The following is a 72,089-nucleotide window of genomic DNA, read 5'->3' as shown; positions in this document are numbered from 1 at the left end:
ATCATCATGACACTTTTTCAATTACAGGCCACATGTCCTGAGGATACACATTATGTGTCTTTAATGCAGTGGTTTCCATTCTCTTCTGAATCATCATGCCCTTGATCATTTCTGATTCTTCCGCCTTTAGGAGCAGTTTCCCAACCCAAGGACAAGAGAGTGCCCTAAACCTCTGTCCTCTCCTCCGTGCTCTTTGGCAAGACCATTGGCAGAATGAGGGTGACTTCTTATCACGAAGTCTCCTTCCACCATTGCTGATTTTATTCACGATTTAAACGATGGCGTGGTGCGAACCCGGGACACATGACGTTTTGATTACTAATCAAAGATACTATTCTCAGCCCGCGGTTTCGACAGTTACACTTAACCTTTTATGAATACCTTTTGTACGCTAACACTATATACCCAAATATATATTATGGTTGTGGTCTTCAGTCCGAAGACTGCTTCAGTCCACTTCTCCACCCTAATGTACTAAGCGCTAATCATTGCCACCTACATCCACTTGAACCTGATCACTGTGGTCGAGCCTTGCTGTCCTAGACGCTTTACACTCCATACATCGCTTCTTAACGAACTCGATTATTCCCTTGTCAGGAAACATTCTACACTCCTGGAAATGGAAAAAAGAACACATTGACACCGGTGTGTCAGACCCACCATACTTGCTCCGGACACTGCGAGAGGTCTGTACAAGCAATGACCACACGCACGGCACAGCGGACACACCAGGAACCGCGGTGTTGGCCGTCGAATGGCGCTAGCTGCGCAGCATTTGTGCACCGCCGCCGTCAGTGTCAGCCAGTTTACCGTGGCATACGGAGCTCCATCGCAGTCTTTAACACTGGTAGCATGCCGCGACAGCGTGGACGTGAACCGTATGTGCAGCTGACGGACTTTGAACGAGGGCGTATAGTGGGCATGCGGGAGGCCGGGTGGACGTACCGCCGAATTGCTCAACACGTGGGGCGTGAGGTCTCCACAGTACATCGATGTTGTCGCCAGTGGTCGGCGGAAGGTGCACGTGCCCGTCGACCTGGGACCGGACCGCAGCGACGCACGGATGCACGCCAAGACCGTAGGATCCTACGCAGTGCCGTAGGGTACCGCACCGCCACTTCCCAGCAAATTAGGGACACTGTTGCTCCTGGGGTATCGGCGAGGACCATTCGCAACCGTCTCCATGAAGCTGGGCTACGGTCCCGCACACCGTTAGGCCGTCTTCCGCTCACGCCCCAACATCGTGCAGCCAGCCTCCAGTGGTGTCGCGACAGGCGTGAATGGAAGGACGAATGGAGACGTGTCGTCTTCAGCGATGAGAGTCGCTTCTGCCTTGGTGCCAATGATGGTCGTATGCGTGTTTGGCGCCGTGCAGGTGAGCGCCACAATCAGGACTGCATACGACCGAGGCACACAGGGCCAACACCCAGCATCATGGTGTGGGGAGCGATCTCCTACACTGGCCGTACACCACTGGTGATCGTCGAGGGGACACTGAATAGTGCACGGTACATCCAAACCGTCACCGAACCCATCGTTCTACCATTCCTAGACCGGCAAGGGAACTTGCTGTTCCAACAGGACAATGCACGTCCGCATGTATCCCGTGCCACCCAACGTGCTCTAGAAGGTGTAAGTCAACTACCCTGGCCAGCAAGATCCCCGGATCTGTCCCCCATTGAGCATGTTTGGGACTGGATGAAGCGTCGTCTCACGCGGTTTGCACGTCCAGCACGAACGCTGGTCCAACTGAGGCGCCAGGTGGAAATGGCATGGCAAGCCGTTCCACAGGACTACATCCAGCATCTCTACGATCGTCTCCATGGGGGAATAGCAGCCTGCATTGCTGCGAAAGGTGGATATACACTGTACTAGTGCCGACATTGTGCATGCTGTGTTGCCTGTGTCTATGTGCCTGTGGTTCTGTCAGTGTGATCATGTGATGTATCTGACCCCAGGAATGTGTCAATAAAGTTTCCCCTTCCTGGGACAATGAATTCACGGTTTTCTTATTTCAATTTCCATGAGTGTATCAGTCGATCCCTTGAACTTGCCTCTCCCTGCGTTAATGTATGCGACCGCCCATGTTCGGGGCCAGAAACATAATGGCGGCCGCTACGGCTCGCAGATATTTTAGAAAGCGTAGCATTTAATAACTCAAAATTCTGTAACAGCATTACTGAACGAACATATGCCGAAGCTCATCCGACGAAGGGCGCGTAAATGTATCTATAATCGCTAACGAAAGCAAAAGGACTTAAAGTCGGCGAACAGTAGAAGGGAAGCAGTGTGGGTAACCATGAGAAAAGAAGTGCGTCAGCAGCCACGTGGTGGAAGCGGCGAATTTGAGTTAGGTCTGTCAATCTGAAAATGCAACTGTTACAGCCCCTTGAAGCGTGCGTAATCCGTATTCTTGCGTCGACTCCTGCTGGCTATAGGATGATCGGAAGCAACTAGCATCGTCACTCGTTGACGTTTGTACACTATGTGATCAAAAGTATCCGGACACACCCAAAGACACACGTTTTTCATATTAGGTGCAGCGTGCTGCCACCTAATGCCAGGTACTCCATAGCAGCGTCCGCCGCTCGTGGTCTCGCGGTAGCGTTCTCGCTTCCCGAACACGTGTTCCCGGGTTCGTTTCCCGGCGGGGTCAGGGATTTTCACTTGCCTCGCGATGACTGGGTGTTTGTGTTGTCCTCATCATTTCATCATCATTCATGCAAGTGGCGAGACTGGACAGAGCAAAGGTTGGCAATTTGTACGGGGGCTGATGTCCGCGCAGTTGAGCGCCCCACAAAACAAACATCATCATCATCATCATCATCATCATCCATATCAGAGACCTCATTAGCCATCGTAAGAGAGCAGAATGGGGTGCTCCGCGGAACTCACGGACTTCGAACGTGGTCAGATGATTTGGTGTCACTTGTGTCATGCGTCTGTACGCGAGATTTCCACACTCCTAAACATCCACAGGTTCACTGTTTCCGATGTGATAGTGAAGTAGAAACGTGAAGGGACACGTACAGCACAAAAGCGTACAGGCCGACCTCGGCCGTTGACTGACAGACCGCCGACAGTTGAAGAGGGTCTTAATGTGTAATAGGCAGACATCTATCCAGATCATCACACAGGAATTCCAAATTGAATCAGGGTCCACTGCAGGTACTTTGACAGTTAGGCGGGACGTGAGAAAACTTGGATTTCATGGTCGAGCGGCTGCTCATAAGCCACACATCAAGCCGGTAAGTGTCAAACGACGGCTCGCTTGGAGTAAGGAGCCTAAACACTGGACTATTGAACAGTGGAGAAACGTTGTTTGGAGTGGCGAGTCACGGTACACAACGTGGCGATCCGATGGCAGGGTGTGGGTATGGCGAATTCCCGATGAACCTCATCTGCCAGCGTGTGTAGTGCCAACAGAAAATTCGGAGGTGGTGGCGTTATGGTGTGATCGTGTTTTTCATGGAGGGGGCTTGCACCCCTTGTTGTTTTGGGTGGCACTATCACAGCACAGGCCTACATTGTGTTTTAAGCCACTGCCTGCTTCCCACTGTTGAAGAGCAATTCGCGGATGGCAACTCCATCTTTCAAGACGATCGAGCACCTGTTCATAATGCACGGCCTGTGGCGGAGTGGTTACACAACAATGACATCCCTGTAATGGACTGACGTGCACAGAATCCTGACCTGAATCCTACAGAACACATTTGGGACTTTGTCGACCACCGACTTCTACCAGGCCTCACCGACCGACATCGACACCTTTCCTCAGTGTAGCACTCCGTGAAGAATGGGCTGCCATTCCCCAAGAAACCTTCCAGCATCTGACTGAAATTATGCCTGCGAGAGTGGAAGCTGTCATCAAGGCTAAGGGTGGGCCAACACCATATTGAATTCCAGCATTACCGATGGAGGGCGCCACGAACTTGTAAGTCATTTTCAGCCAGGAGTCCGGATACTGTTGACTACATAGTGTATATGCACAATGATAACATTTCTGCCTTATGTACAATTATTATTGTCAGGTTCGCAGTTGTTACTGTACGCAAAATCACGACAACTCGCGTAATATGACGATGCAGTTCGTTCGTTTTTATCACACGTGTCAAAACCGCGAAATCACAGTCTGGCGGGTTGCAAAAAACTGGTTAACTGCCTTTGTAACCACTTTTAACGCGCTCGAACTCTCGTTAACTTCCAAGCAAAAGAACTATATAAAACACATGAGTTACTGAAACTCACGTCACAATAGCGATTTCTGTCCAGTCAAACAGCCATCACGAAAGTTGTCTACGCAGCCCGTGCCGTTTCACGAAACTCACAGTATCTCAATGGAACTTAATTTTTGTAAATGAACTTAGCTACATGTATACACACTACTCTGTTCGACTGTCCAACAACCTCTCGTATAGCAGTTTCATTTAGTATAGTTGTTACAGAAATTTACATGAAACTGAAATATCCATTGAAAACCAAGCTTGTTAATTATAAATACGTAACATAACATAGTAAAAGTGATGCCCAGTTATATTTTTTACAACAGAAGTGCAATTAATCTGGCAAACATAAGTATAATGAACGATCCCGTAAGAGAAAAGAAAAGCAAGAAAAAATTAGTGCCACTGGTAATTACCAGCGTCTTCATTTGAGCAGAGGATGTTCAATTTGAATATGGCGTCGTAAAAGACAGCAAAGCCAGGACGCTGTGACTGTACAGTGTGACTCCAGTGGCTGAGTGGATGGAAGCACGTGAAGCTCCTGCGACAAACGAGCCACGGAGATGAGTCCCCAGGGCACGGTACTGGGGCCGTGTTTGCCGACCACGCCCACCCATCTCAGCCCCGGGCCTCTTAATGCGTGCCCTCAGTGTGAATGGGGTGGCACCGCAGCCTAAACGCACGGTTTCAAAGGTAAAAAGTAGATGCCTGCGAACAGGTAGGTTCTGTATTCCTAGATTTCTGGAAGGTGATCGACACCGTACCACATCGTCAATTACTGACCAAAATCCCATCACAGTAAGCATCTGCGCAAATATGTGATAAGCTCGACAAATATTTGACTAACGTTATAATGAGAGGCGAGTGCTCTACAGGAAAGATAGCAATATCACGTGCAGACCAACAAAGCGTAATACGAATGCTAATGTTCTAAATGCACATAAATGATTTATTTGCTTTATTATAATTCCAGTCTTTTTTGATCACACCTTTCGCATACACACACATAAAAGAATAAAAATCACAGATTCAGAATAACCGCCAGGAACACCTTCAACTGTTCCACTGTCGGCCATCTTGTTTTTACACATTCAATTGTTCCACTGGCCGCCATGTTTGTTTTTACAGCTGGTAAAGCAGTGAAACAGTGACAGTGAGAATGACAGTGCCAACTCGATATATTGTGTTTGACAGTGGTGAAAATGAATAAAAATAAAATGTAAGTGAAACTTTATGTAAAATACACACACACAGACACACATACACGGAATTAAATAATTTCAGGCATAGAAATAAGAAGTTTTCAAATCACAATTTTGGCTTAAACCATTTATCTACTTTAAGGTATAAGTGGTTGCAGATTACAAACTATGGAACAAAACGGTCACTGTAGAAACACAACACACCAGAAAAACCACACCATGTGGTAAAAAGCTATGAATTCGTAGTTTATGTGGGTTTTTTTCCTTCAAATATCTGTAATTACGATTTAAAAACTAATAGCTACCTGTATACAAACAGCGAAGAACACTCTTTATCTTTAACAGATGAAAAATGAAAGCCCACTTAAGATGCTGCAACTGCAGTGAAACATGTTTGGGTTAAAAATGGCTCTGAGCAGTATGGGACTTAACATCTGAGGTCATCAGTCCCATGTTTTGGTTAAAAAACAAAATTGTGTTTTGCTGAAGGTGGACTCTATCCAAAAACATACGTATTGGATCACAATGTTTATATGTAATCAGATCATTAATTTCGGTCGGTAATGACCATCTTCAGTCCTAGAAAATATATGCACATGCAGGTAGCCTAATTTACAAAATATTCCTAGCTATACGAAAGTAAAGCAGAAAAAACTATAAAACAACTGTACAAGATATCGATACCTGAATGAAAACGTGTCGCTAGCATATATCACGCCGTTTCATGTGATGATGCAGTCAAAATTACTAGCGATTTCGGCTTCGTCAAACAAATAAAATTCGGCTATGTAACCAGCGCCACTGAAGCGAACACACTGCACGTGAAGAGAAAGTCAGTTATACTGCCGTGCAGCGGCAAGCAACGCGCCTGCTTCCAAAGACAGTTAGATGTCGCCGCTGCATATCAGTTTACATGGTTTCAAAGAAGTACATTTCTTATACTCAACTATATAAAAAATTAGTTCACATTTTATAAAAGGAAATGTACAAGTTAAAACGGAAATGATGGCGCTTACACGTTGTGTAATAAATTAAATGGGAAACGAGGCTTTCTTAAAACAAACACCTACCATAGAATATTACGTAGTCTCTTTACATAATCGAAACAGTTTCATTTCAGAAATAACTGCAGCTCATTTGTGAAAACATTATCAAATGCGGACGATGCACTCACGCAACATGCCCGCTAGACGGACGCTCGCAGTAAACCACAGGCACAAAAGTAAAATAGAATAAACATGTCACCAGACGCCACAGAATCACTGCCACACGTCACCCATAGAACACCCATAATTATAAAGCATGAATGAGTTTAAACAGGTTTTCTGAATTAAACATTCTAAGATACATAGTAATACATATGCCACATCAGAAATCCCACGCACCTGAACAATAAAACTGTTCATCATATTTCAGGTGTTAGGCTCGTAAACAAAAAAAAAAAAAAAATCTGTAATTAAATTGTTTCGACTATGGAAAGAGAGTATGTTATCGACTAACGTAGCTGTTTGTATTTAATAAAGTCTTCTTTCCTATTAAATTTATTTTACGACGTGTCTTTCTTTTCTTTTCCTGTAGGCCTTTATCCCGCAGGAACGCTGGGTCGCCCTTGTTAGTACAGATTTCAGATTTGGCAATGTTAGTGGCAGAGGGTGGCTGGATGCCCTTTCTGCCGCCACCCCGAACCCCACCCCCCCTCCAGGACGGAATCAGTGTACCCGAGCTGTCTGTGTCTAGTGTAAGGCACGAAATAGTGCGAACGTTTTCAAATGTCTGTGTGTCGTGTAACTGAGGCGGAACAAGGGGACCATCCCGGTATTCACCTAGCGGGCTGTGGAAAACCGCTTAAAAAACACATCCAGGCTGGCCGGCACACTGGCCCTCGTCGTTAAGACGCAGGGCGGATTCGATCCGGGGCCGGCGCGCCTACCCGCTTCCAGGAAGCAGCACATTAGTGCTCTCGGCTACGCTGGCGGGTTAAAGTTATTTAACGACGTATAAGCACAACCATTTGCTTTTTATCTTCTATACTTCCTTTTATAAAATGTGACCTAAGTTTTTATGTACTTTAGTGGAAGGAATATACTTCTTTGACATCATGTAAACTGACTTGTGGCGGTGACAACTAGAGGGCCTCAATAGAGATTCGTTTCTTGCCACCGCACGGCTGTGTAAATGGGTCTCTCTTCATGCGCAGTACGTAGGTTTCAATGGTGCTCTTTACTTACCCTAATTTTATTTGTTTGACGAAGCCGAAATAGCTAATGATTCTGATTACACCATCACATATAATGGAGTGATATGCGCAACGCAACACGTTTTCACTCAAGTATGTATACCTTGTACATTTGTTTTGTAGTTGTTCTCTGCTTTACATTCGTATAGTTAGCAGTGTTCTATAAATTCGGTTACCTTTATACACTTATATTTTCTAGGCCTTAAGATTTCCATTACCGACAGGAATTGATATTCTGATTACAATTAAACATTGTGATTCAAGACTGGAATTACAACAAAGGAAATATTTTCGTGATAGTTCCACAGTCTCTAAACGATTTATCACATAGGATCAGCAGCACTGTAGAAAAAATGTTCGCTGACAACTATGTTGCGATTAAAGTATGATCGTTGGACAACCGTAAAGATTACAGAAAGATTTGAACAAAATTTCCACTTGGTGTAATGAATAGCAGCTTTCTTTGAATGCAAGATAACAGCGATGACTGAGAGGAAAAAAAAACTAAGTTTTTTGACAACAAAGTTACAGTGAACATTCTGCGCAAGTCAAACAGTGTAAGTATATATGTGTAATAGTAAGAAGCGATATGAAATAGGACCGTCATATACACTGAGAATTCGGAAGGGCTATGGAAGTCTTAGATTTGTTGGAGGGTACCCGGGAAGATGCGATGTATTTGTAATGGCAATCGCGTGCAAGACCCTCATGCGACTATTTCTTGTTTGCGACCCATCGTACTGGTCCATTGTTTGGAGCCGTTAATCAAGAAGGCGTGACAGCTGACATATAGCTAATTCAGTGATCCGCTGCCAGGATCGGCCAGACGCAAGTCTAACAGAAACGCTCCAGAAACTTAAATGGAAAACATAGGAAGAAAGACGGCTATAGGGCAACCCTGTTTACTACTAAATGTGGAAAATTCGTATTCGATTAAGCATGTGTGGCATATGCTGTCACCATTGTACACTGATCAGTCACTACTTTATCTACCTGACAGCCGGTATGCCCCCTTTGGCAAGTGTAATAACGGATACGCCTAATGGCATGGAAGCAATGAGGAGGTCTTCGCTGGAGGGAGTTGATACCACATCTGCACATACAAACCACCTTATTCCCGTAAATTCCGGGGAGGGGGGGACGATGAGCTCTGATGCCACGATTAATGACATCCCAGAGTACACTCGAGTATCGCTCATCAGTATGGGATCCGTACTAGGTCGGGTTGACAGAGGAGATAGAGAAGATCCAAAAAAGAGCGGCGCGTTTCGTCACAGGGTTATTTGGTAAGCGTGATAGCGTTACGGAGATGTTTAGCAAACTCAAGTGGCAGACTCTGCAAGAGAGGCGCTCTGCATCGCGGTGTAGTTTGCTGTCCAGGTTTCGAGAGGGTGCGTCTCTGGATGAGGTATCGAATATATTGCTTCCCCCTACTTACACCTCCCGAGGAGATCACGAATGTAAAAATAGAGAGATTCGAGCGCGCACGGAGGCTTTCCGGCAGTCGTTCCTCCCGCGAATCATACGCGACTGGAACAGGAAAGGGAGGTAATGACAGTGGCACGTAAAGTGCCCTCCGCCACACACCGTTGGGTGGCTTGCGGAGTATAAATGTAGATGTAGATGTAGATGTGTTCGATCGCTTTCAGGTCTCGTGTATTGGGGAACCAGCACATCAGCTGAAACTCTCCACTGTGTTCCTCCAACCACCCCATCGCACTCCTGGCCTTGTGACATGGTGCTTTATCTTCTTGAAAAATGTCACTGCCGTTGGGAAACGTGACGGTCATGAAGCGGTGTAAGTGGTCTGCAACCAGTGTACGATACTCCTTGGCCGTCATGGTGCCTTGCACGAGCTCCGCTGGACCCAAGGATACCCACGTGCACTTTCTCCAGAGCATAGTGGAGTCGCCGCCAGCTTGTCCCCGTCCCGCAGTACTGGAGTCCAGGAGCTGTTCCCCTGGAAGACGACAGATTCGCGCCCTACCATCGGCATGATGAAGGAGGTATCGGGATTCATCAGACCGTGGAACGCTCTGCCATTGCGCTGACGTCCAGTGCTGATGGTCACGCACCCATTTCATCTGTAGTTGCCGATGTCGTGGTGTTAACATTGGCACATGCATGGGTCGTCAACTTGTAACGCCGGAAATGCATATCCTCCTATTTCCATCTATTGTACTATAATTTTTTCCCTTATTTTTGTTACCTGAATATATGACATTTCTGTGTCTTTACATATTGTAATTGTTTTACTATTTGTATATATATATATTTATGCATTTATGTCGATATATAATTGGTTTGTTTCGTAAATATTATTTGTATTTTTACGCTGGGTCTTGCCTAGGGAAAACTGCTATCGAACGATTACATCGATAGGTCGTGTGAAGTACGAAAGTGTTTAGGATCTTTGGTAGTGTTAACTCTGCCGCGTGGAGCGCGGGCAGAGAGAGGGTCTGGCTGGAGTAGCGAGTGGAGCAGGTGTGTTGTGTGAAGCTCCCGCGAGTTGCCGCGCTTTCGGGGTTTGGCAGAATGTAATTGCGCTCGACTCGCGATGATACTGTAGTTTCTGACATGGTGTCGCGGACGGGAAGCATTAGCTGGCGCACGTCAAGAGCCCGTTTCGCCTGGTGACCGTGTCGAGAAGAAGGCGCGCCAACATCCAGCTCCTGCAACAGCGACGGCCGACAATGAGTGACTGTCGCCACCTCCTCGATCGACGGCTTCAAACCTTCAATCAACCAACAAGGAAGACTGGAAGCACATAAAGTTTTAGAACTGTATGGCAGACCTCAGCTTTTCAAACTGTACCATTTTCGTAACTATAATTACAGCAACTTAGCGTGAACATTTGTTGCTCATTGTCCTAATTGCTTTACCAAGCAGGGCCCCTTCCTTTTCCGAAATGAACCCGAGTGTCGTTAAAATTCAGACGCCAGCATTAAAGTACAATAATTCGCTGTCACTGCTTTAATTTCAAAGTTCAGTTAAGGTATTCATAGCTGGCTACAATATTCAGATTACACAAGGTCAAATTAAGAGTGCGAGTTTTGTTACCATATTTTTGCTTACCTGTGACTGCAGCTCAGCTTGGTACGTACTAAATTTTACTATTGTTAATTGTTCAGAATCATTTAATTCAAGTTCAAAGTTAAATCTCTTATTTCTAAATTGCGTAGATTCAAGTAGCTTTTGAAATGATTGTTGAGGTAGTCCAAGACTAACCGTATTTTACTGAATTTCGATGTGCTTCAGAAAGAAAGCTCACTATTAACTTCAGTCACTAAGTTAACTTTCGATTTTCCGGTTTTATTAATTCTTTTGCTAAATTAAGTCAGAGCGTAGCGAAATTTATTACTTCTGACAAACTTTCAGTTTTCACACTACACGTGTCAACCTTCAGTTGCCACGCTTCTAGTGCTAATTATATGTGTAATAACCTTTCTTTTTCAGTTACTATAGTAATTGTCCTTAGGACTGGCGACCGTAATTTTCCCCAAATCTCAAATATCTAATTACCGCTAGTTAATTGTTAACGTAACGGCCGCACATTTACTTTCTTTATTAACTTTACCCCTTTTCAAAATTAATTTCCACCAGTTTCATTTGCATTTTTCCTTTCATTTAGATGTAACCCTTTCCTCCCTCTTTACCGACAAATTAACTTCGGTGACGATTGCTTTTCCCAAATTTCCATTAGGTACACGCGGTTTAATTTTTCACTGTCATTAAGGTCGAGAAGTGAGGGGGAGGTTACAAACTGTGGAGGCGCATCAGGAGTGTTCGGTGCACTGTGTGTTCAGATACACCTTTACTGTGCCCAGCATTGTAGTCTGATGTTAGTTCCGCCACTGTTCGGCTCCAGTCCTGTTTAACCACTCTGCCCAGCCTACGACGTCAAACGCCCAAACCCCAAGACGTCTAGACGCGGTTTCACCTTGGTTCAGGCACATGTTGATGACACTCACCACAGCATTCCTCGAACACCCGGCAAGACGTGCAGTTTCCGAAATGCTCGTTCCGAGCCTCCAGGCCATCAGAATTTGTCCTCGGTCAGTCAGATATATCGCGCTCCTTCCCCACTGTACACACGGACAGCACGGTCACTGAGACTGCTACATGCAACGACCGTGTGTCTGACTAGAAGGCATTCCTCGCCAGTTGACGCAGCTATCGCGTAGGCGGGTTTATATCAATAGGAGGTCGGCGGTCATAATGTTCTCGCTGTTCAGTATATATCTCGTGGATGGACCATCAGTAAGGTGAGATTAGGCCACGTACAAAGGCGTATCGACAGTCATTGTCTGGTCGCTCTATACGAGAATGGATCTCCACATTGCACTGTACAGTGGCTCGCGAAGTACACTACTGGCCATTAAAATTGTTACACCATGAAGTAATGCAGATGATAAACGGGTATTCATGGCACAAATATATTATACTAGAACTGACATGTGATTACATTTTCACGCAATTTAAGTGCATAGATCCTGAGAAATCAGTACTCAGAACAACCACCTCTGGCCGCAATAACGGTCTTGATACGCCTCGGCATTGAGTCAAACAGAGCTTGCATGACGTGTACAGATACAGCTGCCCATGCAGCTTCAACACGATACCACAGTTCATCAAGAGTAGTGACTGGCGTATTGTGACGAGCCAGTTGCTCGGTCACCATTGACCAGACGTTTTCAATTGGTGAGAGATCTGGAGAATTTGCTGGCCAGGGCAGCAGACGAATATTTCCTGTATCCAGAAAGGCCCGTACAAGACCTGCAACATCCGGTCGTGCATTATCCTGCTGAAATGTAGGGTTTCGCAGGGATCGAATGAAGGGTAGAACCACGGGTCGTAACACATCTGAAATGTAACGTCCACTGTTTAAAGTGCCGTCAACGCGAACAAGAGGTGACCGAGACGTGTAACCAATGCCACCCTATACCACCACGCCGTGTGATACGCCAGTATGGCGATGACGAATACACGCTTCCAATGTGCGTTCACCGCGATGTCGCCAAACACGGATGTGACCATCATGTGCGGTAAACAGAATCTGGATTCATCCGAAAAAATGACGTTTTACCATTCGTGCACCCAGGTTCGTTGTTGAGTACACCATCGCAGGCGCTTCTGTCTGTGATGTAGCGTCGAGGGTAACCGCAGCCATGGTCGCCGAGCTGGTAGTCCATGCTGCTGCAAACGTCGTCGAACTGTCCGTGCAGACGGTTGTTGTCTTGAAAACGTCCCCATCTGTTGACTCAGGGATCGAGACGTGGCTGCACGATCCGTTACAGCCATGCGGATAAGATGCCTGTCATCTCGACTGCTAGTGATAACAGGCCGTTGGGATCCAGCGCAGCGTTCCACATTACCCTCCTGAACCCACCGACTCCATATGCTGCTAACAGTCATTGGATGTCGACCAACGCGAGCAGCAATGTCGAGATACGATAAACCGCAATCGCGATAGGCTACAATCCGACCTTTATCAAAGTCGGAAACGTGGTGGTACGCATTTCTCCTCCTTACACGAGGCATCACAACGACGTTTCACCAGGCAAAGCCGGTCAACTGCTGTTATTGTATGAGAAATCGGTTGGAAACTTTCCTCATGTCAGCACGTTGTAGGTGTCGCCACTGGCGCCAATCTTGTGTGAATGCTCTGAAAAGCTAATCATTTGCGTATCATAGCATCTTATTCCTGTCGGTTAAATTTCGTATCTGTAGCACGTCATCTTCGTGGTGGAGCAATTTTAATGGCCAGTAGTGTATGTACGTTGCTGACTCTTTTTGATACACATCCTGTGTTTGAATTCTGGCCAACAGTTATTCACCCTGATGAGGCACACGTAACGGCGGGAAGAGGAGTAATCACCGTGCTAGGCAATGCACCCTGCCCCACACGCCGTAAGATGGGCTGCAGATTGGTTTGAGGAAGTAGAAATCCCATTTTTACTTTGTCTGTCACTGTCGAACTAATAAATCCACTGAAACGTTCCTTTCGTCCGCTCTTCGGAGCTCCCATGGCATCGCGCTTATTGACATCCGGGATCCGGTCTGAATGCACCCACTCTTGGCGGCTGGCTTTGCGCGAGACATATTATGTGACGTCTTGATTTGAGGATTTAATTAGAAACGTGTATTGGCGGACCCGGATTAATTGTATGCACTGATACATTACCAAATCAATATAAATAAGCCACCAACCTCGATTTGATTCGTGAGGTAGCGTAAAATTTCACAATTCTAATGTCAATAATTAAAAGCCCTGTAGTTCTTTAACTGCTTGCAGGAAAGATTCCGAGATCCGAGCACTGGACTAGAATATGTTCACTGCTGATCGTTCGGTATACTACTTTCAACTAGTTATTAGCAACTGGAATCGATAATTATCATAACAACAAAACTGGAACACAGTTCAAAGTTAACAGGGAAAACTCACTCAAAAACAACACTCTCAAATCTGCAGGGAAACAAAAACAAAACAAAAAAGGTTCAAATGGCTCTGAGCACTATGGGACTTAATTTCTGAGGTCATCAGTCCCCTAGAACTTAGAACTACTTAAACGTAACTAACCTAAGGACATCACACACATCCATGCCCGAGACAGGATTCGAACCTGCGACTGTAGCGGTCGCGCGCTTCCAGTCTGAAGCGCCTAGAACCGCTCGGCTGCCCCGGCCGGCGCAGGGAGACAAATGAAATGTATTGGTATCAGTTATACTTAGGCTAATGACACTCTTTCCAATACAATGTAAAGTTTTTGAACAGTTTACACTTTATCAGCATTGTTAGTTTTTTAGCCACTGTATTTATTAATTGAGTACATTTAAAAATAAAGCAAAGAAGAGAATTTCGAACTGAATGCGATGATTAGTGATGATATAGGTAAATACTCATCTTGTTTTTGATGAGAATGCGGTATCGTCGACTCATTAGCGGATGAATAGGTCGGCAGATTTTTCACTAGCCAGTAAAGGAGATATTTCTTAATATTTCTTCATCATTTGTTTTCGCAGTCAAGTTTTCACGTATAACAAAACACAGCAAACGGTTTTTACATTTTAACCAGCCAACAAGACGACAAGAACATAGTATCATCGCAACAAACTCTTTTTGCAAATAACAAACTCATTTTCGCGGGACTGCTAAAAACAAAATATATACTATTCGCGATGTGTCCAGACTGCCTATTCATTCCAGACTGAGTCGAGATTGACTACAGACTGATTTCGCACGCATTCATTTCCACATAACTCATTATTTTTTTCCGGAATGTTCTAGAAATTACTTCATCTACTAAAATTTTATAATGACATCCGGTTTTTATAACAGTCAAAAATTTAAGAAAAATTGTACGTATTTATTTTCACAAAGATCTGAGAGTAGAAACAGTAACAAAAGATATTTTATATAGTTGTGAAGTAAAATTCATAACCATGAAAATGTGCCACGTCACAAGTTTGGTTTACACGTTGCATTGATACACTTTCGAATTTAGAGGAATTGTTTCTGATGAAGTTAATTACATGTTTTAATATACTGTGAGCTATTTGTCTGATGAATAATAAATTACCATTTTCCACAGATCCTTTGACATTTGGAATTTTGGTGACATGTCGCATTAGTTACACATTACATAAAAGAAATGAAAGCTAATTACAACTTTTATAGACAACAATTCTTCTTGAATATCAGCTTTCCTAATTTGAAAGCTATAGGATGCCCAATTTTCGTAATTTTATGTTTTCACTTTTTAATTCGCAAAAAATGTATTGACAGATAAACTTAGTAAAGAATATAATCTGGTGAATACTTCAGAACATCACGTGCTTATCTAAAAGAAATAAATCCCACGATCGAAATCGGTAAAAGATGTTGCTCAAACGGAGATGGAATCGCATCTTTTGGTAAACAGAGGCTAGTGTCGCAACTTCAAGTTGATACATAACCCCCTAACCTTCTCGTTTGTTATACTATCCGAATCCGTTCCTCCTATTCAATGAGAAATCCAGCTAGCTAATGTCTCCATTCGCTGCCCTGAGGCCTTCTTTTACCGGAAAAGTCCACGTTTATACTTTGCATCTCTCATGGAGAAAAACAGAGAAGTGAGTGACTAAGCGGAACTCGACGTTCACTTTAGGGAACGCACTTTCAGTTACTCTGCAGGCTTTCCGAACCAGAGAAACATCATCGTTAACCACAAAGTGTCGCTAACTCCTGACTTCCGGAGTGATAAGCACACTGCCCCAGGGGATTCACGACCATCCACCTCAAGCCCACTGGAGCTCCTGACCGCTCTACGAAATTATTTAATCCTTAGGCCTTTCAGCCAATGACAATCAGGAGCAGATTGTAGGCATTCTCATTGGTCATTTCCTGCTCCTGTAGACATCACTTCTCTAAGGTGCTGCCTTGTGGCAAAGCATTAAGAACCTTTTCTGCAAGGAATGTTGGAAACATCGGCCGTCATGGGGAAATTACTTTCCGTGTAAGCCCGCCATGTACGCCCCGCTTAGAAGGATTTTGGAAGACCATCCTATTAGCTCTAGGCTGAAGAAAAACCTTCTTTCCTCTGTAGTCAGACAGTGGCGCAACTGACTGCTACTGCGAACAGTTGTAGCACACATGGGCGGCTGGAAGAATATATGTTACATATATGCAGACTGAAGCGATGAATGAAAATTTGTACCAACGTCAGGATTCGAACCCGGGTCTCCTGCTCACTGGGCAGATGCGCTAATAACTACTATGCCACCCTAGCACAGTGGCTTTGCACGAACTACCCTAGAACGCCACCCTCCTCAATACATATTTGCACACGTATGAGGCTTGCATCGCACCTACTTAAGTGATGGCAGCAGACAGACAGCTTCGTGCCTGGGTCTTGTCTCGCATTACAGATGCGCTCGGATCCTGTAGCTAGCTGTAAGTAGTTTCAGCTGTGGCCGAAAGATGTCAGCATCTTATGGACTACGAAATAGTCACTTAGTTAAAACAGTATCATTTGGAAACAAAATTGTATTTATTGCCATTATTTCGACTTTCATTATTACTAATTTCTTTGATTATTAGTGTAAATGATGGCATGAATGCGAAGTATTAAATAATTGAATATTGTTATGTCTATTAATTGAGTATACGTTAGCGTGAAAACTGTGTACTGAGAGAGTGAATCACACTCAGGAACTGGAAAGTTTATAGGATTGAGAACACAATTTTTTATTTAAAGAGGGAGTTATTTTGATATTTGTGGATTTTATAAATTTGTTCTTTTGATCGATTGTTCATAAAATCTATTAGGTTGTGATTGCTCAAAAGTAAAAGACGCGGAATTGCTCAGATTAATACTAATATCGAATTGTTTACCATGTGTGTCAGCCAATCAGAGGACAGTACGTTCACGCGTATTTTGTGGGCTAAAGAACTGCTTTGTAAAGTCAACAGCTGAGTTGGATCTCAGCTGTGATCATGTTCGGAAGTGGTTATAAGGAGCTCTGAAAAGTTGTAAAAATTTTGCGGAATAATGGTTAAAACTTGACCGTGAAGTGTTGCAAAATGGACGCGAACTCGTGAAAACGACGAACACGTATAATATCGATTTTAATATGTAAACTGTGACTTCTGAATAACTGGGATACACGTAGCATGTTGTACAAGGCGCGTGTGCTAAATGAACATTCGTATTGGTCAAATTGTGTAAGATTTTAGCGACCATTCTGTCACAGATAATCTTTTTGGTAGCGGGTTTGTTAATTATCATAAGCTGGCTATTACGAGAGAGTGTGATTACGTGTGAAAGACGAAACTGTAACTTAAGACTAGCACAAATGGTTCAAATGGCTCTAAGCACTATGGGACTTAACATCTGAGGTCATCAGTCCCCTAGACGTAGAATTACTTAAACCTAACTAACCTAAGGACATCACATACATCCATGCCCGAGGCAGGATTCGAATCTGCGACCGTAGCAGCCGCGTGGTTCAGGACTGAAGAGCCTAGAACCGCTCGACCACAGCGGCCTGCAAGATTAGCACAAGCCCGCCAGTGTTTTGTATCAAACAAGTCACAATATATTGAAGCTTTTACTCGTAAAATACCTTTCAGTTAATGGCCCAGCTAACCTAATATTGAAAAAGATTTGTTGCACCCACTGGACTCGTACATTGTTACTAGTTCTACTACAGCTTTTCCAGTAGGACAGGGACCGGACTACAGAAGAAGAAAGTCAATACAAAGTGAGTGGACACTTTCTATAGAGCGAAACTTGATATTCCCCGTAACACGAATAGCATTGCAGAGGCACTAAACTGCATTGGAATAGCCCCTCATGGTCGGACAAAACGGGAGATCGTGCTAGAAACCCAGGCATAGGCGCTTTAATCAAATAAAAGTATGTGACTGCAGAAACTTTTTCCAATCTTAAACATCTATGATGTGTATATACAGGACTAAAGTGATGAATACATCAAGTATACACATCATCGATATTTGAAACTGGAATAGTGTAATGTTGTTGCTTTAATTTGTTCTGAAAGCGGTGCTGATAGACAATAAAAGCGGGTTAAAAGCTGAGCTGTCTGGGGAAGTTAACCTTGCATTACTGAGCAACTGTTTCACCAGGTATCCAGTCTAGCTTACCAAATTCCCAACCAGACTAACATTAATTATAATCTTTTAATAGTCATACGACAACCGGTGATATATATATATATAAGAGAATTTTAAAAAAAGAAATAAATCAGTTTATATTCGGACATTTATTTTAACATTGATCATTGTTCCGTTAAAATTTCAGCATATTAAACTTGATTCATATCTAAACTGGTGCCTTATTTAGGATTGTAAAAATGTGAGTTTGTAATCTTACAGAACACATCAAATATGGAGCCAAGATTGGGAGACTGCATACAACACTGCATTCATAAAATAACACACGAAGAACGTTGAAACATATGCAAGAGGAAATTAATGACAACCAACCGATTCAATTTTCACCCAAAGAAGTTACGTTCGTAGCGCAATCCTGTCCATCATGTAATTACCACACACTGGTATCCTAAATTCTTACTAACTCTGTGAAATCTTCCCGAAAAGAATAGCTGAGGGCTACTTTGATGATTACACCACATGCTTCACGTGGTCAACTTGGTTTACACAAAGAGTGTAACTCCACAATAATTTTGATAATTAAAATAAATTAGATCGAAAAGCAATTTACAAAAGAAAAACCTCGAACTGGTTACTATCGTCTTACTATTAACCTGATGGGCCAAACAATTGTATAAGCACGTGGTACTGGTTTCACAAAGTACACCCCACGTGGGTTGAACATAAAGAAAAGTTGCTATATTGAAAAATATTGTCAAGACGAGACGTTATAATCTCACGCACATTCGCATTTAAGATTGATGATCTTAGTTAAGAGTTACTGATCAACTTTAGTCACAAAGTAGTGACAAAGCAACTACTGGAAGATTTTCTGAACTTCACACTCGAAATACACTGCGTTGCAATTTAAGATAACATTATATATTTTAGATCCAAACCTGAAATTAATTTTTTAAATTTTCAGTTAGGCTGAACTTAAGAAATCCATTGTCCTACGGACTTAGCAGAGACGCGCTTAGCCGGGGATCTTACCACTTCAGACGCTCGCCGCGGACAGACTGCCGTGGGTCCCTCCTGAGGGGTGCCTCCCAAATACAAACGGAAGTGACCAGAGAGGCAGCTTCCTATACCAACATGACAATTGACGGACAGGTCCATACTAAGAATAGAAACCTCTTTGCTTCTAGAAAGCGTAGCTATCTGTTCCGACGTTGGTCCTACTGTTCTCTAGCAGATAGGCTTGTCTGCTACCATCAAGCATGCAGCTAGAAATACATTTGCTCATTCATTCTTTCACACAGAAGGGAAGGGGGATGACAGTATCTTATCGTATACGGTATATAAAAGAAAGCGGATGTAGGTTCCGTATGAGACTGTGAGACATGAATTACATATAAACTATGTTTTAAAGTGTAGTAGTGTGACAGATCGTTCTTGTTTATGTGTAAAAGTAACACGTTTCACTGCTCGGTCTCCTCCCAGATAGTCAGAAACACCACAGTAAATTTAGAAGTGTAATGTATGCCGTAAATGACAACAGATTTAAGAAAGTAACATGAAAGGAATCCAACAGAGACGTTTCAATAGGCCTCTGGGACCACATAGCTTCCTTTGGTTCGAGATATGTGAGAACAGGTGTGGCGGCTGCCCCTACAGCCTTGGCCCCGCCCCGCCCGTCTGAGTGAGATGCGTCTGCTGGCCGTCTGTTGGTTGCTGGGAGCCGGGAGGCCGCTGGCCCCGCCAGATATCGAGCGGCTGCGCTGTGCCCGGGCAGAGCCTGTCGCTAGGCAACCCGCCGCACAACACTCCGCCATCCTGACGTCACACCACTGCGTACAGTTCCGCCCAGCTGCGAAAACGTCTCGCAATTCTCCCCAGCATGAAGTTACAGGCGTATCCTCGGGGGAATGGGGGGCGAGGGGGGGATCGGGGGAAGGATGGGAGTATCATGACTTCATGAACTCTCCAACCCCCCAAAAAAATACTTTAGTAAAGGCGTTTATATATATATATTGTTGTGTCTAGACAAGACAGTCTAGACACAAGGCGAGGAAACCGAAAGGGCACGCGTCAACTCACGCCGACTGGCGTGAAGTCTGGAACAGGATACTTAATGAATGCTATAAAGAAAAGTACGTAGCTGCTGAAATACTTAACTTTAATCCATCATTTGTATACAGCATTCTTGATGATACAAGTGAGACTCTCTATAGAAATGGTTAATGGCGCCTTGCTAGGTCGTAGCCATGGACTTAGCTGAAGGCTATTCTAACTATCTCTCGGCAAATGAGAGAAAGGCTTCGCCAGTGTAGTCGCTAGCAAAGTCGTCGTACAACTGGGGCGAGTGCTCGTACGTCTCTCTAGACCTGCCGTGTGGTGGCGCTCGGTCTGCAATTACTGACAGTGGCAACACGCGGGTCCGACATGTACTAATGGACCGCGGCCGGTTTAAAGCTACCACCTAGCAAGTGTGGTGTCTGGCGGTGACACCACATATATTTTTTATTTATGAATTTCGCCAGCTATGAACCGCATACAACTTAAGACTTATGGTGCTTCTTTTTCTTCCTTTCTTCCCAGTACTTCTTCATTTTCTCGCCAAATGCTCGTCTCTGCTCATTTGTCCACACTCTCTTGGGTCGAGCTTTTGGCTCATCTTCTTCATAGTATTCGTTTTCTATCAGTAGCCTGAAATGATTCCTGTCATGTGTTATTTCTTCTGTAACACCTATTTTGTTGGTGTCTTTCTTTACTGCTTCTATCCATTCCACAGTTTTTTTTTTCAGCTTACTAACGTAATTAAAAATTTTCTTTCTAATCTGTGTTTCTTCCATTCTTTTTAAATGTCCATAAAATTCTAGCCGTCTCTTCCTCATTGTATCTGTGATCTTTTCTCTATTTTTGTATAAGTCTTCATTTCTCCTTTTAATCCAACGGTTTTCCTTGTTTTTCTCAGGACGTAGAAGTTTTCTTAGTATTTTTCTCTCTCTGTTTTCTAGTTCTCTAAATTCGCATTTCTTATTCAATCTTAGGCATTCTGATCCATACGTTGCTTGTGTCCTAATAACTGAATTATAATGTTTAACTTTCACTTGTATGGATATTGATTTCTTATATTAGTAGTTTTATGTTAATTTATATGCAAATTCTAACTTTTTTATTCTTTCTTTATTTATTGTGTTATCCAGTCCATTGCCTTGGATTCACTCTCACAGGTATTTGAATGTATCAACTCTTTTAATTTTTCCATACTTTGTTTTCATAAACTATTCTGTATTATGTTTGTGTTCTATATACTCGGTTTTTTCATAAGATATTTTTAGCCCTTTCTTTTCAGTAATCTCGTGTAACAGATTATATATATATATATATATATATAAATAAATAAATTTCCCCAGGCGTTGTAGGCATGGCCTGTGCGGCTGGTCCCGGCGGAGGTTCGAGTCTTGCCTCGGGCATGGGTGTGTGTGTTTGTCCTTAGCATAATTTAGGGTAAGTAGTGTGTAAGCTTAGGGACTGATGACCTTAGCAGATTTCGCACATTTGAATTTCCCCAGGGGTAAAAATTACCGAACTATCACTTTAATAAGTCACGGCTGCACAATACTAACTTGTATTCTTTACAGACAAATGGAAAAATCGGTAGAAGCCGACCTCGGGGAAGATATGTTTGGATTCCGTAGAAATGCTGCAACACGTGAGGCAACTCTGCCCCTACGACGTAACTTAGAAGACAGGTTAAGAAAAGGCAAACATACGTTCCTAGCATAAGTAGACTTAGAGCAAGCTTTTGACATGTTGACTGGAATACTCTCTTTCAAATTCTGAAGGTGGCAGGAGTCAAATACAGGGAGGGAAAGGCTATTTACAATTTCTACAGACACCAGATGGCAGTTAAAAGAGTCGAGGGGAACGAGAGGGAAGCATTGGTTGAGAAGGGAGTGAGACAGGGGTGTAGCCTATTTCCAATATCATTCAATCGGTATACTGAGCAATCAATAAAGGCAACAAAACATTTTGGCGTTGGAATTAAAACCCATGGAGAAGAAATAAATACTTTGAGGTTCGCCGATGACATTGTAATTCTGTCAGAGACAGCAAAGGACTTGGAAGAGCAGTTGAACGGAATGGACAATGTCTTGAAAGGAGGATATAAGATGAACATCAACAAATGCAAAACGAAGATAATAGAATGTAGTCGAATTAAATGAGGTGATGCTGACAGAATTAAATTACTAAATGAGACACTTAAAGTAGTAGATGAGTTTTGCTATTTGGGGAACAAAATGACTGATGATGGTCGAAGTAGAGAGGATATGAAATGTAGACTGACAATGGCAAGGGAAGCGTTTCTGAAGAAGAGAAATTTAGTAACATCGAGTATAGATTTAAGTGTCAGGAAGTCTTTTCTGAAAGTATTTGTATGGAGTGTAGCCGTGCATGGAAGTAAAACATGGACGACAAATTGTTTAGACAAGAAGAGAATTGAAGCTTTCGAAATGTGGTGCTACAGAAGAATGCTGAAGATTAGATGAGTAGATCACGTAACTAATGAGGAGATACTGAATAAAATTGGAGACAAGAGGATTTTGTGGCACAACTTGACTAGAAGAAGGGATCGGTTGGTAGGACACGATCTGAGGCATCAAGGGATCATCAATTTAGAGTTGGAAAGAAGCACGGAGGGTACAAATTGTAGACGGTGACCAAGAGATGAATACACTAAACAGATTCAGAAGGCTGTAGGTTGCACTAGTTACTCGGAGATGAAGAAGCTTGTACAGGATAGAGTAGCATTGAGAGATGGACTGAAGACCACAACAACAACAAATTTCCCCATTTGGAAAATACAGTGGCACCAGGGGATTCGTGCAGATTGTTCGCACTTTTGTGGTTTTAAATAATGAGAGTATTTGGACAAAGTGTAGTCGTTGGGATATAAATAGTTGTGTGAACGAAAAGAAAACCGGACGACGTGAAATAATAATCTCGAATTTATGATACATCCTTGTATATACATTTCCATGCACGTAATTTTAATAAATTTGAACAAAATTCTTTATAGAGCATTATAATAACTCGATGTTAACGATATTTGACATAAGAATGTAATTTTCGTGTTCTTTTTGTTTTCTGTAAGGAATGCAAAAATGTTACTTGATTTAGTTACCCTCGAAAATGCTACATGCAATTCACCGTGAGTAAACACAGGATTTCGTAAACACAATCCTGCTCTTTGAAGCGTTTGCCCATGCGACTTGTTTATAGTAATCGCAAATGAAATTTTAATAGGTAACTGTCTTCCTGTCAACTGATCAGATGGCGTTAAGTTTATCCGTGGTATTACAACAGTTTTCCGAGTGTCATCAATTCTAAATTATTGAGTTTTGTTACAACCACACGGTCCACGGGTGGATGAAATCTCCAAACCGGCCGGGTATTGAACCCGGGCCCGTTGCATTATAGCCGACCACGTTAACACTCAGCTAGGAGGGTGGACATGCGACAGGACTTTATTGTTTATTAAATCGTAGGCTTTTTTGAAGTCTACAAAGACTGACCGTAATGCTCAGAACCATTAATCGAACCCGGGCCCATTGCATTATAGCCAAGCACGTTATCACTCAGCTAGGCGGGCGGACATTTAACAGGACTTTACGGTTTATTGAATCGTAAGCTTTCTGGAAGACTAGAAAGACTGACACGTAATGCTCAGAACTATATTTTATTTCAGGACACAAGGAAGGTCACCATCGGCCTAAATTCATTTATCTTTTTTATTGCATTGCAGATCCAGATTTCGACTGACAGTGTAGCTATCATCAGTCTGTTGTACATTACTTTACATTAAGTAGTCGTGTAGACTGAACGTAATTATAGCGAGACATATTCCGTTCTACCTCAGGTATGTACGACCATTAGTCCAATGCTTGCACATTCCTGAGGTACAGTGGAATATGTATAACTACGTTTAGCCTACGTGACTACTTCCAACGCATTGATGATAGCTGCGTTGTAAGAGGACCATGATTAAGGAATTTGTTGCTAGCACACTCGAGCAGATGTAATTTCGATGGATTGCTCACGCGCTGCCTGCGATATGTAAGCTATAAGAGAATCTCAGACAAAAGAGCAGTGTTGACTGCAGTAGGAATTGTGTGTTAGTTGTAGTAGTAGTAGCAAGCAGTCGTGTGTGTGGAGTTGGCTGGGCCGGTCATGGGGAGCGATGGCGGTGCCTGGGCATTGTAGTATAAGGTAAAAGCAGCCTCGCGCATATGTAGTATTGTTACATCAAGTCCCATGTAAATGTTTTTAAAAAGAAATCTCTTGATAATAATCTTTCTTATAAAAATTAACATTTTTGACAATCATTCATCTCAATTTAAAGAATTTACTAATTTCTCAAATCCATGGTCATCCCAATTATTGTAAAGAAAAATCAGTTGTTCCTTTTTATACATGACAAATCTATTGGCCAGCATTGCACTGAGCTGTTCCACAAAAATTTCTTATAGGAGCAGATATATACGCGTTATCCGGCGACTTTATTGAGGTAAGAATATTCATTTTTTATTCAGAATGATCTTTCAGGGCCATGACGCAGCGCTGCTGACGTCCAAAATTTACCGGTTTAAATTCACACTCAATTATTGAAAGGTTGTAAGTGAGCCACAATTTTATTGAGAGGTTAGTTACATTTTAGTATTGGTAGGTTACGGAATTTTTTCTTGGGAGGTTACGCAGGATGTGAATGATATAATTATATTTTTTACTGTTGGGAGGTTTCGGAACTTTTCTGTTGGGAGGTTACACTGAATGTGAATGAGTGTTATAATACATAATTATATTTTTTTCTTTTGGGAGGTATTTTATTTTCTGAAAGTCTCTTCGGGTTTGCTGCCGGATCTTAAAATCAACTTGACTCGATATTTCGGCGATCCAACTGTTCGCCATCTTCAGGAAATGCTGCTTCTGCTGATGAGTCCCGCTGAGAACTGACGCAAGATTGTTATTCGACGTCCTATATAGGCCACCGTTCAGTACACGGCGCATGCGCCGCCCATCACGGTTTCTGCCTTACAAAACAGGGAGGTGGCGCCGCCCTTAGTGAAACACTGCTGGCAGCGATATATCGCAATCCATGCCGCACCGAAGAACGTTCAATTTTGATGCGAGATAATACGGGATTCCACGTTTTGCTGAGAGGAAACCCATTGTCTCTGTTGATTAAATTATCAGCCTACCTAATTTCAATCGCCTCTTATAGGCACTATTCCAAAAACCGGAAATGTTGGCAATCACAACAGTTTCCTCAAATTTCATTTTGTGTCCCTCATTTAGGCAGTGTTCTGCTACGGCCGATTTTTCCGGCTGTTGTAGCCTCGTGTGACGGCGATGTTCCACACACCTGTCATGCACTGTGCGAATAGAACGGCCAACGTAAGCTTTCCCACATTGACACGGGATTTTGTACGCTCCGGGTTTCCTAAGTCCCAAATCATCCTTCACAGAGCCGAGAAGAGCCCTAATCTTAGAAGGTGGACGGAACACACTCTTAATGTTAAAATTCCTTCGCGATTACTAAATGATCCTGTAACGAAGCGCGCTGCTCTCCGTTGGATCTTCTCTATCTCTTCTATCAACCATATCTGGTACGGATCCCACACTGCTGAGCATTATTCAAGCAGTGGGCGAACAAGCGTACTGTAACCTACTTCCCTTGTTTTCGGATTGCATTTCCTTAGGATTCTTCCAATGAATCTCAGTCTGGCATCTGCTTTACCGACGATCAACTTTATAAGATCATTCCATTTTAAATCACTCCTAATGCGTACTCCCAGATAATTTATGCAATTAACTGCTTCCAATTGCTGACCTGCTATTTTGTAGCTAAGTAATAAAGGATCTATCTATCTATGTATTTGCAGCATATTACACTTGTCTACATTGAGATTCAATTGCCATTCCCTGCACCATGCGTCAATTCACTGCAGATCCTCCTGCATTTCAGTACAATTTTCCATTGTTACAACCTCTCGATATACTACAGCATCATCTGCAAAAAGCCTCAGTGAACTTCCGATGTTATCCACCAGGTAATTTATATATATTGTGAATAGCAACGGTCCTACGACACTCCGCTGCGGCGCACCTGAAATCACTCATACTTCGGAAGATTTCTCTCGATTGAGAATTATATGCTGCGTTCTGTTATCTAGTAACTCTTCCATCCAATCACACAATTGGTCTGGCTCTTACTTTTTTTCACTAAACGACTGTGGAGAATTGTATCGAACGCCTTGCGGAAGTCAAGAAACACGGCATCTACCTGTGAACCCGCGTCTATGGCCCTCTGAGTACCGTGGACGAATAGCGCGAGCTGGGTTTCACACGACCGTCTTTTTCGAAACCCATGCTGATTCCTACAGAATAGATTTCTAGTCTCCAGAAAAGTCATTATACTCGAACATAATACGTGTTCCAAAATTCTTCAACTGATGGACGTTAGAGATATAGGTCTATAGTTCTGCACATCTGTTCGACGTCCCTTCTTGAAAACGGGGATGACCTGTGCCCTTTCCCAATCTTTTGGAACGCTACGCTCTTCTAGAGACCTACGGTACACCGCTGCAAGAATGGGGGCAAGTTCCTTCGCGTACTCTGTGTATCCCATTAGGTCGAGCGGCCTTTCCTCTTTTGAGCGATTTTAATTGTTTTTCTATCCCTCTGTCATCTGTTTCGATATCTACCATTTTGTCATCGATGCACAGTCTAGAGAAGGAACTACAGCGCTGTCTTCCTCTGTGAAACAGAGACGACTGAAAATATCGAACCGTGGCTAATGTTCAGCCCACACACAATATCATCGATCCTGGCACTAGGATCATCACGATTCATTCTTTCAACTATCCCGTTGTACGTCTCCGTTTCGATGTGAATGGCTCAGCTGAAAGCTCTTCGTCGCTGACAGGTTATTTCTCCACTCGTAAATATTTCGTTGAGTGTGACAGATATTAGCAGCTGCGTTCTGAGAAGAATTTGTGCAGCTTTAGTCCCTTCAGAGCACAGAAAACGAATCAGTCCCCTACTTTATGTCTTGGTGCTTTTGAACATCGGGGCAATCGTAATAAAATGACCTGAAATCACTACGATTGGAGCTGTTCACTGGACCAATGCAAATGACGCACAAGACCAGCAGTGAGGTTATGGCAGCTCACTGTTGAATCATTACTGTCCAGAGCGGTTCTGGGCGCTACAGTCTGGAACCGAGCGACCGCTACTGTCGCAGGTTCGAATCCTGCCTCGGGCATGGATGTGCGTGATGTCCTTAGGTTGGTTAGGTTTAATTAGTTCTAAGTTCTAGGCGACTGATGACCTCAGAAGTTAAGTCGCATTGTGCTCAGAGCCATTTGAACCATTACTGTCACGTGCAGAAAACAAAAAAAAGTTGCCTTTACTTATTGACTTGCTATCGTAAAAAAGCGCATCGTTATTCATGAAATGACTAACATTCTTATAAAAGTTATGCTGATGGAAAATCGCAAGGCAGGAAAAATGAAGGATGTGCTACTTTCTGCTGGGACACTGGATAATGCCAACAACTGTCAGTCTCCAAATAAACCCCTGCCTTCACTGCATAAACATATACCAATCGAGAAGCAGAGATGTACTCCTAAGACGTAGTGGACTCAGAAATGGCGTGGCGCAGACGTCTGGCGGTGGCATGGCGGGGGCGTGGCGCGAACAGGGCGTGGATAAAGCAGAACACAGTGGAGTGGCACTGCCAGAAGGAGCGAGGCGGCCGTGCTACAGAATACAGAACAGTGGCAAGTAAGCCGTATACACCAGGCGCAGACAGTGGTACATTCGATTTTTTCGTCTTGTAGACTTTCAGTAGCTGTGAATACATTGAATGCTTCCATTACACTGAAGCGACAAAAAGTCGTGGGTTAGCGATATCTCATAACGCGGCAGTATCGCGTACAGAAAGTACACTACTGGCCATTAAAATTGCTACACCACGAAGACGACGTACTACAGACGCGAAATTTAACCGACAGGAAGAAGATGCCGTCATATGCAAATGATTAGCTTTTCAGAGCATTCACACGAGGTTGGCGCCGGTAGCGACACCTACAACGTGCTGACATAAGGAAAGTTTCCGAACGATTTCTCATACACAAACAACAGTTGACCGGCGTTGCCTGGTGAAACGTCGTTGTGATGCCTCGTGTAAGGAGGAGAAATGCGTACCATCACGTTTCCGACTTTGATAAAGGTCGGATTGTAGTCATCGCGATTGCGGTTTATCAAATCAAATGGCTCTGAGCACTATGGGACTCAACATCTTAGGTCATAAGTCCCCTAGAACTTAGAACTACTTAAACCTAACTAACCTAAGGACATCACACACACCCATGCCCGAGGCAGGATTCGAACCTACGACCGTAGAAGTCCCGCGGTTCCGGACTGCAGCGCCAGTGCGGTTTATCGTATCGCGACATTGCTGCTCGCGTTGGTCAACATCCAATGACTGTTAGCATAATATGGAATCGGTGGGTTCAGGAGGGTAATACGGAACGCCGTGCTGGATCCCAACGGCCGCGTATCACTAGCAGTCGAGATGACAGGCATCTTATCCGCATGGCTGTAACGGATCGTGCAGCCACGTCTCGATCGCTGAGTCAACAGATGGGGACGTTTCCTAGACAACAACCATCTGCACGAACAGTTCCACGAAGTCTGCAGCAGCATGGACTATCAGCACGGAGACCATGGCTGCAGTTACCCTTGACGCTGCAACACAGACAGGAGCGCCTGCGATGGTGTACTAAACGACGAACCATGGTGCACGAATGGCAAAACGTCATTTTTTCGGATGAATCCAGGGTCTGTTTACAGTATCACGATGGCCGCATCCGTGTTTGACGACAACGCGGTGAACGCACAATGGAAGCGTGTGCCGGTCGGGGTGGCCGAGCGGTTCTAGGCGCTACAGTCTGGAACCGCGCGACCGCTACGGTCGCAGGTTTGAATCCTGCCTCGGGCATGGATGTGTGTGATGTCCTTAGGTTAATTAGGTTTAAATAGTTCTAAGTTCTAGGGGTCTGATGACCTCAGCAGTTAAGTCCCATAGTGCTCAGAGCCATATTTTGAAGCGTGTATTCGTCATCGCCATACTGGCGTATCACCCGGCGCGATGGTATGGGGTGCCATTGGTTACACGTCTCGGTCACATCTTGTTCGCATTGACGGCACTTTGAACAGTGGACGTTACATTTCAGATGTGTTACGACCCGTGGCTCCACCCCTCATTGGATCCCTGCGAAACCCTAAATTTGAGCAGGATAATGCGCGACCGCAATTTGGAGGTCCTGTACGGGCCTTTCTGGATACAGAAAATGTTCGACTGCTGTCCTGACCAGCACATTCTCCAGATCTCTCACCAATTCAAAACGTCTGGTCAATGGTGGCCGAGAAACTGGCTCGTACAATACGCCAGTCACTACTCTCGATGAACTGTGGTATCGTGTTGAAGCTGCATGGGCAGCTGTACGCGTACACGCCATACAAGCTCTGTTTGACTCAATGCCCAGGCCTATCAAGACCGTTTTTACGGCCAGAGGTGGTTGTTCTGGGTACTGATTTCTCAGGATCTATGCACCCAAATTGCGTGAAAATGTAATCATATGTCAGTTCTAGTATATTTGTCCAATGAATACCCGTTTATGATCTGCATTTCTTCTTGGTGTAGCAATTTTAATAGCCAGTAGTGTATAAAAGGGCAATGTATTGGCAAACCTGTCGTTTGTAGTCATTTGAGCCATGTGAAAATGTTTCTGACGTGATTGTGGCCACACGGAGGGAATTAACAGACTTTGAACGCGGAATGGTGGTTAGAGCTAGACGCACAGGACCATACTATTTCGGATATCGTAATGGATTCTATATTTCGAGATCAACAGTGACAAAAGTGTGCCGAGAATACCAAATTTCAGGCATTATCTCTCACTAGCGACAAGCTAGTGCCCCACGGCTTTCATATAACGACCGAGAGCAGCGGCGTTCACGTAGATTTGTCAGTGCTAGCAGACAAACAACACTGCGGTAATTAACAGTAGAAATCAATGTGGAAAGTACGACGACCGTATCCTTTAGGACCGTTTTGGCGTTAATAGCGTGGCAGTGCCTCTCCTGGGCTCGTTAACATGTCGGTTCTACCCTAGAACCGAGCGAGGTGGCGCAGTGGTTAACGCACTGGACTCGCATTCGGGAGGACGACGATTGAATCCCGGGTCCGGCCATTCTGATTTAGATTTTCCGTGATTTCCCTAAATCGCTCCAGGCAAATGCCGGGATGGTCCCTTTGAAATGGCACGGCCGACTCCCTTCCCCATCCTTCCCTAATCCGATGAGACCAATGACCTCTCTGTCTGGTCTCCTCCCTCAAAACAACCCAACCCAACCTCTCCCCTAGACGACCGGAAAACTGTGGCCTGGTTAGATGAGTCCCGATTTCAGTTGGTATGAGCTGATGGCAGGGTTCGTGTGTGGAGCAGACCGCAAGAAACCATGGACACACGTTGACAGCAAGGCCCTGTACAAGCTGGTAGTCGCTCCATAATGGCTGCGTTTACATGGAACTAAACGGATCACTGGCAGGAAATGGCTATGTTCGACTACTTGGAGTCCATTTGCTTCCATCCAAGGACTTCATGTTCCCAAACGATGATGGATGGCAGTGTGCTATGTCACCGGGCCACAATTCTTCGCGATTGGTTTGAAGAACAATCTGGACAGTTCGAGTGAATGATTTGGCTACCCAGACTGCCCGACATCAATCCCATCGAACATTTATGGAATATCATCGAGAGGTCAGTTCGTGCACAGAAGCCTGCACCGTCACACTTCCGCGATTACGAGTGGTTATAGAGGCAGCGTGGCTCATAATTTCTGCAGAGGATTTCCAACGACTTGCTGAGTCCATGCCACGTCGAGTTACAGCAAAAGGAGCAATGGCGGGCCAAAGGAGGTTCGACACGACATTAGGAGCTATTCCATGCCTTTCGTCATCTCAAATTCCAAATATTTCCAGTATATTTTCAGGATGTCTGAAAAGTGTTTATACATTTTGTTTTAGAGAAACTGAACGCCATTATTCAGAGAAAGGCAACGAACTGTGGCCAAAGAGGTTCTAGACCAGTAGCTCCCATCTTTGGGGTTGCAACCTGCAGAAGGGTAATATATGTTTAGGTCGTGAAACTATATTATTTTTAAAAGATCGCTGGTATTATCACTATTTTGTAAGGTTGTAATACTGAGTATATAAATTATTATTTACATTTTTGCAACATACATGCATTAATGTACTACACATTGTGTTGTATCTTTCTTTGCACGCTTTGTGGTTCTTTAGTGGATACAGGAGCGATGCTGTTTGCCGACAGAGAATTCAGATAATAATTTATTCTACATCTAATCTCAGATAGTAAAAGTAATACATTAACTTTGTTTTCATTAGTTGCAGCGTCAATTGCTAACACTAGAGCTGAGTGTTGCAATGTATACAGAAACAAAGGTTTACAATTCAGTCAGTCTTCTATACGATGACTATTCCGTAGATCTGAAGTCCTGACCACTGTGGAAGTCTGTAAATGTTATGAACTGGCAAACGCACAAAATGCGCTCTGTGTATTGTTGTTTGAAGTTAAGTAGACCAGCAGCTTCAGAGGGGATGCTTGCATATCATTGTTAGTGACGTAATCATTCGTGGCAGCGACCGGGCGGCAAAATGTCTTTGTGTTTACAGCTTGTGAAACGAATCTATGAACTTATTCCCTACGCAGTCCACCCACTACAAATATACTCTGTACATTAAAAATGCATCTGTGACAGCAAATGTGATACAGAGCCATAAAATGTGCGTAAATATATCATGAAAATGTCTTCTCCGTGTTGTTGGGAGTTGCCACAGTAAACCAGAAAGTCCTTCATTATTCACTTCACAACAAAAAATGAACTAATTATCAGCACAAAAGCACCTGATGGCTATTGCACTGCTGTAGACCCTATACCTGTTGGGAGTTGCCACAGTAAACCAGAAAGTCCCTCATTATTCACTTCACAACAAAAAATGAACTAATTATCAGCACAAAAGCACTTGATGGCTATTGCACTGCTGTAGACCCTACACCGTAATTTTTTTCTTTTTTTTTTCTTTTTACTGCGAATAGACCATCTGAAGACCACGTTCCAATTTCAGTCCTTCATTCTTTGTTCTTTTTCTCTTTTCTTCCAGTATGCTTTCATGTATTCAGTACGTTTCTTCTTTTTGTGTTCAGACCATTTGACGCCAGTATTTTTAGCTACCCTGTCTTGGGTTCCTTCCATTTACAATACATTTTCCCGAAAGGCTTCTCTGTTGTTCATATCTTCGGTTTTTATGTTGTTTCTTTCTAAATTCTTTTTTACTTCGTTGACCCAGCTTGTAGTGGACTTCTTACCGCACAAATGTTTGAAAATCTTATTAGTTAATCTACTCTCTTGCATTCGAAATAAACGTCCACAAGACATTAGTCTTCTTTTTCTCATTACGTTTGAAATATTTTCTATATTTTGGTATATTTCAGCATTACTTTGTAATTTCCACCTTATGCTGTGTTTTGTGATCCTAATATTGTCCTTATAATTCACCTTTCTCGTACTTCTGATTCATTTAAATTATAGTTTAATGCCACGCATTCGCTCGCATATAGGTATTCTGGTTTCACTACTGTGTTGAAATACCTTATTTTGGCATTTTTGAATAGGTACTTTTTATTGTAGAGCTCTTTGGTGATACCTTATGCTCTACCAACTTTATGAAATCTTTCCTCTACTGCAGATTTTTCCAAAGCATTCTCTTGGATTATCTCCCCTAGACATCTGTATTTTTTTATCCCCTATGTGGCCAGAATCTGTTTTCCGCAATTTTGGAACATGCTTAAAGTTTGTTAAGCATTTTATTTTTCTGCAAAGAGTATTAAGCCAGTTCTGCTGTCTGTTTCTTCCAGGAGATGTGTTTTTGTTACAGCAGATGCCACATTTTCGGAAATTATAGCAAAATCATCTGAAAATTCAAGACAGTTGATTTCTATCTTTTTGTTTCCTCTTCCTGACCTTATCGGCGAAATACTGAGTTCAATAAGGTTTTACTCCCAAATTCTCACTGTTTTCTCTAACACATTATTAAAAAGAATTGGGAATAGGCCGTCACCAAATCGTACAACTGTTTCACTTTTAAGGCTGTGTGCTTTCTCCCAAAAATTTTACTTTACAGACTGTAACTGCAAATGTTTCACGGATTAGGTTTGCCAGTTTAGACTTAGGCCAGATTCTTGAATTATTTTATCTGTTAATCCTACACTGTATTATTATTATTATTATTATTAGAATTATTAGCAGCAGTCAGATACAAAGCACTGGTAACCTGAAGTCTTCCTACTTGTGCAGATTCAGAGAAGTCAAGTAGAACTAAGTATAGGGCACATGTTGTAATTTCGTTAATTTTATGTTGTGTTGCAGGGTTTAGGTGAAGGAAGTGTTGCCAGGGAGAGGAGAGCTGCAGAGGAAGTATGCTTTTATATCAGGAATCTACCATCAATAAGGATAATTAGTTATCTTTCCGGAGAGGTAGTTTTAGTAATCCCAGTGCACTGGGAATTCTTTCATCGTTCTGTAAAAATGGTTCTTAGAAATAGGCCTCAGTAAATGTCTCATTGACTCATTAGTTCTTGGTTTAATAAAACACCTACAAAAACTAAATATCATTTACATTTCGTCATTTTAAAAATGAAAGTTTCCAAAGATAATAGTTTTTCCTCCTAAAATTTAGTTAGTTGCTAATATTGATTGGGGAGGGGGAGGGAAAGGGGGGCAGGGAGGAGTGGTGCTAGCTAATATCTGATCGCACTCACAAGTAATGGACCTAGAAAGGGTCGGAACCTCTGTTCTACACAATGCGAATCCTGTCTTGCTGTGTCAGTACGTTGAGGGATAAACAAGTACAAAATCGTGGCACCTGTACATCCGGAGTGCATTAGGGAAATACACCTGATTTTTTAAAAAAATGTTTGCATTCGTAGATGAAGATAGTATATTTGTAGTAGTGGAGACACGTGAATATGGAGTCGTCATCGATAGTAGAGCGTTTCATAGTACTAATTCATAGCAAATTTCTTTCTGCTCCGTGACAGATGAAGCGTTTCCTTTTCGTACAAATGTATAGAAACCAGCCTCGTAGGATTTGTTTACAAACTTGCGAAGGATGTGGAATATCAGATTTTTAAGAGAATGAAAATCAGCACACAGCACGTTTCGTTTGTTAACATTAAAAAATTGAGAGCTATTAATATACAATTTTGTTGCAACCCTTCGAAAGTTGATGTTATCATTTAAGATATTTGCATCTTACATGAGGTTATCACGATTCCTGACGGTACATTCGCTAGGTCTCTATGCGGCATTACCATAGTACGGAACAAAACAAACAAGTACACTCCTGGAAATGGAAAAAAGAACACATTGACACCGGTGTGTCAGACCCACCATACTTGCTACGGACACTGCGAGAGGGCTGTACAAGCAATGATCACACGCACGGCACAGCGGACACACCAGGAACCGCGGTGTTGGCCGTCGAATGGCGCTAGCTGCGCAGCATTTGTGCACCGCCGCCGTCAGTGTCTGCCAGTTTGCCGTGGCATACGGAGCTCCATCGCAGTCTTTAACACTGGTAGCATGCAGCGACAGCGTGGACGTGAACCGTATGTGCAGTTGACGGACTTGGAGCGAGGGCGTGTAGTGGGCATGCGGGAGGCCGGGTGGACGTACCGCCGAATTCCTCAACACGTGGGGCGTGAGGTCTCCACAGTACATCGATGTTGTCGCCAGTGGTCGGCGGAAGGTGCACGTGCCCGTCGACCTGGGACCGGACCGCAGCGACGCACGGATGCACGCCAAGACCGTAGGATCCTACGCAGTGCCGTAGGGGACCGCACCGCCACTTCCCAGCAAATTAGGGACACTGTTGCTCCTGGGGTATCGGCGAGGACCATTCGCAACCGTCTCCATGAAGCTGGGCTACGGTCCCGCACACCGTTAGGCCGTCTTCCGCTCACGCCCCAACATCGTGCAGCCCGCCTCCAGTGGTGTCGCGACAGGCGTGAATGGAGGGACGAATGGAGACGTGTCGTCTTCAGCGATGAGAGTCGCTTCTGCCTTGGTGCCAATGATGGTCGTATGCGTGTTTGGCGCCGTGCAGGTGAGCGCCACAATCAGGACTGCATACGACCGAGGCACACAGGGCCAACACCCGGCATCATGGTGTGGGGAGCGATCTCCTACACTGGCCGTACACCACTGGTGATCGTCGAGGGGACACTGAATAGTGCACGGTACATCCAAACCGTCATCGAACCCATCGTTCTACCATTCCTAGACCGGCAAGGGAACTTGCTGTTCCAACAGGACAATGCACGTCCGCACGTATCCCGTGCCACCCAACGTGCCCTAGAAGGTGTAAGTCAACTACCCTGGCCAGCAAGATCTCCGGATCTGTCCCCCATTGAGCGTGTTTGGGACTGGATGAAGCGTCGTCTCACGCGGTCTGCACGTCCAGCACGAACGCTGGTCCAACTGAGGCGCCAGGTGGAAATGGCATGGCAAGCCGTTCCACAGGACTACATCCAGCATCTCTACGATCGTCTCCATGGGAGAATAGCAGCCTGCATTGCTGCGAAAGGTGGATATACACTGTACTAGTGCCGACATTGTGCATGCTCTGTTGCCTGTGTCTATGTGCCTGTGGTTCTGTCAGTGTGATCATGTGATGTATCTGACCCCAGGAATGTGTCAATAAAGTTTCCCTTTCCTGGGACAATTAATTCACGGTGTTCTTATTTCAATTTCCAGGAGTGTAGAAATGCAGTGTGGCTAGGGCCTCCCGTCGGGTAGACCGTTCGCCTGGTGCAAGTCTTTCGAGTTGACGCCACTTCGGCGACTTGCGTGTCGATGGGGATGAAATGACGACGTCAAGGACAACACAACATCCAGTCCCTGAGCAGAGAAAACCTCCTACCCAGCCTGGAATCGAACCTGGGCCTTTAGGCATGACATTCCGTCGCGCTGACCACTCAGCTACCAGGGGCCGACATCTGCATCGAATGAATCTGTGTTATTAAGACGCCACGCTGCCGGCGAGTGTGTAAACATCAATCTGGAAACCTGAAAATCTTTTTTTTCCATTTTTTTTTCATGCATTACGACAGTGACCGAAAAGAATTACTGAATCTTCTTGAAAAATCTGGGCTGGAGGTTTGAAATCAAACGAGACTTGGAGTCTGGCACTCAGTTTATTAAGATCTTGCCGGTTACCACATCCAACAGATTGGAAAACGCTAAGAAAAATTGCGTGTCATAACAGTGCGAGCTCTGAAAAACAAAAGAGCATCACAGGACGCAATGGACGTCGAGTATCGATAAGTTGACACTCTGGCTGGGGTCCAAGCAGTGAATCACCTGAAGAAGATGACTTAATCGGTCGTCGAAATATCGTGCAAAAAATGGAAATAAGAAGTCGGCGTAATAGCCGGAACCAAGTCAATAAGCATCACCAGCTTTCCAGATATCAATGTCGGAAATGGTCGCCAACTTTGTGCCTGCGTCTGACGGACCTGCACGATGTCTGCTACTATTTTTGTTTACGGTAGGACCGATGGCGGTGTGTCATTAACAATTACCTACCACTAGGAGTAGTATACAGGGTGTTACAAAAAGGTACGGCCAAACTTTCAGGAAATATTCCTCACACACAAATAAAGAAAATATGTTATGTGGACATGTGTCCGGAAACGCTTAATTTCCATGTTAGAGCTCATTTTAGTTTGTTCTTCCACCTACGCTCAATGGAGCACGTTATCATAATTTCATACGGGATACTCTACCTGTGCTGCTAGAACATGTGCCTTTACAATTACGACACAACATGTGGTTCATGCGCGATGGAGCTCCTGCACATTTCAGTCGAAGTGTTCGAACGCTTCTCAACAACAGATTTGGTGACCGATGGATTGGTTGAGGTGGACCAAATCCATGGCCTCCACTCTCTCCTGACCTCAACCCTCTTGACTTTCATTTATGGGGGCATTTGAAAGCTCTTGTCTACGCAACCCCGGTACCAAATGTAGAGACTCTTCGTGCTCGTATTGTGGACGGCTGTGATACAATACGCCATTCTCCAGGACTGCATCAGCGCATCAGGAATTCCATGCGACGGAGGGTGGATGCATGTATCCTCGCTAACGGAGGACATTTTGAACATTTCCTGTAACAAAGTGTTTGAAGTCACGCTGATACGTTCTGTTGCTGTGTGTTTCCATTCCATGATTAATGTGATCTGAAGAGAAGTAATAAAATGAGCTCTAACATGGAAAGTAAGCGTTTCCGGACACATGTCCACATAACATATTTTCTTTCTTTGTGTGAGAGGAAAGTTTCCTGAAAGTTTGGCCGTACCTTTTTGTAACACCCTGTATAACACAACTCTCCTGAATGTAATGCTTAAGGATCTACCTGTTGTCCTACTGAAAATAGAAGGCATCATTGCGAGCACTGTAATTATGCAGATGACCTTATTTTACGGACTTCTCGAATTCTAGATACCAGATATATCAGATCTCTGACGCAGTATTTTTGTGTTAAGAGCCGCTAATATATTACCTCTAGAGTTAACCCACAATTAAGGTACGCACGTAATTACTGAAATGCTTTAAATAACATCAGTTTCACTCCTGTAGGTCGTTACGAATAACAGTTCTATATTTTCTGATTTATACGAGATACGTGAAAACAGAAAGAGTTTATTCAAAGAATAGGGTGATTATTTCCGAGAAGCACTCTGTTCCACTGTTTGGCGTGCCATGTCAGCGCGGCATGGCTGATCTAGTTACCTGGATCGGGACTTCGCGTGTGTCACTCTGTCATGATTCACCCATTACACACGAAGCGGACGCCTGGTATCTCCTGGGATCACGCGACGGGCGGAGTTCTGATTCAGTCTCAGATCTGCGAACCGCGCTAAACAGAATAATTCGTTTCCTGAGTAACGCGCATGTACAACGTGTGCCGTAGACTGTGAATACACACAAGTATTTTACAAACAGTGACAGTGTGTAACTGGCCGAGTATATGTCAATGTATGTTTAATACTCGCAATTCATTTTTACCGAAATATATGAGCTAGAACGTTTTTCCTTACTTTTAGAATTTACTTCCTTTGACGGCACCGGACAGCCCTGTAAAAAAGAGGCGTGTCATAAAATAAGTTTTACTGATGTCTACAGTGAAATTTTAAACAAAAGGGTTCTCAGTGTGTATAAATATGAAGCCTTCGACAGCAACAAGGCGGAGTTTTACATGCAACGCAACTTAAACAGCATATAAGGACAGAAACAGTATTTTATTCAGTTCAGTTATCCAGTTCCAAACCGTTTCTAGAGGAAAATTTCACTAAAACACTCACCTTGCGTGGTGCCACAAATCCTGTTTTCTACAACGACGTACACCACGGTGGTGTTGGGGAAGTCGAAACGAACAATTTGATAACGACACCTCAGATCTATCAAGGCGGGAATCAAACTCAAATTGGTCTACAACAGCCACCAAAGACACAGGGCATGCGCGCCGTTTGATATTTTGAATATCCTCTCGCCCTCATACGTCACCGGGTTAGTCGATCGTATTTTGTACAATTTTTAATGTCGTTAATAATAATCACTTAAAGTTTCCCGTGATGGTACCGAAAGAAAACATTTTTGTAAAAATTGTGCATAAACTAATTACGTTTCCGATTCGATCTAAACTTAACACTTATAAGCACAATAGCCTCATGCTGTAGTTTTACCGCATGAAAAGCGAAAATGTAGTATGCAAGAAAATTTTTTCCTTTCGTCATATTGCGGATTGGGGTGGGGTGTCTGCAAACTTAAAAAACAGTTTTCGTTTACACCCTGTGTGGTGCGCAAGTCACTGTAAATATCTTGGCTGAGGGTGCCTCGTACACAGTGGTGTAGGTCGAGAAGAGCAATTTGATGTAGCGACCCCACATTGGCCTACAAAAGTCACCTAAGAGACAGCGCATGGGCGTCGAGCGATATTTTGAATATCCCCTCCCGTACCTAAGGCCACCGGCTTATCCAGTCTTAACCGAAATTATATCATAGTTCTGAAGATACAACGTCATAAACATTGGGTTCTTGAGAAATTTGCCTTTGTTTAAAATGGAGTAGGAATTACCTAGACTATATTCACCCAGTGTCTCATTATGAGACCGCTTAGCAACTTCCAACAAACTTTAAGCATAATTCCAAAACTTTTCTAATCTTTCTCTCGCTTGGATCTTTAATGCCAAGCATTGAACACAGTCATCAGATATTGGAAACTACTTTATACACGAGAGTTCGATTCTCTAAATAATCAGGGGTTTACTGGTTTCGAACTACGACGAAGTGGAATTCACAATATCATTAAAAAACGAATCTTTCAGAAGTGGAAAGCAGGTGAAATTAACCTAAAATTCCAAGAGACGGAAGTTACGCAAAGTACGCCTTGAGACGTAACAGTCCAAAAAACCGATTTAAGAAATATTTTTTGACCATAAACAGAAAATTTCTGACGTAAATACTATAGGGGTGTAGATAAATATGTACTTGTGGATACAACATTTACAACAATACAGGAGATTGTTAAAGAATATATAAATAGTGGCAACCATGTTGGCATGGGAGAGCAGTGCTTTGTGTGATAGTGGATGGAAAGTATGTAGCTTGTTAAGTAAGATTCATTTCATTGTTGTAAGTACGTTAGAAATTATTTGAGTTTTTGTTAAGGAAGGTTGGATTTTTCGAAATTGCAATAAACAAAATTCTGAAACTTGATACTTGATTAAACATGCATTTGACTTTACAGTCTCTTTATAGTTATTGTCTAAGAATCTGGGACCATGGCTGCGGCAGATATGGTTGGGTACAAACCCCGATATTAACTTTTACTTAGAAACAAATGTTTCAGCCTACAGGCAGATGTTTCCCGAAAGCCTCGGTTTACTTCCTTCTAAAGAAACAGGCCTGACAAAGAAAAGGATATACTTGTTAATTTTATGCTGTTAAAATTCACGGAACTTTTCCTAAACCACTCTAGTACGTCGTAAACAATTTCAGTATAACCTCTGTGTGCTCCGCAAGCCAATGCACAGAGATTGGCTGAGGGTAACTTGTACCAGCATTAGAAACTTCCTGTCCTATTCCTTTCTCATGGTGAGGGAGAGAAAAATGACTGGCTAAAAATCTCTATACTCTCCTAAATCTGTCTTATTGTCATTGTCCGTACGCGAGGCATACGATGGTGGCTAACTGGGTTCTGCGAGAAAATGTCGCCTACCTTCCAAAAACTACCATTCCAGTTTCCCGAGTATCTCAATTACGCTTCTGTATCGGCTATACCGATCTCTTATAGTCTAGCACCGCGTCTCTGAACTCGATATATGTCAGCTGTCATGTCTATTTGACACCGACTGTAAACTCTCACTCTTACTCCGGAATTGATCATACTGACATTTGATACGCAGTTACCTTTACAGACTGTACGTAATCAAGTCAATCATTCATTAGGAAACCTGCGGTACCAGCGGGATCACTATCATCGTTTATATACACTCCTGGAAATGGAAAAAAGTTCACATTGACACCGGTGTGTCAGACCCACCATACTTGCTCCGGACACTGCGAGAGGGCTGTACAAGCAATGATCACACGCACGGCACAGCGGACACACCAGGAACCGCGGTGTTGGCCGTCGAATGGCGCTAGCTGCGCAGCATTTGTGCACCGCCGCCGTCAGTGTCAGCCAGTTTGCCGTGGCATACGGAGCTCCATCGCAGTCTTTAACACTGGTAGCATGCCGCGACAGCGTGGACGTGAACCGTATGTGCAGTTGACGGACTTTGATCGAGGGCGTATAGTGGGCATGCGGGAGGCCGGGTGGACGTACCGCCGAATTCCTCAACACGTGGGGCGTGAGGTCTCCACAGTACATCGATGTTGTCGCCAGTGGTCGGCGGAAGGTGCACGTGCCCGTCGACCTGGGACCGGACCGCAGCGACGCACGGATGCACGCCAAGACCGTAGGATCCTACGCAGTGCCGTAGGAGACCGCACCGCCACTTCCCAGCAAATTAGGGACACTGTTGCTCCTGGGGTATCGCCGAGGACCATTCGCAATCGTCTCCATGAAGCTGGGCTACGGTCCCGCACACCGTTAGGCCGTCTTCCGCTCACGCCCCAACATCGTGCAGCCCGCCTCCAGTGGTGTCGCGACAGGCGTGAATGGAGGGACGAATGGAGACGTGTCGTCTTCAGCGATGAGAGTCGCTTCTGCCTTGGTGCCAATGATGGTCGTATGCGTGTTTGGCGCCGTGCAGGTGAGCGCCACAATCAGGGCTGCATACGACCGAGGCACACAGGGCCAACACCCGGCATCATGGTGTGGGGAGCGATCTCCTACACTGGCCGTACACCACTGGTGATCGTCGAGGGGACACTGAATAGTGCACGGTACATCCAAACCGTCATCGAACCCATCGTTCTACCATTCCTAGACCGGCAAGGGAACTTGCTGTTCCAACAGGACAATGCACGTCCGCATGTATCCCGTGCCACCCAACGTGCTCTAGAAGGTGTAAGTCAACTACCCTGGCCAGCAAGATCTCCGGATCTGTCCTCCATTGAGCATGTTTGGGACTGGATGAAGCGTCGTCTCACGCGGTCTGCACGTCCAGCACGAACGCTGGTCCAACTGAGGCGCCAGGTGGAAATGGCATGGCAAGCCGTTCCACAGGACTACATCCAGCATCTCTACGATCGTCTCCATGGGAGAATAGCAGCCTGCATTGCTGCGAAAGGTGGATATACACTGTACTAGTGCCGACATTGTGCATGCTCTGTTGCCTGTATCTATGTGCCTGTGGTTCTGTCAGTGTGATCATGTGATGTATCTGACCCCAGGAATGTGTCAATAAAGTCTCCCCTTCCTGGGACAATGAATTCACGGTGTTCTTATTTCAATTTCCAGGAGTGTAGTAATAAACGCATATAAATCCACGTTCGTAAATAGGTATAAATCCATGGTCATAAACTTTATTTCATACTTAAAAATTTGTATTCCACTTATTTAAAACAATCTTGAGGTTTTTAGGGGAAAAAATTTAAATTCATTTCTATTAGTTTTGGTACGTATGTACCAGGAATTATCTCTGACAAAAATGAAAACTTGTTGCTTTGTATAGTACATCTGCTCTGTTTCACTGTGTACGGACTTGGCGGGAAGTGATTGTAAGTGAAAGTCGAGTTGTTTGTAAGGCTGCAGAAAGTAGATGTATTATTTTTTGTGTTTGTTCAAAATTATGCCGTCATAATACAAATGTTTAAAAGTTCAAATACTTTACTTTATTCGGTGTGTTGGGAATCACCCGATTTTCATAATACCTTCATCTTTTAATTTTCGCCGTACTAGAAGAGAACCCGCGGATGTTAATATGCTTGTGAAGAAGAGAATGAAGCCATGATCAAGATAACTAGCTACGTAAAATTTCACTTCTTGTACGTGTATGTTTCCTTCGAAACAACTGCCTTCGAAATAATTACTAATATCTAGTTCGAAGGCAAATCATTAAATATGCAGCTCTGAACAGGCACATCACAAGATGTGCTGTTGCTTTCCGCAACCCTTCCAACAAATCTAACTATTCCATTCGCCTTCCCTAGCACACACGTTACGTGATCGTCCCATTTCGTATCGTTTGTTATTATTACCACTAAATACTTTGAGAACCGTCTATAACCTGTCAGTATTTAACCTGACCGTATAGCACTTAATACTCCGGTAATAATACACTGAAAATATTCTCCTTAGTACAAAATTTGATCTTTGAATGAACAATGAAACTCGTTGGTAGTTGATTTGTAAGACGTTCGGAAAATTGTGTGACGTTCCGTTACTGACACTAGTACAATTCTGATTGAGAGCAACAAGAAGCAGAAATAGGAACAGAAAATTAATTACTCCTCCTACGAATTATAAACAAATCAGTTCTCAACTATCTGACTGCGAGTTTAAAAAAAAAAATGCTCTAACGTCTCCTAACAACCGTTCTCCGATGATCCTTTCCTCAATAGACAACTTATCTCGTCTTGCCGCTGCAACTGCGTGATTAGCAACATGCTAAAAATATTTCAAAACCAATACTGCGATTCTTGCATGGTGAAACAATTACTACCATGTTTTTGTACACAGAAATTGAATGATCAAGAGGGGTTTCGTCAACTAACATTAATCGATGTAGGAAAATATGAAATAAACCAATAAAATCTATAGTCTATTACAAGTGCAATATATTTTTTAAACACTTACAGACTCTATACAGACTTTAACTTATTCCACAATGTCTATATTCAATAAACACGTTTCTGGCCACAACAAAGATACCAGTATTACTCTCAGTGTATGCATAGACAAATCTGAAAAAATCCCTCCAGTGCGCAAGCAGTCAACAACAACTTGCAGCAAAAAGGCAAATTTGAAATACCAAAAATCCTCAATTAATACCAAAGTCTCCACCGGCGCTACTAGCACGATCACGGAAGGCTTCTCTCCACTCCACGCTGGGTCCGACAATTGCTCGCTCTCTACTAATGGCAAGAATAATTTCTCACAACAAGAACACAATCCGACCTCTGATAGTGAAACGGTAGACAGTGATCATACTTTCACAGCGCGACAAAATACTAAATGGGGAGCTTTTAACACGAATTAAACGAAACCAACTCACAACCAAGGTTTTCAACATCGCTCACATGAATAGGGAGTTATCTCTAAACTGGATTGCTCAGCAGGTATGGTGAGAGTGTTGCTTGCTGGCGTTGCGTTGGCGTAATTATATACAGCGCTATTCAAAAAGAAGGAAGGGATTTCAAACATTTATTTCTTCCAAATTACAAAAGGTAGCACCATAATTCCAACGTTCCTGGACAGACAACAGTTTGAAATTTGAACGGTCCAGGTAGACGTTCCAATCACGGCCGCATTGCTGCTGTTGCTTTCTTCTTCACGGAGAAACCTGTGACAGGACTAACCTATCTAGACACGCTTCAAAACTGTTATTTACTCAACTTAAAGATGATTCAGATGACTTCATCATCGTGCAAGATGGTACCCAGTCTCATTTCTCTAAGTAAGTTCGGCGTTACCCGAATGGTATCATTCCAAGATGGATTGAAAGAGGAGAAGAAGAAGATGAACTTCATCACCGGCGGCCTGCCAGGTCTCCAGACCTCACACCTTCTGTCTTTTATCTGTGGGGTTACGTAAGAGTCCGCGTTTATGTCCCCCCTATGCCTGACAATCTGACAATCTTGAAAGTCTGCCGCATTGCATTGTTAAGGCTGCGAATTCGATAATGAGAGACCAGCTGCTTTGTGTCAGAAAATGAGCCCCCGTTTTGATATTTGTCGTGTAACAAATGGTGTTCTCATTGAATGCAAAAAGATTTGAACTTTTTTCTTTCCAGGAGCGTTGGAATTATGTTTCTGTCTTTTGTAATCTGGGAGCAATAAATGTGTGAAATATGTTCCTTATTTCGGAACAGCCCTGTATTACATGATTTTCCGGTTTCCAGACGTGTGTTCACTTGAGTGACTTAAGCCCTTTGTTCCGTTTGCATCTTTGCCTGATTTAGCGAGGATCAAGATCTGTTTTTGCTTGAGCAATCTGCAGACATCATTCGCCTTTCATTTTACTGTCTTTCGCACTGAAAGACCTGAGTCGAAACAAGGCCCCGGGAGTAGACAACATTCCATTTGAACTACTGATGGCCTCGGGAGAGCCAGTCATGACAAAACTCTACCATCTGGTGAGCACGATGTATGAGACAGGCGAAATACCCTCAGACTTCAAGAAGAATATAATAATTCCAATCCCAAAGAAAGCAGGTGTTGACAGATGTGAAAATTACCGAACTATCAGTTTAATAAGTCACAGCTGCAAAATACTAACGCGAATTCTTTACAGACGAATGGAAAAACTGGTAGAAGCCGACCTCGGGGAAGATCAGTTTGGATTCCGTAGAAATGTTGGAACACGTGAGGCAATACTGACCTTACGGCTTATCTTAGAAGCAAGATTAAGAAAAGGCAAACCTACGTTTCTAGCATTTGTAGACTTAGAGAAAGCTTTTGACAATGTTAACTGGAATACTCTCTTTCAAATTCTGAAGGTGGCAGGGGTAAAATACAGGGAGCGAAAGGCTATTTACAGTTTGTACAGAAACCAGATGGCAGTTATAAGAGTCGAGGGGCATGAAAGGGAAGCAGTGGTTGGGAAAGGAGTAAGACAGGGTTGTAGCCTCTCGCCGATGTTATTCAATCTGTATATTGAGCAAGCAGTAAAGGAAACAAAAGAAAAATTCGGAGTAGGTATTAAAATTCATGGAGAAGAAGTAAAAACTTTGAGGTTCGCTGATGACATTGTAATTCTGTCAGAGACAGCAAAGGACTTGGAAGAGCAATTGAACGGAATGGACAGTGTCTTGAAAGGAGGATATAAGATGAACATCAACAAAAGCAAAACGAGGATAATGGAATGTAGTCAAATTAAGTCGGGTGATGCTGAGGGAATTAGATTAGGAAATGAGACACTTAAAGTAGTAAAGGAGTTTTGCTATTTAGGAAGTAAAATAACCGATGATGGTCGAAGTAGAGAGGATATAAAATGTAGACTGGCAATGGCAAGGAAAGCGTTTCTCAAGAAGAGGAATTTGTTAACATCGTGTATAGATTTAAGTGACAGGAAGTCGTTTCTGAAAGTATTTGTATGGAGTGTAGCCATGTATGGAAGTGAAACATGGACGATAACTAGTTTGGACAAGAAGAGAATAGAAGCTTTCGAAATGTGGTGCTACAGAAGAATGCTGAAGATAAGGTGGGTAGATCACGTAACTAATGAGGAGGTATTGAATAGGATTGGGGAAAAGAGAAGTTTGTGGCACAACTTGACTAGAAGAAGGGATCGGTTGGTAGGACATGTTTTGAGGCATCAAGGGATCACAAATTTAGCATTGGAGGGCAGTGTGGAGGGTAAAAATCGTAGAGGGAGACCAAGAGATGAATACACTAAGCAGATTCAGAAGGATGTAGGTTGCAGTAGATACTGGGAGATGAAGAAGCTTGCACAGGATAGAATAGCATGGAGAGCTGCATCAAACCAGTCTCCGAACTGAAGACCACAACAACAACAACAACGCACTAGATAGTGTTACGGAGACTTCAAATATGGCGTAAACGTTCTGTTTGTGTGGATGTATGGTACTGACTATCCATCCGCTCCCTTCAAAGACATCCTTGCGAAATGGCCGCGCGGTTTGAGGCGCCATGTCACGGATTGCGTGGCCCCTGCCGCCGGAGGTTCGAGTCCTCTCTCGGGCATGGGTGTGTGTGTTGTTGTTAGCATAAGTTAGTTTAAGTAGGGTGTAAATCTAGGGACCGATGATCTCAGCAGTTTGGTCCCTTAGGAATATACACACATTACACATTACCGTTCAAAGACATTTATATCTACTGTTTGCGACGGTACCTTATGGTTACTGCTGCGCAACTGCTCTTCCAAACAGCAGTCCATACGAGCAAACCAGCTGCGTCTTTAGCTGCGCTTACTAATACTTTAGATACTGGGGTTATGCACGGTGCTGCTTAAAAAGGAATAGCTTGATGCAGTCCGTTTTCATGTCCTGCACCTAATTCGCTGCAAATAAATAACCTCTAGCTGTGATCCTACAGTCAAATAGTCTATGCATTTTCTGGAACTGCGAGTTAATAAAATACGCAGAAATGTAAAATAAAAGCCCGCATCTCGTGGTCGTGCGGTAGCGTTCTCGCTTCCCACGCCCGGGTTCCCGGGTTCGATTCCCGGCGGGGTCAGGGATTTTCTCTGCCTCGTGATGGCTGGGTGTTGTGTGCTGTCCTTAGGTTAGTTAGGTTTAAGTAGTTCTAAGTTCTAGGGGACTGATGACCATAGATGTTAAGTCCCGTAGTGCTCAGAGTCATAAAATAAAAGACAAATGAATAATTTTATAGAAAAGGTTCTATTCTAATATCTTTAAGTAAAAAAGACGACGGAGAATTAAATTTAAATATGTTTATATCCAAGAAAAGACATCTCATTTAAACTGTAAGTGGACCTGCGATATTCATTTAAAATGCAGACAGAAAATACCCTTACCAAATGCAGTAAAGTTCCATTGAGAGTGTTAAAAGAATGGTAGCAGCATCCTCAATCTAAATAATCATCAAAGATACGAGTAAACGAAGTCCATTTCGTGATCACAATATACGAAATATTCACGAGTTCAAAATCGTTCACAAATTAACTCACACTCAGGTTATTCTCAGTTCCGTAAATGCAGCGGTAAAATTTATATTTATACTCTCTAGCATATTCAGACCTCTCGAAATATGAAGTCCCTTCAAAAGTTGAGTATTGTAGCGGCCGTTCTCCGCCCAGAAACAATCAACGTATACGACTCAATCGCGCACGTTACTCTAGACAGGTCTGCCTTCTTCCAGAACTCACCACCAAATGTCCAAGATCCGTCTCTTGAGCTCATCGCTCTAAAAGTTCCTGTCTCCATTTGACTGCAGCAGTGTTCCGCCACTGTCCAATTCTCACTGACTGAAGGCCATCCCCACGAAAAATATCTCGTTTTCAAATTCTACAGACATGATCTGATTCAACGTGACTACTTCGCGGACTAAAGTAATGTGTTACCACAACATTTAGATAAAGCAATATCATAAATATTAAGTTACACTCAGATTATTCACAATGCTTAGAAAGGTTTTTTCGTCGATGAACAAACCAGCATTCTTGCGCAAGTGCGCTTATGTTGTACGACAACAGATTGTCGCCATAAACTGCGTAACAGTTATTTATGCCTGCTCGACCGAAGCGTCTTTTTCAACTGTGGTGACCGCTAACACTTGCGACAAAATAGTAAACTGTTCATTAAACAAATACACAAGTATGACAGAACCTGAGGTACTCACGTCGTATTAATTTGCTATGTAAACGGGGATAACGGTGTTCTGACATATATTTGCGTAATTAAAAAAAAATAAAAGATATAATAAATCAATAAATAAAATAGATACAGATATGTAACTTTCAGGGATGATAGCTGTAGTGCAAGGCTACCAACTTGAGGTATTGTTTCTTGAAATCGAATGAAGCGATTAAAAGATTCGGGGCTTCATCATGTAAATATGTTTATTCGCTGTGAAATATTAATTTATATAGTATTAAAGATATTGATATATATCTGTGTCACCAGATGTGCATCGTTTCTCTGAGATTGCAAATGTGTTGAGATTTGGATCAATGTCTGATGCGAGTTACTGTCGTATCCCAAAGACCTATACATCTACATCTGCATCTACATTTATACTCCGCATGCCACCCAACGGTGTGTGGCGGAGGGCACTGTACGTGCTACTGTCATTACCTCCCTTTCCTGTTCCAGTCGCGTATGGTTCGCGGGAAGAACGACTGCCGGAAAGACTCCGTGCGCGCTCGAATCTCTCTGATTTTACATTCGTGATCTCCTCGGGAGGTATAAGTAGGGTTCAAATGGTTCAAATGGCTCTGAGCACTATGGGACTCAACTGCTGTGGTCATAAGTCCCCTAGAACTTAGAACTACTTAAACCTAACCAACCAAAGGACATCACACAGCCATGCCCGAGGCAGGATTCGAACCTGCGACCGTAGCGGTCGTGCGGTTCCAGACTGTAGCGCCTTTAACCGCTCGGCCACTCCGGCCGGCGTATAAGTAGGGGGAAGCAATATATTCGATACCTCATCCAGAAACGCACCCTCTCGAAATCTGAACAGAAAGCTACACCACGATGCAGAGCGCCTCTCTTGCTGAGTCTGCCACTCGGGTTTGCTAAACATCTCCGTAACGCTATCACGTTTACCAAATAACCCTGTGACGAAACGCGCCGCTCTTCTTTGGATCTTCTCTATCTCCTCTGTCAACCCGACCTGGTACGGATGCCACACTGATGAGGAATACTCAAGTGTAGGTCGAACGAGTGTTTTGTAAGCCACCTCCTTTGTTGATGGACTACATTTTCTAAGGACTCTCCCAATGAAACTCAACCTGGCCCCCGCCTTATCAACAATTAATTTTATATGATCATTCCACTTCAAATCGTTCCGCACGCATACTCCCAGATGTTTTACAGAAGTAACTGGTACCAGTGTTTGTTCCGCTATCATATAATCATACAATAAAGGATCCTTCTTTCTATGTATTCGCAATACATTACATTTGTCTATGTTAAGGGTCAGTTGCCACTCCCTGCACCAAGTGCCTATCCGCTGCAGATCTTCCTGCATTTCGCTGCAGTTTTCTGATGCTGCAACTTCTCCATATGCTACAGCATCGTCCGCGAAAAGCCGCATGGAACTTCCGACACTATCTACTAGGTCATTTATATATATTGTGAAAAGCAATGGTCCCATACCACTCCCATGTGGCACGCCAGAGGTTACTGTAACGTCTGTAGACGTCTCTCCATTGAAAAGAACATGATGTGTTCTGTTTGCTAAAAACTCTTCAATCCAGCCACACAGCTGGCCTGATATTGCATAGGCTGTTACTTTGTTTATCAGGCGACAGTGCGGAACTGTATCAAAAATGGTTCAAATAGCTCTGTGCACTATGGGACATAACTTCTGAGGTCATCAGTCCCCTAGAACTTAGAACTACTTAAACCTAACTAACCTAAGAACATCACACACATCCATGCCCGAGGCAGGATTCGAACCTGCGACCGTAGCGGTCGCACGGTTCCAGACTGTAGCGCCTAGAACCGCTCGGCCACTCAGGCCGGCGGAACTGTATCGAACGCCTTCCGGAAGTCAAGGAAAATGGCATCTACCTGGGAGCCTGTATCTAATATTTTCTGGGTCTCATGAACAAATAAAGCGAGTTGGGTCTCACACGATCGCTGTTTCCGGAATCCATGTTGATTCCTACAGAGTAGACTCTGGGTTTCCAGAAATGACATCATATGTGAGCAAAGAACAGGTTCTAAAATTCTACAATAGATCGATGTCAGAGATATAGGCCTATAGTTTTGCGCATCTGCTCGACGACCCTTCTTGAAAACTGGAGCTACCTGTGCTGTTTTCCAATAATTTGGAACCTTCCGTTCCTCTAGAGACTTGCGGTACACGGCTGTTAGAAGGGGGGCAAGTTCTTTCTGGTACTCTGTGTAGAATCGAATTGGTATCCCGTCAAGTCCAGTGGACTTTCCTCTGTTGAGTGATGTCAGTTGCTTCTCTATTCCTTTGACACGTATTTCGATGTCAGCCATTTTTTCGTTCGTGCGAGGATTTAGAGAAGGAACTGCAGTGCGGTCTTTCTCTGTGAAACAGCTTTGGAAAAAGGTGTTTAGTATTTCAGCTTTACGCGTGTCATCCTCTGTTTCAGTGCCATTACCATCCCAGAGTGTCTGGATGTGCTGTTCGATGCACCTCTTCGACCATAAATATAATAGACTGACCCTGACGTCATTTTCGTGGCTCCAACATCTCTGGGCTGAAGTCACGTGAATGTTGGCAAAACATGGTTGTTTCGTGTTGCGCTTATGGCTGTACTCAGCGTTTTGTCGGGGGATATGGCATTATATTTCACATGTAAGTGTTTCTATGATAGTGCAGATGCGTTTATTGAAATCTGCTGAAGTGACTTTTATATGTTTTTTGCACTTTAAATAGAGTATCACGTAAATGAAAGTGTTGAAAGTGATGCCTATAAAGTCAGACTCATATTACATTTTGGAAAGTATCTGTGATAATTCGGTTACAAAGGTAAGTATAATCGTTTCTCGTTCCTAAGGATGAAAACCGAAGGCAACTTTGGATACAGGCCCTGAAACGGAAAAACTTTAAGCCATTTGCACATACGCGCCTTTGCTCGAAGCACTTCGCGGAGAAGTGTTTTGATAGGTTAGTTATTATTTACAATGTATATCTATAATTTGTATTTACAGTGTCTGTCATTTTTAAAACTAGGCTCCAAAATTATTTTCTGAAACTTCAAAGTCTCACCTTTCATCTAAAATATCACTTTTTTTAAACTGATAGTTTAAACTTTTGTAAAAATAGTGGGAACTGAACCTTTGAAGTGCACCTAAAATTGATACTCTAAAATGGACCTGCTGCTAAAGTCAACAATTTTGACACCTATAGTTGACACAATTCCCATATTCCATTTTCTTTTATATGTGACTAGAGCTCAAAACGTGGCGAATCCAATGTTTAAAGATTTGACACGAGCCCACTCTTACTGTTTAAAAGAATTTTAACGACAATTTACTTTAATTGATAGTTTATAGTAATTTCGTCCCGCTGCCCACCAGAGCGGCGTTCGATGTATTTGTTACATTTGATAAGTGGTACTGTGAACAAATCCAGGTCAAATGTAGTTCTGGCATAATTTTTCACAAATAAAAAAGTAATTTTTGTTGGAAGCGTTTGGCGGTCAATTGAGAAATGTGGGGAAAACCCGACACAAACATAGGATGGCACACCACTGATTTGAAATCCCGCCACGTTTTGCCAACAGTCACGTGGTTTATGTTGGAGCCACACTAGCCCCTTAGCTTCTGCACAGCAAGGCCAGTCTACTAGTATCTATGGTCGAAGATCCACTTACTTGGCCATCTTTAACAATGTTTGACAGTCATTGCCTGGAGCATATTCTGCACAAAGACAATGCGAGCATCAGCCGTCCAAATTCCCCGCTCTGGGATTTTCCCGTTTCCGGCGTGGCGCTCGTTGTCTCTGCACCTGGATAACCGGAAACGGTCAACTAGACCGCCTGGCCGAGGCGCGCCCTGTGCCCTGGGGCGCTGGCGTTTAGCCGTGTAATAAAGTCAGCTCACCTCGTGGCAAATCTAGGCGGCCGGTTAGATCGCTTACACACGCGTAATGTTACATGTTCATGGGCTTTCGTGAGTGTTTTTGGACTAATAAGTGAAATTTCTCACGAATTTGTTCCTCCTGAAGTCACCTCTCGAACTACGACTTCTATATCCAGTCCACATGTGCTCCTTTGGCCATGGTTCACGTTAGTAGCCAGTGTGAGCACAGCTTACAGCCGATGTTCTACCTTGAAAGGTATGTGCTGAGATTCAGTCAGGATAGAGCCAGTGAAAAATGTCGATTGTTCCCAACCGCAAGGTTGGACGAGTAGTACATCTTCGAGTAGTAAGATCTTTGACAGCTAACAGAGCTAGGTGCACGCGGTAAAAGTTTGGGTAGTGGTGAGTGGTAGTGGGCGCTGGCGTTTAGCAGTGTAATAAAGTCACCCCACCTCGTGGCAAATCTAGGCGGCCGGTTAGATCGCTTACACACGCGTAATGTTACATGTTCATGGGCTTTCGTGAGTATTTTTGGACTAATAAGTGAAATCTCTCACGAATTTGTTCCTCCTGAAGTCACCTCTCGAACTACGACTTCTACATCCAGTCCACATGTGCTCCTTTGGCCATGGTTCACGTTAGTAGCCAGTGTGAGCACAGCTTACAGCCGATGTTCTACCTTGAAAGGTATGTGCTGAGATTCAGTCAGGATAGAGCCAGTGAAAAATGTCGATTGTTCCCAACCGCAAGGTTGGACGAGTAGTACATCTTCGAGTAGTAAGATCTTTGACAGCTAACAGAGCTAGGTGCACGCGGTAAAAGTTTGGGTAGTGGTGAGTGGTAGTGGGCGCTGGCGTTTAGCAGTGTAATAAAGTCACCCCACCTCGTGGCAAATCTAGGCGGCCGGTTAGATCGCTTACACACGCGTAATGTTACATGTTCATGGGCTTTCGTGAGTATTTTTGGACTAATAAGTGAAATCTCTCACGAATTTGTTCCTCCTGAAGTCACCTCTCGAACTACGACTTCTACATCCAGTCCACATGTGCTCCTTTGGCCATGGTTCACGTTAGTAGCCAGTGTGAGCACAGCTTACAGCCGATGTTCTACCTTGAAAGGTATGTGCTGAGATTCAATCAGGATAGAGCCAGTGAAAAATGTCGATTGTTCCCAACCGCAAGGTTGGACGAGTAGTACATTTTCGAGTAGTAAGATCTTTGACAGCTAACAGAGCTAGGTGCACGCGGTAAAAGTTTGGGTAGTGGTGAGTGGTAGTGGGCGCTGGCGTTTAGCCGTGTAATAAAGTCACCCCACCTCGTGGCAAATCTAGGCGGCCGGTTAGATCGCTTACACACGCGTAATGTTACATGTTCATGGGCTTTCGTGAGTATTTTTGGACTAATAAGTGAAATCTCTCACGAATTTGTTCCTCCTGAAGTGACCTGTCGAACTACGACTTTTATGTCCAGTCCACATGTGTTCCTTTGGCCTTGGTTCACGTTAGTAGCCAGTGTGAGCACAGCTTACATCCGATGTTCTACCTTGAAAGGTATGTGCTGAGATTCAATCAGGATAGAGCCAGTGAAAAATGTCGATTGTCCCAACCGCAAGGTTGGACGAGTAGTACATTTTCGAGTAGTAAGATCTTTGACAGCTAACAGTGCTAGGTGCACGCGGTAAAAGTTTGGGTAGTGGTGAGAAGATGCGCAGAGACGGCAGACGTGTTTCGAGTCGGAGCTAGATGCCTGCAGGAGGCAGCCAGGTCGTGACAGCATCAAAGTAAGAATAGCCGCTACGCACATAATAAGCTATATATTGAGCGAAACTCGGCACATACCTGGGGAAACTAGAAAGAATAATTAATAAAATAGGTTTTCTTTGGTTAAATAATGTCTGAAGGCTAGATAGATATCCCATTGTTGATGCAATAAGCGTTTTGTGAAACTTTCTCGTAAATCCATGCTATAGAAGTTTTTTTTAGTTTTCCTCATGTGCCTTAAAAGTTTGAACAATAAATGTTTTTAGATAAAATTAGAGTTTCATCTCACACCTTATGTCGTTCTCCGTATCCTGTGCTTGCATTGAACCAAAAGGTACATTAAAGTAAAGTTCCCATGAGTAATGCTAATAATTTCATTTATCAGAGTAAAATAATCTATATGCCATTGCACAGTTGGCAAATTATTCAGATCAGGACAGAATTTTTATTAAGTAACAAACAGGGCCAAAATGAGTATAGTTATCTAGAATGACAATTTTATGCCATTGCACTACGGCTGAGTTGAATATATGTTTTATTATCGGCTAAACAGGAAGGAGTGCACGAGCTAAGTCCACAGACGCAGTCAGATGCAGGCTGGTGACTTTCATTTATTTTTACCACTAAACTTTCATGCAGTCAGATGTATATTTTGAGTATTAATTTTCCAACAATATTTTCACGCAGTCAGATAAAGTTCAGTTCAGTTAAATACGCAGTCAGATGCAGGTTGGTGACTTTCATTTATTTTTACTAATAAACTTGTTGTGTCTAGACAAGACAGCCTAGACACAATGAGAGAAAGCCGAAAGGCACGCGCTTAAACTCACGCAGGCTGGCGTGAGGTCTGAAACAGGATACGTAATGAATGCTATAAAGAAAAGTACGTAGCTTCTGGAATACTTAACTTTAATCCACATTTGTAGAACATCGCTCTTGATGATACATTAATAGAATCTCAATATCAATTGAATACAGCGCCTTGCTAGGTCGTAGCAAATGTAGCTGAAGGCTATGCTAACTATCGTCTCGGCAAATGAGAGCGCAATTCTCAGTGAACCATGGCTAGCAACGTCGGCTGTAGAACTGGGACGAGTGCTAGGATCTGTCTCTAGACCTGCCGTGTGGCGGCGCTCGGTCTGCAATTACTGACAGTGGCGACACGCGGGTCCGACGTATACTAGCGGACCGCGGCCGATTTAAAAGCTACCACCTAGCAAGTGTGGTGTCTGGCGGTGACACCACAAAACTTTCATGCAGTCAGATGTGTATTTTGAGTATTAATTTTCCAACAATATTTTCATGCAGTCACATAAAGTTCAGTTCAGTTAAATACGCAGTCAGATGCAAGTTTTATTAAAGACTAAAGCAGTCACATGCAGTTCAGTCTAGTTTAAACAGAGAATTTTTATTTAACAACACTTTCAACCTTCAGCTGACAAAGTATATTCCTCTCTAAAAAAAATGGATCAAATGGCTCTGAGCACTATGGGACTTAACATCTATGGTCATCAGTCCCCTAGAACTTAGAACTACTTAAACCTAACTAACCTAAGGACATCAAACAACACCCAGTCATCACGAGGCAGAGAAAATCCCTGACCCCGCCGGGAATCGAACCCGGGAACCCGGGCGCGGGAAGCTAGAACGCTACCGCGCGACCACGAGCTGTGGACTTTTCCTCTCTACATGCAATTTATAACGATATGTTTACGTAATGTGTATACATAAACATACAGTTATAAATGTCCCCGTTCGTAGTCGCTAATTATATGTTTACTTTTGTGCTGTAACATCTAGCTATAATCAGCGGTCGAAATATATTTGCGAACGCCGACCGTGTGCGGCTGTCTCTTGTTGGATCGTCTAAGTTGCATTGCAGAGAAGTATAAACGCCTATTCAAAATATAATGATTTTTGGATAGCTCAACAGGAAGTTCGTAAGGGACCGTAGTTTATCATGCATTTACCAGTAGAATATGACGCGGAGAAAATATTTCGCCGCATGCAACTTCCGTCCGATCTCGACGAAAGAATTCGTGACTGTGAACTCTCTATTTGGCAGAAACATAAAGAAAATTAAATAACTTCATGAAAGAGTGAGACATAGACTCTATAATAAATAAATAGTCCATACACCAGTTACATTTAACTCTGAATTTATGGCAATTAATAGATGAACTTACACTGCAATGAAGGATTTAACATGGATGCCGTTTTGACTGGCACTTCTCTTCTCGTAATGAAAATAATTCCTTTGACGTTTTCACATACACGTCGCACAATAAATCTACTGCTAGGCACTTTTAGTATTACACATTTACTTTACACTAAAACAATATTATTTTTAACGATAATAATACGGCGGCAAGACATGCGCGTCCGACACAAGTTACAGGAGACAAGAGCAGAATGAGTAACTGTTCATCGAGAATATCTCGTACATCAAAAGAATGTGTAAAATTGTTCGTCTGTCCGTTTTTCGCGCCGCGGTTTTCATAGCCAGTAACTCAGTGCCTCTCTGACGGCGCTTCGACAATAAACACGATACGTCACAGGTCGTTCACCTTTTACATTCTCACGACATTATTTGCTAACTGTAGCTGCTGCCGAGCGACTGCTCGATTAGTGAATGATTTAAAATGATAAGGCAATCACATAATGTTACGAATTTCACACCCAAGCAAGATTGGTTTGAGTTGCAGAAACTTCTACAACGCTTTGCAGTCTTGGATACGTCGAGACATAGAATTTTTTATGTTTCATGACTCATATACCAATTCCCAAATTGTAGGCACATTTGGAGAAAACGCATTTAATGAAAACGGAAAAGTACTCAGAGATCTTGGTAGCTTTAATAGTTTAAAAATTACCGATAGTCACTTTAGAAAGAAAGACATACACAAATTTACCTGGTCAGCAAGAGGATATAAATCTATTACAGATTATATAATAATAAAAGAGAGGTTTCATGGACAGGTTAGAGATACTGGAAGTTATTGAGGGTATTGGATCAGATCACTTCTTACTGCTGTCAATCTTTGACACCTATGCAAAATGGAGAAAACCAAAGTAAACAATGAAGGATCAAAAAGAATAACAAGTTCTTAAAGTTTATATGGTGTCGCCGCCAGACACCGCACTTGCTAGGTGGTAGCCTTTATATCGGCCGCTGTCCGTTAGTATACGTCGGACCTATGTGTCGCCACTGTCAGTGATTGCAGACCGAGCGCAGGTCTAGAGAGACTCCTTAGCACTCGCCCCAGTTGTACAGCTGACTTTGCTAGCGATGGTTCACTGACTACATACGCTCTCAATTGGCGAGACGACAGTTTAGTATAGCCTTCAGCCACGTCATTTGCTACGACCTAGCAAGTCGCCATGTTCAGTTACTATTCTGAACAGATAATATTGTGAATCATGTACCGTCAAGAGCGACGTTCATCATTAATGGATTAAAGTTAAGTATGAAACTAATTACGTCCGCTTTCTGAATTCTCATTCCTTGTCATGTTCCAAACCTCACGTCAGTAAGCTAAAACGGGTGCATTTCGGCCCCCATTCGTAACACGGTGTTGGCTCTATCAAAACCGGTTTACAAAAACATTTGCAAATTTAAAAAAGTTAGAATACTTGGAAGAAGAATGGAAAAACTTAAAAAAACCCGTATCGAATACAGCTAATCAGATTTTGGGGAAGAAAAGGAAATACAGGAAACGTTGAAGAGTAAGGATTTCGACACAAGAGATGGAAAAAGCAATTGAAGAAAAACAAGAAGCTTTCAAGACCTACATAAATAATTCCGCTTATGAAAAGTATAACGAATATAAAGAGAATAGAAATAACGTAAAGTGCATAACTCAGTAAGGGCACTCAGAATCATGGGAATGCTTTCTTAGCAATATGGAGCATGATTTACAAGGCAGACAAACTATCGCTTATAACGTGTCGAAATTACTCAACGCACAAGAAAACGATGGTATACATGTTAATAATATAGCAAAGAATGAATGGATAGCTTACTATTAGAGTCCGTGTTATGACGATACTTTAATTCAGACGTTACCTGAACTAAATGACACACAAGGCCTGGACGATATTGACATGAGACAACTGATGGGAGCTCTAAGAGCTACAAAAAAAAAAAAAGGAAAGCCACTGGTTCTGGCGGTATTCATACGGAACTGTGAAAGTATGGAGGGTTATTCCTGCATCTAAGACTTCTTCACATATTTAATCAATGTTGGAGAAATAAAAAGGTACCAAAATACAGGCTGAGAGCCAAAGTAATGTGTATGTTTTAAAAGGGCGATGGAAATTAATGTAATAATTATCAAGGTACAAGCCGCCTCGATTCAGCCATACGGCAAAATCATGAATGCAAGACTTAAAAATGTCATGGAAAAGAAGAACAATTAGGTTTTAGAAAAGGACGATCAACCACTGACAATGTTTTTACACTGCAACAAGTTAAAGAATACAGACGAGAGTTCAGTTGGGTAACCCATATCCCTTTTGTGAATTTTGAGAAAGATTTCGATAATGTGAATAGAGGAATGCTATAGAATATCATGGTTGATCCAGGTTATCCATCTCACTTCATAAATGCTATTAAGGGTGAAGAAACGAAGATATAAGGAAACATTTTGGAAAATACTACCTACACGAGAAAGTAAAGGAAAATAGGAGAAAATGGTAGGAACATGTAGACTGGACGGGTGGAGAAAGATTCCAGGTAAAGGTTCTCAATAATAAATATTTTGGAAGAATAGATGTAGGCAGACCAAGCAAAAGATGGGTACCGTAACAGGCAATGTGCCTAATATGTGAAGTGAAGAAGAAGAATTGATTCATGCTTCATGTGGTTAGGTATTAGGCAATATAGAGTGCAGTCTCATCTGCATTACACTAGTCTTTCCTACAGCAAGACAGGCATCTACACTTACAGGCTGTGTCAGAACGCATGAAAACCTTGGTCCTTTAATCCATGTTAAAGGCCCCTTTTTATATTCAGTTCCGTTATCAGAGCGTACGTACTGCTTAATACTTCATTAACAGTGTTCAGATTGTGTTGCTCATTCATGGGCCCAATTTTATACTATGAAGATTATTTTCAGGTCAATAACAGAGTCGTAACTGCTATGCTCTCACGTAAAATTCCGGGTAGCTGTGGATGGCTTGCAACTTAAAAGATGTGAGATGCTCAAGATGGTGGGTACTAACTTGTAAGACACTATCAGATTAATTCTTTTGTTATTGGCACTATCTTAGATGTATCTACATTTAATGAGAACTATCACTCATTAAACCGAGTGGGAATTACGTCCAAGTCTTTTTGCAATTCCCTACGATCGTCCAACGATTATACCTTCCTGTACACAAGCGTGTCGTAAGCGAACACACTTATGGTGCCATTGATGCCGTCCGGTAAATCGTTTATGTACAGTGGAAACATTATACGTCCTTCAACAACTCCTCGAAGCGAAAGTGGAGTTCTGTACAATGTTCGTCGAATAGTATAGTGTATTGGGTTCCGTTAGTCAAAATGTTCATCGAGCCAATCGAGTACCTACCAAGATCTTCCATGCGATCTTATCTTTGTTAGTCGTCGACGATGTGCACTGGTGTCCAAAATTAAATCAACAACGGAAATTTGGAAAGCCTGCGTTTATTTTTCCACAAAACGGTATAAACAGGTGATAGTAAAGCAGAAACAATGTAAAGAATACAGAACGTAATCAACTCCAACATACAAAACAGTAGACAAAAACGTACCTCGGTTTTTTAACAAATTAACGGAGTTGCACAAACGTTCTGACAATTGGTTAATGTGCTAAGTATGGGGTGTGACCGACCACCTCTGGCACCAATAGAGACTTGACAACGACGGGACATGCTGTGAATGATATCTTCAATCTCATGTTGAAGTAATAACCCCCAGTCTTCCTGCGGAGCTGCTCATAAGTTTTGGGGAGTGGTTGGTGGATGCAGACGTGAAGAAACCCGTCTCCTTAGTGCATCTCAAACATGCTCTATGGGATTCAAACCGGGAGAGCGAGCACGCCACGCCATGCGTGCAATATCCTCCATTTCCAAAAAAAAAAAAAAAAAACATCAGCCACTCGTGCTCTATGAGTTCGAGCATTATCGTCCATCAATAAGGTCCGGACCCACAGCACCTCGCAACAATCACGCATCAGATGCCAAGATCTCTTCACGATATCTGACAGCAGTTAAACCATGGCGACTCACCCATGCAATTTCGTGAATAGGGGTTCGAGTGGTAAACATAAGCCCTTGCCACGCTATTAGGAATCCTCCTCGATAACGATCTCTTCCCACAATTATTTACAGCCATAATGGCTATGTTTGTGAACCGTGACTGTGTGGGATAATTATTGATTTCAAGTTTCTGCTACCAGTCACTTTCTATTTTATGCTTAATTTAACATATGCAACGCGTTTCGAACATGTTCTGTTCATCTTCAGGCGTTTATACATACATACATACACACATAGAGAAATGTTACTTAAAAATAAATAGTCTTAAAGTAGATTAGTATAGAACACTTTGTCCATTGTTTTTTTACTGTAGCTGCTGGTGTGGCTTTTGGTGGGAAGGAGGGGGGCAGTGTATGGCTAGAAATCGAAATCAGTGATGTCTTCTGCTGCTTTTCTTCTTTGTGTTTCACTTTGTATATCGCAGCCTGTATAGGACGCAGATAGATTTGCATCAGTTATGTGTTACGAAAATAGTGTGAAAGGTTTTTATATGACAGTTGATCACTTACAATTTCATCATGTTGCTGCATGGAACTGTAAGTGATCAACTGTCGTATAAAACCCTTTCACACTATTTTCGTAACACATAACTGATGCAAATCTATCTGCATCCTATACAGGCTGTGATACGCACAGTGAAACACAAAGAAGAAAACCAGCAGAAAACATCATAGATTTCGGTTTCTACCCATACACTACACCCCTCCTCCCCCCCACCAAATGCCACACCAGCAGCTACAGTAAAAAACAATGGAAAAAGTGTTCTAGACTGCCAGCCGGCGTGGCCGAGCGGTTCTTGGCGCTACAGTCTGGAACCGCGCGACCGTTACAGTCGCAGGTTCGAATCCTGCCTCGGGTATGGATGTGTGTGATGTCCTTAGGTTAGTTAGGTTTAAGTAGTTCTAAGTTCTAGGGGACTGATGACCTCAGAAGTTAAGTCCCATAGCGCTCAGAGCTATTTGAACCAGGTTTTTGTTCTAGACTAATCTAGTTTAAGACTGTTTATTTTTAAGTAACATTTCTCTATGTATGTATGTATAAACGCCTGAAGATGAACAGAACATGTTGCAAATGCGTTGCATTATGTTAAATTAAGCATAAAATAAAAAGTTACTGGTAGCAGAAACTTGATATAAATAACCTTTCCATAATGTTTGGGTCCCGAAATCGTTTTCCGAGTGCCCTCCAGAAGCGAATCCATCGACAATCACTCTCCAGACCAAATCGGGCCTCATCTGTGAAAAGAACATCGGCCCACCTTTCGACCGTCCAGGTGTCTTGTTGGCTCCACTGTAGACGTTCCCTTCTGTGAAGACACGCCAGAGGTAAACAGACAGCACGTCTCAAACAATAAAGGCCAGTCTGCTGAACCCTTCTACACGCCGTTTGCGTCGATACAAGACGGCCAATGGATGCTGCGAGGTCAGATGCCAGTTGCAGTGCAGTACTAAGCCCGTACCGTCGTGCCCTTTCAGCCAAATAAGGGTCCACTCTTTCTGATGTCACACGTGGTAGGCTCTGTCCTGGTCTCTGGGATACAGTTTCGGTCTCTATAAACTGTCGCCTCATCCGAGAAACAACGGAATGATTCTCATTAAGCCATCGGGCCACATCAGTTTGTGTCTCACCTGCATCCATTCTTTCTGCGGCCCTACACAGCAGAGAGTCTGTGGGCGTATTCTCCGTGCATACTGCACCCTCTGTGACTGATTACACAGCGATTGTGGATGTGGGACTACCCTGCAAGTACTACCCCACTTGGTACGTGCCCTGATGTCATTGCTGGCGTAGTTGTCCGTTGATTGGAATGCCATCTTCCGTGCAGAACACGGTCGTAACCACATCTGTTGACAGTTTGCATGATAATCTCGTGAATTAGATACAGGACGGGAAAATAGCAGTTTGTTACTTCAATTTTGGACACCAGTGTAGAACAATTCGAAGGGCCTTTTGGAAATTTAGGAAGACAGAACCTGTCTGTTCACCTTGTAAGCTGTCCCTTCTCCTGAACATGCACTCCTGGAAATTGAAATAAGAACACCGTGAATTCATTGTCCCAGGAAGGGGAAACTTTATTGACACATTCCTGGGGTCAGATACATCACATGATCACACTGAGAGAACCACAGGCACATAGACACAGGCAACAGAGCATGCACAATGTCGGCACTAGTACAGTGTATATCCACCTTTCGCAGCAATGCAGGCTGCTATTCTCCCATGGAGACGATCGTAGAGATGCTGGATGTAGTCCTGTGGAACGGCTTGCCGTACCATTTCCACCTGGCGCCTCAGTTGGACCAGCGTTCGTGCTGGACGTGCAGACCGCGTGAGACGACGCTTCATCCAGTCCCAAACATGCTCAATGGGGGACAGATCCGGAGATCTTGCTGGCCAGGGTAGTTGACTTACACCTTCTAGAGCACGTTGGGTGGCACGGGATACATACGGACGTGCATTGTCCTGTTGGAACAGCAAGTTCCCTTGCCGGTCTAGGAATGGTAGAACGATGGGTTCGATGACGGTTTGGATGTACCGTGCACTATTCAGTGTCCCCTCGACGATCACCAGTGGTGTACGGCCAGTGTAGGAGATCGCTCCCCACACCATGATGCCGGGTGTTGGCCCTGTGTGCCTCGGTCGTATGCAGTCCTGATTGTGGCGCTCACCTGCACGGCGCCAAACACGCATACGACCATCATTGGCACCAAGGCAGAAGCGACTCTCATCGCTGAAGACGACACGTCTCCATTCGTCCCTCCATTCACGCCTGTCGCGACACCACTGGAGGCGGGCTGCACGATGTTGGGGCGTGAGCGGAAGACGGCCTAACGGTGTGCGGGACCGTAGCCCAGCTTCATGGAGACGGTTGCGAATGGTCCTGGCCGACACCCCAGGAGCAACAGTGTCCCTAATTTGCTGGGAAGTGGCGGTGCGGTCCCCTACGGAACTGCGTAGGATCCTACGGTCTTGGCGTGCATCCGTGCGTCGCTGCGGTCCGGTCCCAGGTCGACGGGCACGTGCACCTTCCGCCGACCACTGGCGACAACATTGATGTACTGTGGAGACCTCACGCCCCACGTGTTGAGCAATTCGGCGGTACGTCCACCCGGCCTCCCGCATGCCCACTATACGCCCTCGCTCAAAGTCCGTCAACTGCACATACGGTTCACGTCCACGCTGTCGCGGCATGTTACCAGTGTTAAAGACTGCGATGGAGCTCCGTATGCCACGGCAAACTGGCTGACACTGACGGCGGCGGTGCATAAATGCTGCGCAGCTAGCGCCATTCGACGGCCAACACCGCGGTTCCTGGTGCGTCCGCTGTGCCGTGCGTGTGATCATTGCTTGTACAGCCCTCTCGCAGTGTCCGGAGCTAGTATGGTGGGTCTGACACACCGGTGTCAATGTGTTCTTTTTTCCATTTCCAGGAGTGTATGTGAAAATGTGCGCATGAACTTGTCTTTTTTGGAAACGCCTGCGTATAAGATGAAAGTTTCGAAAAGTTTCTATTAAACGCTTCCTGGCTATAATTTTAAGAATAAATTCACAAGAGAAAATTTAGTTTGCGCAATAGTGTAATCTATGGGCGTAAATGAACATTTAAACGAAATATAACGATTAGATTTTCTATTAGCAAACTCATGATCTGACTCTAAAATGTGTCAAGACGGAAACTTGTGCAATGAGCATACCTGCCTCGGATTCTTATTTTAACACTTTCACACACAAGCCTGAAATTATGTCATACGAGGATAAACAATGAATGGAACAGGATGTGTCGTCGGCTGCTACGAAGATCTCGACGAAACTTATCTTGAAAAATCTGAAACATCGTATAGAGTAGCTAGCAAGCAATCATGCTGCAGAACAAGTAAGTACTGACAGTGAGAGAATTCGTATGAATAAACACTTTTCCTGAAGGTAACCGCTCATGGCAGAATCTCTAGAAGCGTAATTGGAAACCGCACAAACGCATGGTAAGATTCCTAGTATCATTATGTTTCAATTATCAACTTAACAAATGGCTCTAAGTGTTATGGGACTTAACATCTGAGGTCATCAGTCCCCTAGACTTAGAACTATTTAAACCTAACTAACCTAAGGACATCACACACATCCGTGCCCAAGGCAGGATTCGAAACTGCGACCGTAGCAGCAGCGTGGTTCCAGAGTGAAGCGCCTAGAACTGCTCGGCCACAGCGGCCGGCTATCAACTTAACAGAGAAATGTAAATAAATTCAGAAACATCATGTTCAAATCAGTGATTATTTGAACTCAAAATGCAACTCATACTACAAGGAACTATACAGTTATTCATACAGGAATCACGTGGTATTCTATGTCCCCACACAGAATGAAATTTACCCACAAATTGTTCAATAATTGTACGAAAGTTGTAAGGTGGCGTGGTCTCCTGACCTTCGTTTCTTGCATATTCCGTCCTCACAGTCGTATTCTGCACTTCAAGACGCTTCATTCGAACCCAAACTCGATAAGGTAGAGTCAATTTTGTATGAATTCATGTAAGCTATATGCAAATCTAATAAGTAAATCGGAAGTGCGCACCGGGGTTGAAAAGTCGAGGCTGGCGTACACAACATGATGGCCACAGGAATTTTCGTTCTAAAGAGGAAACCAGCCCGCTGCGAAGACCGCCCCTTAAAAAGGCTGGGTCAACAACATACCTACTTCGGCCGAAGCGACCGCCCAGAGAGAAGACAGCTTTTGCCAGAGCGGAGGGATAACGACCCGTGTGTTCGACTTAAAAGCAAATTCCACTACATTGTGTGGGAGCACCCAGAAGACGCATTTTTTCACGGACCGACTGCGTAGTCAAAGAGTTCTCACAGGAGGGCATTATACGCCTAATGGAGATGCTACAGATTTCCGCATTGGTCGACTTAAACGAAACGTCATTCTCCCATTTAACAGAGCAATGCTGAGTGGTGAAATATTTCTGACGCAAAGAGTCAGAGGAGTGAGGGAAGACAGCGAATGACACACCCTTGCAACTTTTTCAGAAAAAGGGGGCCGTTCCGTTGTCGCTCTTGGAGTGGGAACATGTAACAAGAGCGAGTGTGCTCGTACGTGTACGCAAAGAGCGAGGAACAAAGTCTCTCCTCAGTACTTCACTGGGAGAGCACCTCTGTCGTTAGCTGGCCAGTGTGGCTGAGCGGTTCTAGGCGCTTCAGTCTGGAACCACACGTCCGCTACGGTCGCAGGTTCGAATCCTGCCTCGGGCATGGATGTGTGTGATGTCCTTAGGTTAGTTAGGTTTAAGTAGTTCAAAGTTCTAGCCCAAACTCTTTTACATCTAAACTGAAGAGTTTCCTCATGGCTCACTCCTTCTATTCTGTCGAGGAGCTCCTGGAAGAGCTAAAAAATTAAGCAAATTGCAGTGTTACATTGTTGATTGTCTTCATTTAAACTTATGACTTGTCACCTGAATATGTTTTTTTTATATTTCATTTTATCTGTTTCTTATATCGTGTTATAATTTCATGTATTGACTCATTCCATGACCATGGAGACTTCTCCTTAATTTGGTCCCACGGAACAATAAATAACTAAATAAAACTAAAAAACTAAACTGATGACCTCAGATGTTAAGTCCCATAGTGATCAGAGCCATTGAACCAACCATTTTGAACCTCTGTCTTTAGAAAATCGGAGTGACACTCTATATTGAATCGCTCGCGATTAGGCATTGTTCACTGTGTTGGCCGCCACACTTGTTGTGTGGTATGAACATGGGCAGAGTACTAGTTAAATACCTGCGAACAAGTATTGAGTGGCATCGCGGTGGACTGGTTATTTGACCGGTGTACCACGCCAATATTTAGACTAGGGGCGAATAGGAGTCCTTGACTTCATCAATGCGTAGGGAGAGTTCGATTGGCGAAGGTCAATCCAGATAGAAAGAGATAGTTGTCTTATTTGTCAGCAGTGAGCGACGCAGGCAGCAGTCGTCGCAGCTCACAGTATTGTGTGATCCAGCATATGCGAGCACCATCTGTCCTCCCTAACAGTACACTCCACTACATTTCACCCGCGGCAGCCTTGACTGTACCTAGAAAAGTTATTCAAGTTGTGTAGGTGCGGCTCTCAGCCATTCTGCGGAGTAAATAACATTCTTAAAGAAAAGAGAGAAATGAACCTTTCCATACTTAGTAAAATAATAGCAGTCCTATCCATAAGAGGCAATCTACTGTTCCAAAAAGAACCCGGAAATTTATTATCATTTTATAAGAAAAAGTTTCACTTGATTTCTCAGAATTTGTTGTAATAAATAATATTTTTCGTTCGTTTAATGTTTTTCTTACACTAACCAGCAATATTCCCATACCCAAGTTCAAATGGTTCAAATGGCTCTGAGCACAATGGGACTAAATATCTGTGGTCATCAGTCCCCTAGAACTTGGAACTACTTAAACCTAACTAACCAAAGGACATCACACACGTCCATGCCCGAGGCAGGATTCGAACCTGCGACCATACCCAAGTATCCCACTAGTTATGTAAGAATATATAGAATATTTTTGCGTCTTTTCCTTACAGTGGACGACTCCAGAAGATATATGTTGCTGAATGTTTTTCAAGCAGTTCTTGTTGGTACATTAGGAACCTCTGCCTGACTTCTATAGTAGTGCGAGGTGGAAACTACACTCCTGGAAATTGAAATAAGAACACCGTGAATTCATTGTCCCAGGAAGGGGAAACTTTATTGACACATTCCTGGGGTCAGATACATCACATGATCACACTGACAGAACCACAGGCACATAGACACAGGCAACAGAGCATGCACAATGTCGGCACTAGTACAGTGTATATCCACCTTTCGCAGCAATGCAGGCTGCTATTCTCCCATGGAGACGATCGTAGAGATGCTGGATGTAGTCCTGTGGAACGGCTTGCCATGCCATTTCCACCTGGCGCCTCAGTTGGACCAGCGTTCGTGCTGGACGTGCAGACCGCGTGAGACGACGCTTCATCCAGTCCCAAACATGCCCAATGGGGGACAGATCCGGAGATCTTGCTGGCCAGGGTAATTGACTTACACCTTCTAGAGTACGTTGGGTGGCACGGGATACATGCGGACGTGCATTGTCCTGTTGGAACAGCAAGTTCCCTTGCCGGTCTAGGAATGGTAGAACTATGGGTTCGATGACGGTTTGGATGTACCGTGCACTATTCAGTGCCCCTCGACGATCACCAGTAGTGTACGGCTAGTGTAGGAGATCGCTCCCCACACCATGGTGCCGGGTGTTGGCCCTGTGTGCCTCGGTCGTGTGCAGTCCTGATTGTGGCGCTCACCTGCACGGCGCCAAACACGCATACGACCATCATTGGCACCAAGGCAGAAGCGACTCTCATCGCTGAAGACGACACGTCTCCATTCGTCCCTCCATTCACGCCTGTTGCGACACCACTGGAGGCGGGCTGCACGATGTTGGGGCGTGAGCGGAAGACGGCCTAACGGTGTGCGGGACCGTAGCCCAGCTTCATGGAGACGGTTGCGAATGGTCCTCGCCGATACCCCAGGAGCAACAGTGTCCCTAATTTACTGGGAAGTGGCGGTGCGGTCCCCTACGGCACTGCGTAGGATCCTACGGTCTTGGCGTGCATCCGTGCGTCGCTGCGGTCCGGTCCCAGGTCGACGGGCACGTGCACCTTCCGCCGACCACTGGCGACAACATCGATGTACTGTGGAGACCTCACGCCCCACGTGTTGAGCAATTCGGCGGTACGTCCACCCGGCCTCCCGCATGCCCACTATACGCCCTCGCTCAAAGTCCGTCAACTGCACATACGGTTCACGTCCACGCTGTCGCGGCATGCTACCAGTGTTAAAGACTGCGATGGAGCTCCGTATGCCACGCAAACTGGCTGACACTGACGGCGGCGGTGCACAAATGCTGCGCAGCTAGCGCCATTCGACGGCCAACACCGCGGTTCCTGGTGTGTCCGCTGTGCCGTGCGTGTGATCATTGCTTGTACAGCCCTCTCGCAGTGTCCGGAGCAAGTATGGTGGGTCTGACACACCGGTGTCAATGTGTTCTTTTTTCCATTTCCAGGAGTGTATTTCTTGCAGGAGCCAAAAGGTACTTGTCTGACCAATCCATTGTGCAACTTGACAAAATAAAACCCACACACTCACAGAAAGTTTCCAAAATGGTTGGACGAATACCAATGTGATTTGTTTAGTTCGGCTGCGATTATTATATATTATTAAGAAACCATTTTCTGTCCCACGTGAATCGCGAAGACGTAATAGCACATAGCATGTTAAATCCTATCACTCGCAATGGCTCATCACATACCCTGCAATCGTCGCACTGAATCAATACGCTAAGCTCCGCAGCACAACGCTGTATCTCGCTGTAACTCGTAGCTTGTAGCAAGAATATGCAGAAAGCAGTTTCGTGTCAAGTTTGCACATCTGTCTTTTCGACTACGAACGTGTCAACATCGGACTGTACACAAAAGAACATCGCCTCCAGTGCCGAACACGGAACACAACCAACCAAGTCTCTCTGTCTCATTCACTTCTCTTTGTCCCATTCGAACGCAGTCCAAGAATTACCGGCATGAGGCTCCCCCTTGCCAGAGACACTGCTCATCAAAAAACAGCGCATAGGCCACCCCTCACGATTGAGACTTAAGACTGTCCTCACAACAGAGATCGATTACTAGGCACAGAATATGTAGTGTGCACGTTAATTACACAGGGTGAACCAGCACTCGACCGAGGAAGTTACAGAGGTTGTTCGGGGATACTTTCTAAGTACACTCCTGGAAATGGAAAAAAGAACACATTGACACCGGTGTGTCAGACCCACCATACTTGCTCCGGACACTGCGAGAGAGCTGTACAAGCAATGATCACACGCACGGCACAGCGGACACACCAGGAACCGCGGTGATGGCCGTCGAATGGCGCTAGCTGCGCAGCATTTGTGCACCGCCGCCGTCAGTGTCAGCCAGTTTGCCGTGGCATACGGAGCTCCATCGCAGTCTTTAACACTGGTAGCATGCCGCGACAGCGTGGACGTGAACCGTATGTGCAGTTGACGGACTTTGAGCGAGGGCGTATAGTGGGCATGCGGGAGGCCGGGTGGACGTACCGCCGAATTGCTCAACACGTGGGGCGTGAGGTCTCCACAGTACATCGATGTTGTCGCCAGTGGTCGGCGGAAGGTGCACGTGCCCGTCGACCTGGGACCGGACCGCAGCGACGCACGGATGCACGCCAAGACCGTAGGATCCTACGCAGTGCCGTAGGGGACCGCACCGCCACTTCCCAGCAAATTAGGGACACTGTTGCTCCTGGGGTATCGGCGAGGACCATTCGCAACCGTCTCCATGAAGCTGGGCTACGGTCCCGCACACCGTTAGGCCGTCTTCCGCTCACGCCCCAACATCGTGCAGCCCGCCTCCAGTAGTGTCGCGACAGGCGTGAACGGAGGGACGAATGGAGACGTGTCGTCTTCAGCGATGAGAGTCGCTTCTGCCTTGGTGCCAATGATGGTCGTATGCGTGTTTGGCGCCGTGCAGGTGAGCGCCACAATCAGGACTGCATACGACCGAGGCACACAGGGCCAACACCCGGCATCATGGTGTGGGGAGCGATCTCCTACACTGGCCGTACACCACTGGTGATCGTCGAGGGGACACTGAATAGTGCACGGTACATCCAAACCATCATCGAACCCATCGTTCTACCATTCCTAGACCGGCAAGGGAACTTGCTGTTCCAACAGGACAATGCACGTCCGCATGTATCTCGTGCCACCCAACGTGCTCTAGAAGGTGTAAGTCAACTACCCTGGCCAGCAAGATCTCCGGATCTGTCCCCCATTGAGCATGTTTGGGACTGGATGAAGCGTCGTCTCACGCGGACTGTACGTCCAGCACGAACGCTGGTCCAACTGAGGCGCCAGGTGGAAATGGCATGGCAAGCCGTTCCACAGGACTACATCCAGCATCTCTACGATCGTCTCCATGGGAGAATAGCAGCCTGCATTGCTGCGAAAGGTGGATATACACTGTACTAGTGCCGACATTGTGCATGCTCTATTGCCTGTGTCTATGTGCCTGTGGTTCTGTCAGTGTGATCATGTGATGTATCTGACCCCAGGAATGTGTCAATAAAGTTTCCCCTTCCTGGGATAATGAATTCACGGTGTTCTTATTTCAATTTCCAGGAGTGTATTTCGGTATAAGCGAGGCACAATCTATGGCGGCTCGTTACATAATTATTGCTTTTCGTCTGTTTTCTTGTCACAGTTAGCTTTGTGTCTGTACTGCACTGAAAGTACACTGAGGTGGCGAAGGCCGCGGGATAACTCGTAAGGTTGTGTCGGAGCTACTTTTGCCCAACGTAACGCAGCAGCTCGACGCGACATGTATTCAACAAGTCGCTGGAAGGACTCTGCAGAAATATTGAGCCGAGCTGCCTCTACAGCCAAGGTAGAGTTACTAAACACATCCTTCCGAAATGCCTTCACAAAAGAAGACGAAGTAAATATTCCAGAATTCGAATCGAGAACAGCTGCCAACATGAGTAACGTAGAAGTAAATGTCCTCGGAGTAGTGAAGCAACTTAAATCACTTAATAAAAGCAAGTCTTGTGGTCCGGACTGTATACCAGATATGTTCCTTTCGGAGTACGCTGATGCAATAGCTCCATACTTAAGAATCATACACAACCGTTCGCTCGACGAAAGATCCGTACCCAAGGACTGGAAAGCTGCACAGGTCACACCAATATTCAAGAAAGGCAGTAGGAGTAATCCACTAAATTACCGGCCCATATCGTTAACGTCGATATGCAGTAGGATTTTAGAACATATATTGTGTTCGAACATCATGAATTACTTCGAAGAAGACAGTGACACACAGTCAACATGAGTTTAGAAAACATAGCTCTTTATTCACATGAAGTGTTGAGTGCTGTTGACAAGGGATTTCAGATCGATTCCGTATTTCTGGATTTCCGGAAGGCTTTTGACACTCTACCACACAAGCGGCTCGTAGTGAAACTGCGTGCTTATGGAATATCGTCTCAGTTATGTTACTGAATTTATGATTTCTTCTCAGAGAGGTCAAAGTTCGTAGTAACTGACGGAAAGTCATCGAGTAAAACTGAAGTGATTTCAGGCGTTCCCCAAGGTAGTGTTATATGCCCTTTGCTGTTCCTTAACTATATAAACCACTTGGAAGACAAGTAAGTTGTTTGCAGATGACACTGTCGTTTATCGACTAATTAAGTCATCAGAAGACCAAAACAAACAGCAAAACGATTTAGAAGAAACGTCAGAATGGTGTGAAAAGTGGCAGTTGACCCTAAATAACGAAAAGTGTGAGGTCATCCTCATGAGTGCTAAAAGGAACTTGTTAAACTTCGGTTTCACGATAAATCAGTGTAATCTAAAAGCCGTAAATTCAACTAAGTACCTAGGTATTACAATTACGAACAACCTAAATTGGAAGGAACACATAAAAATATTCTGGGTAAGGCTAACCAAAGACTGCGTTTTATTGGAAGGACACTTAGAAAATGTAACAGACATACTAAGGAGACTGACTACACTACGCTTGTCCGTCCTCTTTTAGAATACTGCTGCGCGGTGCGGGATCATTACCAGATAGGACTGACTGAGTACATCGAAAAAGTTCAAAGAAAGGCAG

This window comes from Schistocerca cancellata, chromosome 7 (assembly GCF_023864275.1).
Source record: "Schistocerca cancellata isolate TAMUIC-IGC-003103 chromosome 7, iqSchCanc2.1, whole genome shotgun sequence".
Classification (NCBI taxonomy): Eukaryota; Metazoa; Arthropoda; class Insecta; order Orthoptera; family Acrididae; genus Schistocerca; species Schistocerca cancellata.
The sequence above is the reverse complement of the archived record's forward strand: the minus strand, read 5'-3'. Positions refer to the sequence as shown.